This window comes from Nelumbo nucifera, chromosome 6 (assembly GCF_055504915.1).
Source record: "Nelumbo nucifera cultivar China Antique chromosome 6, China Antique-T2T, whole genome shotgun sequence".
NCBI classification, from domain to species: Eukaryota; Viridiplantae; Streptophyta; class Magnoliopsida; order Proteales; family Nelumbonaceae; genus Nelumbo; species Nelumbo nucifera.
This window is the reverse complement of record NC_142654.1, coordinates 10,590,556-10,661,442: the sequence shown is the minus strand read 5'-3', so window position 1 is coordinate 10,661,442 and position 70,887 is coordinate 10,590,556. Positions and strand designations below refer to the sequence as shown.

Genomic DNA, 70,887 nt, shown 5'->3' with positions numbered 1-70,887 from the left:
CGTTGCTAGTGATGGATGATGGATGTGAATTTGGTCTAGTGCAGTTTTTCCCTAGTGTTCTTTAGATGGGGACATGCTATCTATGTGACATTGCGACCTATGAGCTTGAGCTTTTATTATTTCCAACACCAAGTTGAAGATTGAAGAACTTCAGTTCATTTTCCCGTCTTTAACTCTTATCCTAATGATAAATTGTATCATTTTCCAATTCACATTCCATTTATTTTTTTATCTGAAGTTTGGATAGAGTTTCCTGTTACAAGATTGCTAATTTAGATTACTGATAATTGTTATCATCTAAGCCTTTTCCCAATTATATGGGGTCGGTTGTTGATTTAGATTACTGATATGGTGATGTAATTTTTGTGTCATTATTTCCACTCACTTTTATATGTGATTGTCTCTTGTTTTGCATCTTTGTAAATAATTTTGTTTTTCCCTATATTGGTCGTACATGCTGTTTTGATTTTTAAGATCCATGTAGAACATATGTTCCTTTTGTCAAACACATATTTTATGATTGAAGAATCCGAGGGACAGGGGACCCTCAAATTAGTTAAATAACTTCTTCTATAACTAAGTTTTTTTACTCATTATTCCCACTCACTTTTATCTGTGATTGTCTCTTGTTTTGCATTGGAAAAACTGTGGCTGATGAGGATCTGGTGATTCTGATACATATTACTTTTCCTTTAATAAGACATTTGAAAATATTCCTTTTCTTATGGTATGTTTTACATGGGAAATTTAGTTTATATTTTTTGAAGAAGATAAAGAAAATTTTGAATTAATCATAGAAAGAAGGGGAAGACGGCCAGCCTTCAAAACCTGTATATCAAGGACCTATTCATGGCACCCAAAAGCATATATAGAAAACATAAAATAGTCAGTTAATTACAAAAAGAAGGTATCAAGCTCAACCTAAGACCCTGAAATCCCAGTGTATGGATTACTCAAAAAAAAAAAAAAAAAGAAACCCCAGTGTATGGATAGCTAGGATGTAATTATTCCAATAGTGTTTCTCAATACTAACTCTGTTGATTGGCTTATGTCCTTGAAAATTCTGCTATTGCTCCATTTTCTGATAAAAAAAATTCTGCTAATGCTTTCTTGCCACATGGTCCATGTGACTGTCAAGGGGGTAGTCCTCTTGAAAATGGATACCCTTCTGCTTAGGCCTTTTAATTTCCAGCACTTGAAATGATCCATGATAGAGTATGAGAAACACAAGGAGACCCCAAAAAGTTTTGTAGTGGGACCATATTTGTGTAGAAAATCTTCAGTGGAGAAACACAACTCACAAAGGGTGCAGGTAGTGGAATCTAGGGGCATGCCTCTTCTAACCAGGTTGTTCCTAATAGGACATTTTCCTATATGGCACTTCAGATCAGTGATTTAAAAGGTGCGCCTCAGGCGCGCCTAGGCGCACAGGCGAGGCACATTTTGGGGTATGCGCCTCGCCCAGGCCCTAGGCGCTCCCCTTTCAAAAGGCATGCACCTGGTGCGCCTAGGCATGCGCCTTGCGCCATGCCCCCTATTTGCTAATGTTGTTCATTCATTCTTTGCAATAAAATATCTTCTTAAAAGGCAATGAAAGTTATAAAATCATTATTTTTTATATGAGAAATAAGAATTTCAGACCCTAACATAAACTTGTTCGGGCTTGCCTTAAGGGGCGTGGTACAAAGACGACTCATAGAATCAAGAATGCAATATGTTTTACATCACATTAACTACTTTAAGCAATGCAATTAAGGAAAAAAAGAGATTCTGGTTTTTACATGCTTGAAAATGCTTTATATGTTTGCTTTTATTTTTAAATTTTCATTTGAATACACTTTACATGTTATGTTTATGTATTTTAATTTTAGATAATAGGTTTTTTAAATCATTATTTTAAGATTTAAGTTTATATTTTTATTAACATTATGTTTAATATTTTTTGCATTTTTTAAAATTTTTTGGCATTTTTTTGAATTTTCTGACTTTTTTTTGATTTTTTAGTTTTTTTTTTTGTAATTTTGCACCTTTCTTAAAAAGGTGCGTGCCTTGCCTTGCGCCTCAGACGCAAATTGACCCTTGTGCTTTTTTTGCGCCTTGCGCTTTTAAAACACTGCTTCAGATGAAGAAAGCAATTTCGGATGCAGCTGCAGTTTTCCAGATGGATTTTGTGGGGAAACCATTTATGTTTTATCACTGGGCCTTGGATCAGGGGTATTTGGATCCACATTTGTGTTGTAAAGTAATCTCAAAAGAGTAGATAAACCATCCAGCTCTCAGTGAATTTTAATTTATATCAATGATTAGTGATTGAAGACCTTGATTGGATGAAGTTGATGATCAGTTATCTGGATGCATATTTGCTTCATGAGCTATAATTTTTCCACCTGCATACGAAAATGCTTATTTATTTATTTACTTATTTTCATATGTTTTATATGAAGGGCACACGTTAGGTACATGCCCTATTCACTTTTTGTATTGCTTATGCTCTTCTTATGATGTACTTGTTGAAGGTACGAAGGTACTGTTTGGGACGATCTGGCTCATGGCAAAGGTGTTTATGTTGCTGAACAGGGATTGGTTAGGTATGTCTGTCCTTAGTACTCTCAGCTATGTCATGTTTAGCAAGTGTTACTGTGTTGTTTAATTTTCATGGTTCTTGCAGGATCTCTCTATTACCACATGTATTTTAATGTTAAACTTGTTCTCATGGTTCGGAGGTATTTTGATGCATTAGAAAATTGCCCTATGGTTTTAATTGGGTTCTGCCTTATCAGTTACTTTTTTTTTCTTGCTTGACAAATGTTATTTGAAGGTGCATAGGCTACTAGTGTTAATTTGGCCTGTATTCATCCCAAATTGAACTTTATTTGGAGGGAGAATAACTATTTGTTGTTGTTGTTTATGGTGGTGGTGGTGGTGGTGGTGGTGTGTATGTGTGCTTTCCTGCTTAATTGAAGAAATCAAATGTCTCATCATTCTATTAAGAGGTTTCTGATTATATAGATATGAAGGGGAATGGCTTCAGAACAACATGGAAGGTCATGGGGTTGTTGAAGTTGAAATACCTGGTATAGAACCTGTGCCGGGTTCCAAGTACGTATATCATTTCAAGTCAATAATCCTAGAACTTTTACTTGACATTTAATTCAAGCAACTCCATTTGACATCTTGTCTTGCCAGGCTTGAAGCAAGAATGCGTGCAGAAGGAAAAATCATATCCAGGGATTACATGTCCCCAGAAGATAGGGAATGGCTGGAAATGGACATTGAAGATAGCATCCGTTTAGCACGTGGAAACTATGAAATACCATTCACTGAAAATAAAGAATGGATCAGACTTTTTGGACAGAAACCGTAAGTTCCTGCATTTTTTTTTCAGAAGAAAGTAAAATAGATGTACAAATGTAAACAAAATGTTTACTTTTAGAGTCCACCCCTCAAGATAAAAGATTAAGGCATAGAACTATCACTGCACAAGAAAGTCTTTCCTAAGTTCTTATCCTCTGTTTATTGGTAATTGAAGTAAGCTCCCTAGGTATGGGTGCAAGTCAGGTTGGGTTTGGTCAGGTTGAGATCAATCCTAACCCAATTGGGTTGGGTTCAGGTTGGCCCAGTTTCTTCACTTCATTTCGTTAAAATGTTCCTATTTCTTAGACTTAAGATTAGGAGATTAAGGTTCACTGATTTTAGCATTTTCATACACATAAGGACAAAATTATGGTGCTTTAGGATTACTGTACTTAAATTATTATCAACTTTAACTTGACCCAGCCAATTTGGGTTAGGTTCAAGCTAATCCAGCCCAGGTTGCATGCTTGCACGCCTATATCTCTATGAATAGGGTGATTATGAGTTGTGCTTCTAGTCTTACAAACTTCGTATATATTGTATTTAATATGTAATGTTTTTCATATTATAATACATATAATATAATATGTATATATACTACACAATATATATCTATCTTTTGGGCAGGGTGGGCCTAATCTGCAAATTTCTGGGCATGATGTCGACTGGGGCCTAGGCCAGGCTAGGGAATGAATGCACCTACCTAGGAATCCATTCAGGTGAACTGGCAACCAAGAATATCCCTGATCTCATTAAAGAAATGCAATCTTACCAAAATAAATAAATGAATAAGTGCACCAGCAAGAGACATGAGCTGCAATCCTTGCTCCATCATGTTACATTGGTTGAGTCTCTTTCAGTGTCAAGGGTTGAGGGCTACGATAGATTGATAGTGGACACCTATATATGCCTTTCAAATAGTGTTTTGATACTGGATACAACATTGGATACTGCATGGATGCTTCTAGATGTCCTTAGTAGTATTAACACTTTTAAAATATGTAAATAAATTGGTATGTTTTTATACTACTATAAAAAATCCAAATATGTTAGAAACTTAATTAAATTGGGCAAAACATAAGTCTTCAGAAATGACATTTTGGATGAAACACAAAGGAAACTATTCCTCCTAATTTAAAAAATATAACTTTTACTTGGTCCCCTCTTTTCCCATTTTCTGCAATGCCCCCTCTCTCCCTGCTTTAGTTTGCTTGTGTACATGATGTGTATTTAGGGAAGGGGTTGCATTTATTGGTTTTGCTGAACTATCAGTTTCTTGTAGTACTCACACACTATCTCTTTTTTCTCATTTGTTGGCTTCGATTTTACCCCTGCATGTGCAAAGTTCTCTATTGATACTCCCTGGGTCTGTACGATACCTTAAACCTGTACCTGTCTCCTACTCTCTTTACTACTGACTATAACATAAGCCTGTGAAACTGTGAGAGTGTAACCTCATCCTTTGCCAAAATATTATGTTGAACAATATCATACTCTGGATTTAAGTCCTTCAGGAATTCAAATACTCGATTCATCTCAACCATACTTCCCTATACTAGACATGTATGCATACAGATTGAGACCATTCAAGATAATTTGTACCATCTACTTGAATGGTAGTTAGTTACAGGGTTAAAGAAGTCGTCGACAGGCCCTGTTGGACCAAGTCCAGACTCTATAGATTGCTTCAATTCAGCCCCAGATTGCTCTATTAATCCAAAACTTCAATGTGAAAGTTTTCAAAAACAAGAAACAGGGATAGCAACACCAAAACAACTAACTTTTAGTCACCAGGAAGCAAGAGAAAAAGGGTCCCAGCAACCTTGCAACCTGGGAGGAATTGTGAACAAGCAGCCGCTCCTACCAAAACTTCCACAATCTTCCAAAGGGGTGTCAATCTGAAAGGACCTTCAAATAGAATCTATGAAGCCAGAATCTTTGAGGAAAGAGAAAGAAATAAGGAGGCAATATTGGAGACTATTACAGTAAGAGTAACACACTGGGTGAAGACTTAGAAGCTATTTTCTGAAGATGGGTTAGGAGGCCTGCTAATGGGTTGGCGGATGGATTAGCTAAGTGAGGAGTAAATAGAAATCATTTGTTTTTGGCTCAATGTTAAAAGGGTGGTGGGGATCTTCGTTGTAAATGGTGTCATTCCTAACAACTTCTTGTTGTATTCTTTTTTTTTTCTCAAGTTTTAATAAAATTCTTTGAGTTGTTAATAAAAAAAAAGATCTATGAAGCCCCAAGTGCCAGCCTGAAAAAACTCTCTTGATCCTCAACTCAACCAAGGTCTTCTCTCTCTAGTTGGCCTAGGTTTTGGACTAAAAACTTACAAGTTAATTTTCTGTGTTTCAAAACTCTAATCTATGGCCTCCAAAACCTCTCTCCAACTAGGCAACAATGCTGATCAAAGAGAGTTTGAAATCAAAATAGAAGAAAAAGAGGGGAGAGGACCTGCTCTGATACCAAGAAGTAAAATGGGTCCAAAGATGAAGAAAGAACAAGAAAGGAAGAAGAAAGGTTTGGGTGATCTAATGAAATGCACAATCTCCAGCCCCCTTAAATCTATTTTATTAACTTAATGTTAATGTATCATAAATTACAGAATTACCCCTAATGGGGCAACAGTATAAAAGAAGGAAAATAAAAGATGTTAGACCCAATACAACCAATAAATACTAAATAAAAGAATCATAAATAAGTCCACTAAGAGCCCAAACCGATAGCTCAACAGGTTTCTTTCAGTTCTGATACTCTTTTAAAAAACTGAGGTACTCCTGCTGAGTTGCATCATGTTTGTTTTCATACTTAATTTCTTGATATACTGATAGTAATGTCCTTTTCCAGGGAAAAAGGAAGATATCGATATGCTGGGCAGTGGAAACATGGCAGAATGCATGGATGTGGTGTATATGAAGTCAATGAACGCCCCATATATGTAGGTGCATGAGAAACAAAACAATATCAAGGCCTTTTTTTCTATACTCAACTCAACAAAGCCTTTACATGAATCCTGTTATGATATTCTGCATCATTTAGTGCCATATCCATTGTTAAATTATGAGCTCTCAAATCAATTCTCACTACTCCAATCCATATCCACTTTGGTCTGCCCTTAGCTCTTCTTGACCCTTCAACTTGCAGCAGGCTACTTCTTATTGGTGCTGTAGAAGGTCTACTCTAAACATGACCATATCATCTTAGTCTACTTTCCCTCATTTTGTGACCTATATTTCTACAAATATCTCATTTTAAGTCCATCTTTCTAGTTTTCCACTCATCCATCATTTGCATTTCTGCTATACTAATTTATTGGACATGTTATTTTTTGACTTCCCAACACTCTACTCCATTATAACAGAAAAAATCTTTTAGCCCAAGTTATGTTCTCTAATTCATAGGACTCCGGATACACCTTTCCGTTTTGCCTATCCCATTCCAATTGTATGGGTGACATTCTTTTCAATCTCTACTTTGTTATGAAATTTCAATCCAAGGTAAGAAAAGATATAAGGGTATATGCTATTATCATAAAAGAACTTCAAGAATCTGGACATTTTGAGTGGATGCTATGCTATATATATGTTTTCGGAATCAAAGCCAAGAGAGTTTGATTTATACAGTGATGTCAATGTTAGATCTTAATGTTTCTGGGCACCTTCACAGATATGGTCTACAGTTTGTCACTTTGGGCTGTTGATGGTAGGCAACAAATCTATGACACATTGCACCAGTAGCCTCTATGGAGCTGTGGCCACTGATTATCTGTTCATTCATATTTGCGTCTATGATATTAATTATTTAATAGTTAATCCAAAACATAAAATCTATAAAGAAGTTTTGCATGTGAACTTTCCAAGTTCTGAACTTATTAGTTTTCCTTGTTACATAGTTCATCTTCCTCTTTGCATGTGAAATGCGATTATGTTATGATGCTTACCATTTTTTTTCATCTGAAACTGGTCACTTAGTTAGTTAAAGAAAAGAGCAGTACATGGACATGAGTGTGCTATGAACCCCATAGAGGCTAGAAACCCCACTCACCCTGCCCTCTCTCTCACTTATGGTTGTTACTTCTCTTCGTGGTTGGGAAATCACCCCCAATATAGGACCTCTCTGTTTTCTCCTTATCCTACCAACCTATCTGGTGAACCATTTGCTGAAATGTGCGTCCATGTGAAAGCTATGTTCATCTCTTCCACCAACCTGTTTTATCTTCTATATTGTATTTCTATGTTTCATTTATGATGCCTTAGTACCATTTAGCGAGTCTACATATTCACTCATATATTCTGTCTATTCAGGGTAGATTCTACTTTGGAGAGCTATTGGAGGATTCTACTGGTTGTGATGCAAATGTTTCAGCGGTATAGTAAGATTTTCATTCTTTGGGGAGGCATTTTACTGTTGATATATTCTAAGATTTCTTGCCTTTTCTTTTCAGAAACTTGAAAACTGGTTTTGACCATGAGAATTTTTTACTCTGGTATTTCAGCTACATGCAGGTATAGCAGAAGTTGCTGCTGCAAAGGCTCGAATGTTTGTTAACAAGCCTGATGGAAGTATGCATGTTTAACATCATAGTTTCATAGGGGAAAAAGTTTATAATACTAGGTTTATGAGTTATATTTCATGTTAAAACTGAAAGATATGTATCAGTATGGTAATTGAGTAATGAAGTGTCATGGAGGGAGAACATCCACTTTGGAGTAATGGACAATTCAAGTTACTTGGATTAGTCCTGTCTGTTGACTAGAAATATTTATCTCATTAACTTTATTTCTCCCCACCACATTGAAAACCAATGCATATGGATGCATTATGTTACAATCCATTTGTCCCACGTTGGTAGTATGGGATGCTAATGTGTGGTATCCCACATCGGTAGTATGGAATGCTGTCGTGGGGTATATATGTGCTTGGGTTCCCTCCCTCTAACAGCTAGCTTTTAGGGGTGAGTTCTCCTAAGACATGTATCAAATGGTATCAGAGCCTACACTATGCCTCCCAGTTGCAATCATGTGGCGCAGGTGGTGACGGTGGTATTGCAGTGTTCAGCTGGGACTAGGTGGACTAGTGCAAAGCCAGCCTGTGTGGGTGCTAAGACTGTGGAGCGTGGTGGAATGTTACGATCCATTTGTCCCACGTTGGTAGTATGGGATGCTAATGTGAGGTATTCCACATCGGTAGTATGGAATGCTGTTGTGGGGTATATATGTGCTTGGGTTCCCTCCCTCTAACAAGCTTTTAGGGGTGAGTTCTCCCAAGGCATATAACACATTAAAGCTACATAATAAGATGGAGGCTCTGCTTCATTGCAGTTAGAAATTAATTTACTTGGTGTAGCTGGGGCAGGTTCTATGGGAGACTTAGAAAGAAACCTAGGGCAGGTTCTATGGGAGACTTAGAAAGAATCCTGGGTAGGTTCTAAGTTCTTCGTGCCTGGTAGTTGCTCGTACTGCTCCTTTGACTCAAAGATCCTTTTCTGAGTTCATTCTCCAGTTTGATGGCTACTGCCTGAGCAGGCTATGTCACAGGGGTCAGGCAGGGACAGGAGGCAGTATTCTAACCTCCTCTGAAAATCTAGTTTGGGCCTTCAGTTAGCCCATTTGAGAGGCTGATGCAATTGAGGAAGTGTTTGCAACAACAAAGGGAACAACTAGATGTCACAAGGTTCTTAGTGAGGTTGAAATCAAAGTATGAACTAGTTAGGGCCCAAATATTGGGGGGCTCTACCCTTCCTACACTTGAGGAAGTGTTTGCTCGGCTTCGTAGGATTTCTTTGGGACAGACAGGGAATCCTACACAGTCTGATAGATCAGCTTTTGTAACAGCCAGAGGAGGTGGACGTGGTACGAAAGGGGGAGGACATGCCTCCCGAGGAGGTCGTGGTGGTTCCATATTTGGCCGTGGTGGTGGTTGTGACTCAGGGGGAGGCCGTGGCAAAGAAAAAGGCAGCTCTACAAGGAAGTGTACCCACTGTGGCAGGGAAGGACATTTCGTAAATTTCTGTTATGATCTTCATGGCCGCCCTCCCTCTAAATGGGCCGATCATGCTGTTGCTGGTGGGGTTGTTGTCAGTGATAATCAACAGGCAGACCTAACTCCTTCCACATCTACATCTGTTTCCGGAAGGGAGATGGTGAGTGTACCGCGTGATGAGTATGAGCGGTTCCTTCAGTCCATTTCACAGCACACTACTGCTACTCTTGCCCACTCAGGTATAGCTTGTCTGTTATCTAAAACCTCTCCTTGGATTATTGACTCTAGAGCCTTTGATCACATGACTGGGACTCCAGGTGTGTTCTCTTCTCTCTCTGAAACTTCCACATCTCAAACTGTTACCCTTGCCAATGGTTCCTCCTCTCCCATCTGTGGTGTTGGCAATGTTGACATGGCTTCTCTTTCTTTATCATCTGTTCTATATGTCCCTAAGTTTCCATTCAATCTTATGTTTGTTAGTAAATTAACCAAGACTCTTAACTGTTCTGTTACTTTTTTCCCTTCCTCTTGTGTTTTTCAGGATCTCAGGACGGGGAAGAAGATTGGTGGGGGGCATGAAGCTGGTGGATTGTATTATCTTGACGGTGGTGGATCGTCAGTTGCACTTCAGACTTCACTCACTCCTCTACAGTGGCATTGTCGATTAGGACATCCTTCACTCAAGGTACTCAAGATACTAGTTCCGTCTTTGAGTCATTTGTCAGTGTTACAGTGTGAGTCGTGTCAGTTTGGGAAACATCGTCGTGTTTCCTTCAGTCCTAGAGTTGAAAGTCGTATGTTGAGTCCTTTTGCTTTGGTTCATTCAGATGTTTGGGGCCCGATCAAAATAGAGTCTTATAATGGTTACATGTATTTTGTCACTTTTATTGATGATTGTTCAAGAATGACATGGATTTATTTAATGAAAGAAAGGAGTGAATTATTTTCCATTTTTCAAAAATTCCATGCTGAAATACGTACACAATTTGGTGTTCCAATCAAAGTTCTTCGTTCAGATAATGGTTGTGAATATTTTCTAACTTCCTTTCAACAGTATTTAGAACAACATGGCATCATTCATCAAACTTCTTGTGCATCCACTCCTCAACAAAATGGGGTGGCTGAACGGAAGAACCATCATCTCCTTGAAACAACTCGGTCTATTCTTCATCATATGAGTGTTCCTAAACGGTTTTGGAGTGATGCTGTACTTACTGCGTGTTTCCTCATTAATCGGATGCCCTTTTTTATTCTTCATGGTCGGTCTCCCTTCTCTATCTTGTTCCCCACCTTGTTTTCCCTTTCCATTAACATCTCGTATCTTTGGTTGTGTGTGCTTTGTTCACAATCTGAGTCCTGGAATAGACAAGTTGGATGTACGCTCCATTAAGTGTGTCTTTCTTGGCTACTCTCAAACTCAAAAAGGGTACAAGTGTTACAATCCCATTACTCGGAAGTGCTATGTCTGTCCTGATGTCACCTTTTTTGAGTCTGTTCCCTTCTTCTCAGGAACTGAAGCATCTTCGTCTCCACCTTTACTTCGTCTTCCTCTTCCGGTTAGTGATCCCGTTCCGGGTGTTCCTGTTGGAGTTGACTCGTCACCTCATCCAGTGCAGATCCCTACTGAACAACCACCAATTCGGCAAGTGTATACACGTCGAACGACACCGGCCCCTCCTCCAGCTTCTACCTTGTCCGCGGATCCTGTCGTTGCTTCTGTTGCTGAACCCTCAGCACTTGACCTACTCATTGCCTTACGGAAAGGTAAACGTAGTTCTACTCTTCATCCCATTTCCAATTTTGTTTAAGTATCTCGCCTTTCCGCCTCACATCGCCAGTTTGTTTTACTATTGTCATCTATTTCCATACCTAACAATGTCCAAGAGGCTCTTAGTTCACCTGGGTGGAGGCAGGCAATGGAGGAGGAACTCTTTGCTCTTCAGCATACTCACACGTGGGAGCTCACTACTCTTCTTCCTGGTAGGCATGTTGTGGGTTGTAAATGGGTGTATACTGTTAAATACTTGCCAGATGGTAGTGTGGAGCGTCTGAAAGCCAGACTTGTTGCTAAAGGGTATTCACAGTTGTATGGAGTGGACTATATGGAAACCTTCTCTCCAGTGGCTAAGATTAGCTCTGTCCGTGTGTTAATTTTCCTGGCAGTTATGTATGATTGGCCCTTATTTCAACATGACATAAAAAATGCCTTCCTTCATGGTGACCTTATAGAGGAGGTATATATGGAGCAACCACCTGGGTTTGTTGCTCAGGGGGAGGCTGGTAAGGTGTGCAGACTGAAAAAGGCAATTTATGGGTTGAAACAATCGCCTCGTGCTTGGTTTGGGAAGTTTAGTGAAGTGGTGAAGAATTTTGGAATGAAACAATGCCAGGTTGATCACTCAGTGTTCAGCTATGACTCAGAAGCTGTAAAGATTTTATTAGTGGTCTATGTGGATGATATTGTCATAACTGGCAGTAACAAATTGGGGATCGACAAACTCAAGGTCTTTCTGCAAAATCATTTTCAAACAAAAGACCTTGGGACATTGAACTATTTCTTGGGTATAGAAGTTGCTAGATCAAGACAAGGTGTAAACCTGTGCCAAAGAAAATATGTTTTCGATCTATTGGACGAAACAGGACTGTTAGGTGCAAAACCGACTGAGACTCCTATGGAACCAAATGTTAAGTTGAGCAGTGATACAGAGGAAATATTTGATGATCCTGGAAGGTATAGATGACTAGTGGGGAAGCTGAACTATTTGACTATCACGAGACCAAACATCTCCTTTGCGGTCAGTGTGGTGAGCCAATTTATGCAGAACCCTCGTATATCTCACTGGGATGCAGTTCTTAGAATTGTAAGATATTTGAAGGGAGCTCTGGGCCGTGGGCTATTGTATAAACCAGGAGGAAAACTTAAAGTAGTTGGGTACACGGATGCAGATTGGGCGGGATCTATGTCTGATAGAAGATCTACTACAGGCTTCTACACATTTCTTGAAGGAAATCTTGTGACGTGGAAGAGTAAAAAGCAGACGGTTGTGGCTAGAAGCAGTGCTGAAGCCGAGTACAGAGCCATGACACACACTACATGTGAATTAGTGTGGTTGAGGAATCTCCTACAAGAAATCGGGTTCCACATGGATAAACCTATGAAGTTGTACTGTGACAATCAAGCTGCGCTCCATATCTCATCCAACCCTGTTTTTCATGAGAGAACAAAGCACATAGAGATTGATTGCCACTTTGTGAGGGAGAAGGTTCTTACTGGAGAGATAAGCACAGAACATGTAAGCTCAGGTGATCAGTGGGCAGATTTATTTACAAAAGCCTTAAGCTCAGGGAGAGTGAACTATATATGTAACAAGTTGGGATTATATGACATATATTCTCCAGCTTGAGGGGGAGTGTTAGAGTTAGCCGAATAAGGGTAGATTAGTCAACTCACCTTGATTAAGTTATGAGCTTATGTGGCAGTCTTATTAGAGGTTCTCTGTCCCATACTTAAGTAGGGGCAGTTTATTCCTTGTACATTTAATTAGAAGCCTAATCACTATTAAGAGGTCGATTGATAGGGTTTAGCTATCAGGTTCGACAGTTCTTTCATCTTCTTCTTTTTCTCTTCTTCTTCTTCTTCTTCTTCTCCTTCTCTTTCTTCTTCTCCTTACTGGTTCGGACTACTGTAGCAACAGTAGAAACAGAAGCCAAGGTGTAGTCTTTGCTGGTGGGAGTAAGGATTGTGCAATGTCCCTAAATATCACTTCTGTGGTGGTAGAAGGAGAGCCAAAAGTTGTTATAAGTTGGATGCTAAACCAGGAGGAGTTGGAGACTCTCCCATCAGTTCAATGAAATCAGGGAAATTCTGTCTCGGATGCTCTGTACATTCAGGTGGACCCCTAGAGAGTTGAATACTGTGGTAGATGCTCTAGGTAAATCTGCGGTGGGCAGGGATTTATTGTATAGTGACAATTTGATTCCTTTGTAAGTGATTGGGAGGATTCTTTTGATCTTTTTGAGTGCTTCTGGTGAGGTGTATCTCTTATACATCTTGTATATACTTCCCTCATTTTGTTAATGAAAGTTATCCTTTCTCAAAAAAAATATTTGGTGTAATGGTAAAATCTTGGGCTGTCCTGTGTGAGAATGTGGATTTGAGTCTGAAGGTTTTGTGGCTTGTGTGGGAAAAAATGCCTAAGGTTATGACTGTATCCAGTCTACTCCCAAGATTCCAGATAGCTGGGAGCAACATTGGGGTTACCTCTTTGCTATATGTGGTTCACATTTTCCTCAATGCCTGTTGTTGCATTTTTTTTTTTTAATTTTATGATAAATACTGTTGTAGCATTTTCTTGTTATGCAATTTTCTTTCATATGATCATGACATGGTGTTTGCTTCCTGCACAGTGGTAAGGGAAGAGAGGGGTCCATATAGTGATCCTCAGCATCCCTATCTGTACGAGGGAGAAGATGTTTGGATGGCACCAGGATTCATTAATCAGTTTTATGAAGTAAGCCAAGGTTCACTTTTAGCTTGTTAAAACACCTTGCCCAAGCACATCGAAACACGACTTTGTTTGTATGACAGGTTCCTAATTATTGGAAAAAATATGTGCATGAGGTGGATCAAGAGAGGGAAATGTGGTTGAACTCCTTCTATAAAGCACCATTTAGGATCCCTATGCCTGCTGAGCTTGAATATTGGTGGTCCAAAGGTACAAACCGACTTCTTTTAAGTGGTGTACTCTTGGTTGTTTTGGGTAGTTTGTGGTCAGATGTGGTGCCATTATAGGTCCACTTGGCATGTGGTACTGTTGTGGCACTGCCATTTGAAGGACCTCAGTTGGGATACCCTCCTTTGTCAAAGATTTATAAAAAAAAAAGGTGATACTAACGACCTAAATCTATTTCATGGGTAGAAAGGTATGGTGAATGGTTTCTAAACAAATATTATAGGTTAGACAATTTGATTGTTGAACTGTCTGATTTGCTTAGAAACTTTGTTTTTCAAAAAGGTTTTACTAGGATATCTTGCAGCCAATATCTTAATGAGTGATAAGCCAAACCTCCATTTGTGTGCATCAGGCATGCAAGTGCGCAAAGAAGAGATACTAGAAATAATGTATTTACTATCTAATTTTTTCTTCTTTCTGCTTTAATTTTTTTTCCAGTGAAAAGAGAATGCATGCAAGTATGCAATATATAATAGAGAATACAGGAATTGCCAAAAACCCTTGTGTCCTAAGAAATAATAACCTCCTATTATTGATGTTTGTTTTTATTTCATCACATGTTTGTAATTGATATACAGGTTTCTTAGTTTGACAGTTAAGTTTATCCATTGGATCAACCTCTTCTAATGGGGGTTGAATTTTGTATTTCAGTTATAAATTATCTTTAATGAAAGTTACCGTTTCTGATAAAAAAATTGTAATGAAGGGAAAAATCAATGTCATGAAAACAATTATATTGAAATAGAAAGGACAAGGGGAAAATTGGCACTTGGACAGTTAAATTTGTTGATGATATTCTCTACACCAGCTTTTAGTTTTATTATTCATACTTTCTAAAATGATTCCCTTGTCTTTTTTTGATTTCTTATTGTTGGGTTTCAACTGGTTTGTATGTATTACTTTATGGTCAGCCTAGAAGTCTTTGGTTGATCTAGTAAAAGTTTGTTTGCCTTTTCAGATGAGAGTCCAGAATTTGTTCTCATTAACAAGGAACCAGAACCTGACCCTACAGACCCATCGAAGCTCATATATACAGAAGATCCTCTCATTCTACACACTCGAACTGGACGATTGATCAATTATGTTGAGGACAAAAAATATGGGATCCGATTGTTTTGGCAGCCACCTCTCAAAGATGGGGAGGAAGTGGATCCAGAGAAGGCCCAGTTCCTACCACTTGGCTTTGATGAGTTCTACGGGCGGGCCACTCGTGGTCCAAAAAAGGAAGGTATATGGAAGCGCTTTATAGTGTCAGTTGAAAATGCATGCAAACCAGTCTTTGATAAACTGGAGAACTGGACTGAAGAGAAGAAGAAAGCTAGTGAGATGAAGCTTAAGCTGATAGAACAAGAGCTTGAATTCATAGAGGCTGAATTGTGTCTGGAAGAGACTATTGAAGACATGGAAACAGAACTTAAGAAGAAGCAGAAAGAGGAAGAGAAGAAAGTAGAAATGGGTCAATTGGATGCAGAGGATATGTCAGTTTCTGCACCTACTGATCAAGATCGTACAGTATCAGCTGAGGATGAGGAGGAAGAAGAGGAAGAAGAGGAAGAAGAGGAAGAAGAGGAAGAAGAGGATGAAGCTACACCAACAAGTTTTGGGTCTGTTCTTCTATCAGAAGATCAAGATCTGACAAAGAATGATAAAAAGGGTAGCAGGCCTGGAAAATCTCCCTTTGCTACATCATCAATGTTGTTTGCTTCTTGTGGGCTGGCTTTGACAGTAAGTCTTTTATTTGCATGTCAGACCAATTTCTTTTATTTTTTATTTAAAGATTTCTATTTGATATTTTGATTGTAGTATAGACCGGGCATTCAAATAGCAAAACTTGACGGTGATTTGTTGATGTTGGAATTCAATTTGATTGATTAAGATTTTATAATTTAATAAGATTATACTAAAAATCATTAGATTCTTCCTTGTATAGAAAAATCCATTTCCCAATGCTGGTCCCAGCTAAGGTGGGGTCTTGTGAAGTTTCCACTCTCATAGTCAAACGTGCATATCAACTTGAGATTTTGCTATTATTATCAGGCAAAACAACCCCCTGTTTTGAGTTCCTTGTATCTCGTTATAAATTTGATAGTTGTATTGTCATTCTTAGTTATTTTTTGTTAGTTGTTTTGCCTCTTATCCTAGATAGATTTATGGATCGAGTTACTAAAGGCCTTTAACTCTCCAATTTCTTATCTACTTAGGGTGCTGATTTGGGCACATCCAATTTTCAATAAACTGGGCATAGCCTTAGTGAAAAGATAAAGAAAATTTGTATTCATCATGAGAAAATTCAATGTATTTTTTAGTCTTATGACACAGAGATACATAATAAGGTGTCCAAATCACTCCCCTTATTCAATCCACTAGGCTTGGTATTTTCAGAGATTGTCTCATAATTAATTTAATGATGGATTTATTTTTCTCCTTGTTTTGTCTTGCAGGTTCCATCTAAGCTGCAGCAGTCATTCTTGTCATGGAAGAAGGGAAAATCACAGACAAGTAAAGCACTCCGTCTAGATTCCTGTACTGAGAGCTCCACTACAAATTTGGAACCATTTAGTGTAATCAGCTTTCCCTGCACACTCCAGTATACAACGGGTTTGAAACTAGCTAGACAGAAGAGTCGGAGGCTTCACCGTAGACATGATGGGCTCTCTCAGTTACATTCTCTATCTCGGATTCTATCAGGCCCTAGGGCTTCTAGTATGCTAAAAGGCCTGGGAGATGAATTGTCATGGGGTCAGTGGTTGCATGTGCCACCTGATGGAGATATGGATACCATATTGTCCATGCACTTCCCACTATGTACGGGTTCGTGCACAGAAGTTCTTACTCATGAGGTGCTCTCTCTCTCTCTCTCTCTTACACACACACACATACACTCGTGTATCTTTGTTGTTAATTGTATGGAATTTCATCTTGTGAAACAGGACCTGGTTGTTACTGGTGGTACTAGCTGTTAGATTCAAATTGGGTATTAGTGGGAACCTTGGAAGAAATGTGCGGACGGACCCTTTTTGTTTCAGCCAAAGTTTTGACCTTGTCTGTATAAGGTAAAGAAGAAAACCTCTTGAGTTGAAATGTCTTTCTGCGGCAAAAAGTTCATAAAGGCATATTCAAAAAATAAGTGTAAAGCCCATTAAGTCCCATATGTATGTCGAATTAGTCTTGACCAAATTCAATGGTATTTCTTCCTGCATGTTTACTAGGTTTTTTTGATCTTCATTCCATGTCCACTCGTCTGTTACAATTCCCAGGTTCATTAATGATTTCATTAGTCTACTCAATTTTGCTACTTGTTTTAATATTTAAGTGCATTGATTGGCCATATTCATGATCTTCGTTTGTTCAATTTCATTGAAAGTTGAGAAGCTATTATCTTACACTTAGTTGGAATACATATCAAGGGTCTATGACTAGGCTAAAATTCAGGTCAGTTCAACAAATTCTACAGCTCATTTGGCTATAAATAAGGTTTAAACAACTAAACACAACCAATAAAAGAATACACCGGATTAAAAAAAAAAACAGATTTGAACAGCTTATGTGAAGTAATAAGGACAATGAACCAATTATAGTTCATATTTGTATACAAAATGCTCATGAATCTGCTATTTTTAATTATAATATGCATAATGTATCCAAATTTAAATAATATGCCATACACATGAATGGTAAATCTATTACAAACTTATACATATAAATATTAAATAATACATTGTAAATTTTTAATTTATAATGAGAATCAGAAAGTCAGAAACCCACTAAAAAGTCAACTTAATATGTAAGATATTTATCGTTGAGACATTTTTATAAGTGTTAACACATGTTTTGCGTATTATATATTAATTAAAACTAAGAAACATAAATTAGTATAAAATTATGTTTGCATATCATATCAATCGTTATAGTGGCTGTTTTTTCAGAAAAAAAAGTTGCAAAAAAAGGTCTATTAGTGGGTATGTCGTGCCCCTTAGCCCAATATATATACATGCTACTCCTTTATACGGTGTCAAATACTTTTGATATTCCAACTGGGAGAGCAGGGCATCAAATGCTTAGCTTCCAGTCAAAGGATCAAAATATTTAATATTGGTATGCCCGGTACCAAGTTTCTAACAATTGTGTATTGGTGCGTATACTAGCATGAGAGAGACGCCTTCTATCAATCCAAACTCTCAAAACCCCACAAACTTCATATTGGTGTATCCATGCGTAGGGGTGTCAATTAGTCCAATCTAATCTGGTCTAATGAGTCCAGATGGATAGGTCCAATCAAATCCGGTGTGTACTTTGAAGTTTGAACTATTTTGGATCAGTTCAATTCAATATTTGGAGTTTGGATTGTTATTTTGGACCAGTAAGTCTGGACTGGTCCAATTCAATGTCTTATTGGTCCATCCAATCTGTCTAAATTGATATTGATTTGAATGGGGTCCAATTCAAACCCGATTCATTGATATCTCTATAATACGTTTCTATGATTATTGATATGGGACATATTATATTAATATATTATTTTTTATTTGTAATATTCTCTCTCTGGACGTGAAGATGAGGGATCAAACCCATGCAACTGCAGGCTCTCTTCTTGTAATAAGGTCAGTGGACCTCCTATGAATTTGCATGGTGCCCCACATCACATCACTGCTGTGCATTGGGAACATTTAACATGGCTGGGGGCACGTGCGGGGCGCGTTGTGCAGCGTGATGACCATCTGAACTCACAAAAAAACACATTTAACCGGTTTAACCGGGACTTGGAAAAGTCATTGGATGAAGATGAACAGTCACCGGTTCAACTGTAACAACACTGATATTGAGAGTGCTGAAACTAAACAGTATGATTCTGACCATTTACTAAAGGTTGGTCTTGTTTTCATACAATTTCATCCTTCAAGGTTGGTAGGTAGGTGTGTGAATGACTGTCTGTCTCATGCTGTGCGTTGCATTCACGGTGGCATGATCCGTCTCACCTTATTCATGGTAGGTGAGATGTGGAAAACGGGATTTTGTCCAGGATGTGGATGAGTTTTGTCTGCTGATGCTGCAGAGTGCGCACTGCAAGACTTCCCTTTCTATCATTCTCTATTCACTCAAGCTGTGTTTTAAAATTCAGAAAAAGAAAAAGAAAAATGGTCAAAGCCCAAGAACCAATATAATATACTTAGTGAATCATGCTTGAGCTGAGCATATCAAATTCCTGCCTCTGCCTGCATTCTTCTTTCATGCAGCAGCATCACAATAAATTTTCTCTCAACTGAACAACTTATTATGTCTTTATCTTACCGAGTAAAGTAATAAAGTAATAAAATAAGAAAATATTTCTTAACCGTCTCCTTAAATGACTTAGAGGGTGTTTGGCAGGCGTTTCATTTTACAAAGTGTTTTAGATTCATAAGTATTTCATGTCAACCTTTTTTTTTTTTTTTTTTTTTTTTAAACAAGCACAAAAAAAAAGTAGTGTTTATCATAGATGCAGACTGATTGCATGATTTTTGACTTATTATTATAATATATTTACAATAACAAGCGTATGACATGTCAGCTTTTTCAAATTTTAATATGTCAGATCACCTAGATCACCAAGGAGATTCAAGAATACTCAATTTTGATGATTCAAGAATCGCCCCCTTTTACTAATCCTGAAACTAATCGTGCAGCAACATTTTCATTAAAAAATAAAAAAAATGCCAAACATGACTATTCTGATGTGGCAAGCTCGTGAAACACTACAGTGAAGAATCCTGTTATTTATTTCAAGATCTAATCAGCCCCCCACAAAGTCCCACAGTACATCTCTGCCGTGTATTGGGAACATCTCCCGATGATATACCAGAAATGATGATGTCATCATTGGGAAGATGTTTCCAATACATAGCGGGGATGCGCTGTGGAACGTTGTGGGGGGCTGATTTGAACTCATTTTTTTCTTTAAGGCTGTGTTTGGTTGCAGTGTAATTTTATTTGCATTAGTACAAATGCATAGGAGTGCAAATGAAAAAAAATGTAAATTCTGATTTAATTTTGTTTTGGGTTGTATTTTATTCTGCTTCGATTCTTATTTTACTTCATTGTGTGGCAATCAAACAAAATAAAGTAAAATTTGAAATAAAAATAAATCATAACTTACACCAAAATTATTTGCACTACCATGGTTTTGCATCAGTGCAAATAAATTTGCTTTGCAACCAAAAACAGCCTAAGGCTCAATTTGGAAGGAGTACAAATCAATGTTTTTCAACCCGATGTTGACTCGGCCGTTCGAACCATCACCTGGCCAGGTTTTCGGGTTTGATTCAGTCAAGACCCACCAAATGGTAAAAAACCGTTCGACATTGACTTGTCGACTTGGTGATTAGGTTCCAAGTTGCACACTCAATGCATACAAACTTTTAGAGGCCATAACTTGCATTTCAATGTTCGCTTGAGGTGATTTTTTTTTTGTTTTTTTTTTATTTTTATTTTAAGCAACTTTTCGAGATCTATGCATCCTAAGGGGCCTAAGGTGCCTTGTCCCGCTATTTTTGTGAAAAAAAACTTTTTTGGTCTCAAATTACAAATTTTAATATTTTTTATACATACATACATACATACATACATACATACATACATACATACATACATACATACATACATACATACATACATACATACATACATACATACATACATACATACATACATACATACATACATACATATATGCACTGATGTAGCACGATCTGAACCGTTCGAACCGGCCGATCAAACCTATGACCCAGAGATAAAAATGGTTCTGCCTCCAAGTCGATTTTTAAAACATTGGTACAGATACAAATATGCACATTTATAAATACATACAAAATGCATGATTTTTCACTCTATTTGTTTGTATTTATACTCCTTCCAAGCCTAAAATGTGATTTGGTTCAGCTGTTTCAGCCATTAAGATACGAGTATGAGTATATTCCTTGTTCAGTGGTGATATTCTCTCGTACTAGGGCCCGAAGGACACAGCTGAGCTGGAGATGGACGTAACGCCTCACTCAGCTCTATTCTACACCGTTGGGTGGGGCGGCCGTTTCGGAAAAGTCGAAAAGAGACAAGCGGCGTAAAAAAGGGTCGTAGGCTCATCGTTTTACTACGCACAGCTTAATCCACGTCAGCCCTTACGTTGCAGTCTACATTCTACAAACTTAGCAATCGTCACCATCTCCACCAACGTACGACCTACCACGAGTCCACGACTGCTATTAAGCTAATTATGACACCACATTATTGGATTTTTGCTCAACTTATTCTCCTTCTTCTTCTTCATATCACGGAAAGACGATAGTACCCTTCAAACCAACTATATTTTCTCATTTTCTGGGGTATGTGTCGTGCCGACGAGCACATAAAGTATCAATTGATTGCCTGATTCCAATTTCCAATTTGATAGGAACAGGCGAAGATCTGTCAAAGGGTTGTCGGGTCTGGTTCGGGACAGGGTGGATTATAAAACTGACCCAGCCTAAACCGGACCCTATTGGTTCTATAAAACTGATCCCCAATTGAATCAATTATTAATCATGCAAATTATACTTGATCCATTAAGATTTTGATGCCTAAAATTTTCTATCATCAAGGATTAAAATAGGGTATCAACTATCAATATACATATTTGATACCTTTAATTACTTATGAAACTTATATGATATTAAATACATAATTACTGGGAATGCAAAATTGGAAATAAGAACCAATTCGATTATAATCGGGGAACAAAACTCAGAACCAGAACCGGTAAAATCGGTTCGGTTATATCGGATAGACCCGGACCCATCGATAGCTTCTATTGGTTGGAACGGAATTCAAAGAACACATGGCAGGTGAAAAGCTTTTGCAGGCCGCACACGTGAAAATCACCTTGGGATTTAGCTACATTATTATTAATTAACAAAAATGGTTTACAAATAATAAACTAATTATCATGATAGATAAGGCCAGTTTCGTCATTTTAAATACAAAATACATCTTGCTTCTTGACCAGCTATTTTTCATTAAAATAACAATAGGAAAAAAAAAAAAAGCAGAATCGCTCTTCTCTTCTCCCTGCTGATTATGCCCTACCTAATAAAAGCTAAAACAAGAAATCCGGCTCTTTAAAATGCTTGGGTGTAGCCCTCCCCAATCTGATTTCCGAAGAACAAAGTTAATGGCAGCAAGTGCTTAGACTCTGGTGATGCTCGGGGTGTTGTGTCTGCGTCCCAAGCCTTGGACTCTTTCGGCGTTATCTTATGCCCAGGTGGCTATACATCATCGGTTCACCGAAAGGTCAATCTCTCCAATCAGTTGCAGCGGCGTTGATCACTGGCGGCGCCACCACTCTAGCGAATGTCGCCTCAGTGGCATTGGCAACGGAACTGCTTCGATATGGCACGCTATTCTTCCATCCGGTGGCCGTGCTCGGAGTGATAGCACTTTGAGACCAGCTTTTCAGTATGTACACAAAGGAGAAGGGTCCTGGAATGTGGCTTTGGACGTCCGTCCGGCCAGATGGTTGCACGGCTCCGATTCGGCATGGCTTCTTTTTGGGGTCTGTAACTGCCTTGCACCATTGGATTGCTGTAGGGAAAGTCTGAGTGCGCCTGTTGATGATGGTGCTTGCAGTGAACTGGAAAATGCTGAAATAAGATTGAATGGAGAGGATACCTCTTTAATTGATTACAGGGTGACTGGTTAGTCGTCCTCCTTACTCTGTCTTTGTTATTGTTAGAATGAACTTATTGAATGCATACAATCTATTTAACTTAATATCTGATAATATTCATGATTGAAATATTCCTTAATCAATAATTGATTGCATCTAATTCAAGAAATTCTTGAACTAATTAATTGATTTTTCTTTTTTTAATTTTTTCAAATAAAAATGGATGGATTGTTTATTTTTTTCCCCAATTTGATGAGCCAGAGTCTGAATTTTATGGGTATTTCCTCTCTTTTTTTACTGAATGCTACAAAACCTCAAGCATGAGGTTTTCTTTGATTTATTTTGATACATATATGTAAAGTTTTGAGTTTTTTTATTGGCATGAGACTAATATCTAGGTCATTACAGGGGTATTAGCTGATGGTCGATGTCTGTTTAGAGCAGTGGCTCATGGGGCTTGTTTGAAAAGTGGAGAAGAAGCTCCTGATGAAACCCGTCAGAGAGAACTCGCTGATGACTTGAGAGCTCGAGTGAGTGCTTTGATTGTTAATGTTCTTGCATAATTCAAAGTCCAAAATTGAGTGCTCTTGAGGGAACAGGAAATAACATAGTATTTGGGTTACTGAATTATTTTGCAGGTAGCGGATGAACTGTTAAAAAGGAGAAAAGAAATTGAATGGTGAGATTTTAGTCTATTTGACTGAAGATGTTACTTCAATTGGGTTACAGTATTAATGTGATTTAGTCCCTTTTCCATGTTCAGGTTTGTTGAAGGAGATTTTGATGCCTATGTTAAAAGTATTCAGCAACCCAATTCATGGGGAGGAGAACCTGAGTTGCTGATGGCTTCTCATGTCCTCAGGTTAGTTTAAACCTACAGAGTTTTAGAAGTAACTTGGACTTCAGGGGCTGTTGAATACTCTGAAGGAAATTTAGTAGTTTTCTACCATGATTCTAAAGTAAAATTCCTATATATATATGTATATATTCTTAGCTCCCTCCCCAACTTTTCTTACTTAAGACTCTCAGAATAAATTCTGATTTCTTAACTGAAATATTGGGAAATCAATTTTGTTCTGTGGATGCAGGACGCCAATATCCGTCTTCATGAGAGATAGAAGTTCAGGTAGCTTGATAAACATTGCAATTTATGGTCAGGAGTATGCACAGGATAATGAGAATCCTATTAAGGTGCTGTTTCATGGCTATGGACATTATGATGCTTTGGAGACTTTCTTGGATGGAAATAACCAGAAAGTAGAAATGTAAAGGTTGATTATGGAAGGATAGAGAAAAGTTCAGTTAGATGAGATGAGTCAGTTTCAATTGGATGAGAGACTTGCTCCAGCAGTTAAGATTTTCAATAAGCCCAATTTTATGTACTGACTTAAAAAGAGGCTAGCTCCCTTGTTGTAGATGGCCAGATTTTTGGCCTACTCTGTCAAATTTAATCCATGCAATAAAAAAAATAGAGCTGGTTAGTTCAGGGCTCAAAAATGTCATCTGCAATGCCACATGACTATAGAAAGGTGTATTGCCTTCTTCCTTGAAACTGACAAGGATTCTGGCTGTTATAAAGGCTCCTTTTTACTTTATTACTGCTGTATGCAAAAGTGGATTAGTGTTTTGCTAAGATAAACTTGAGTTGAGACTTGTGGGAGTGCCAAGGCAAAATATGAGAAAGTAGAAGCCAGCACATCCCAAGCTACTATTTATGAGTTGTAGAAGTAGAATAACACTGAACGAAAAAAAAAATCACAATATACTGCATAAATCAAAATAAATTTATTGCATCCCTTATCATTTTGAAGTTAAACCCAAATCTTTTATTTTATTTTTTTCAGAATTTAAGGCTTTGTGTTTGATAGAAATAAGAGAAACATAAAGTTAGGGAAAGTTCTTAAAGAGTTTCACAAAATTATTAAACTTCTCCTAACTTTCTCTTTCTCTCTTATTTTCTATCAAACCAAACACAGTGTAATAGCATATGGATGCAGATTTAAGCATCGACATGTCCTCAGAACAGCATAAACTGATTTAGTCATGAATTAGGTAAGAATTTCAGGTTGGAACGCAAGCTGGGTGGTTGCAAGCCATTACTGTATTATATGCTGATATTATACTCTGTTTAACCTAACTGCTTCAATGATCCAACTTAGGGGTGAATATGAGCCAAGTTCAGCTGAAAAGTGTAAGGTTCGAGTTCGATTTAAGCTAGAAAATATGAGCTCAACTTGGTTTGAGTTCAACACGGGGATTTAGATCGAGCTTTCCATGAGTTGAGTTGGAATAGCTTGCTTTAGATCCACCCCTAACCCCACTATTATTTTACCACTATATGTGTTAGATCTGAATTTTTTTTCTGTTTTTAATCTAGAGCACCAACATGTGGCATTTGGCTTCAAAGGCTTGAGGAAGCAAATGAGTATTCAACAGTTTACAACTTGCCAAAGGCGTCTTCCATCCAACCATCTGGTACATGGTCGCAATCAGTCCTGTCCGTTGTGTAAGGTGACCCCAAAAAAGCACTGGCCTACAAATGATGCTTTCATTGCTTGTATTGGTTGGTCCTTTGTCCGGTTTCTCAGCTTGTTGAGATATGAACTCCTACTGTTTTGAGATTGTCTAGCTCTTACTAGATGTCCGCTCTGCCTACTTTTCCAACTCTCCAACTTTCTGTGCTAATTTCGTTTCCTATTTCTTTAAAAGTATCAACATGGTATATCTATGCAGACCTTTAACATGTTTTGATGAACTTCTGATTTGTAAAATCATGTGACAAAATATCCTGCTGCTCTCCTCAAGACTGGTATGTTCACATGTCCGTTGAACTCAAAAGCTTATAATTATATAGATACAAAGTGTCTGTGCCTTAACACTCATGTAATTGGCAAAGAACCGAAGGCTGAGTTTGGAAGGAGTACAAATGAAAATATATAAAGTGCAAATACATACAAAATATAAGGTTTTGCACTTATGAAATCCTACATTAATGTTTTTTCTCTTTTGATAAGAAAATCCCACATTAATTAAGGGTCAGTTTGGGAAGAGTGTATATTGTATTTCTAAATCTTTTATTTGCACTATACATAAGTGTATATGTAATCTTACTAAATATCAAAACTTCCACCCAACGAGGTGAAATTTATTTGTTTCCCTCCCAATTCTAAATGGGAGTAGTCCAAGTAGTCTCTGGAATCCAAACTGTTCGGCCCAATTGCCAAGTCTTCCATAGTTTTTAAGAACATTCACAGTCCATCAGCATATTGTTTCATGCGTTCATGAACAAATGTATCAACAAACAAGTTGGTCTTGACACTCAATCCAGCCTACTTTGTATTTTATTGGGGTTCCCGGGCCATCGAGTTCTGTAAATTGTAATAAAGATGTACCAGATGAGGATATTCGGATATTCCATGGGGTAAACACAGCGAAAGTGCAAATAGGGCTCAGAATCGGGCCAGGGTGGGTCATCCTAGACATATTCGGGGCCTTCCCAGATAAAACCTATAGGGCTTTAATGACCTGGGTTCACGGCCTTCGCCATCTCTCTCTCCCTCTCTCTCTGAACTTGCGGGCTATTTGGTTTGTGGGAATTGGGATCTAGAATCAGAATTAAATTGGTACCATCGTTTGGTTGGACGGAATCATCATTGCATTCCCATTTCTGGTGGAGTGGCATTCTTCCATTTGAGGAAGTGGTCATTCTCTCTCCTCCCTTGGGAATAAGAATCCCATTCCAACTTACTCAAATTCCAATTCTGATTCCTTGGGGTTTCAATTCCTATTCCTACTAAAAACAAAATGGACCCTTAATTTTAGAATTTCTGGTACATAAAGGTTAAAAGCTTAGAATGACCATAGGTAGAAAATACTCATTACTACTTTATTTTAATTAGTTTGAAGATAACATGATTATATTTCTATTTCATCATTACTATCATCTAAAGTTTGTCCCTACTATATGGGGTTGTCTACCTGAATCCTATTTTGCTATTTCATTTATTCAGAGTTTAGCACCATATTTATTGTTAAACTATGTTTATTTAAATCATTTCTTGTTACTTTCACAAAGTCTTTTTTAATCTGCCCTTGGCTTTTCTAACTCCTTCAACTTGTAATAGGTATATATATATATATATATATATATATATATATATATATATATATATATATATATTTTTTTTTTTTTCTGTCAGGTGTTGTAAATGGTTTTTTATGTAATCACCAAACTATCTCAATACACTGCTATAGAGCGTATTGTATCGATATCCAAAGGCCTGGGCATGTAGTATTAATGAAAATGATCCTTTTGTCGTTTAAAAGCTTATACCACCAGCATAAGTCAAAGAATTGCTATTAAGTTTTCATCCAAAATTTTTGATGGTTTTATAGGCTATCCGCAAATTGGGTCGCCAACATATATTCAATCACACCAGCAGTCCAAACTTGTTAGATATATGGATTTTTCTCAAAAGAAATTGGAAAAATCCAAAAACAATAAAATATATTTTTTATATGTTTGAAATGATGTCCAAGGCAGGATAGACTATATGGTGGTTCTATCAATGATCCATTAAAATCATTGATCTAACAATTATTTATGTCAAAAATGGATTTTTCTTAGACTTTTGGGAAAAACCAAAATTTAGAAGAAAAAAATTATTTTAGATTTTTTAAATGATTTTCATTATTATAAAGAACTATAAGATGGATCTACAAATGATCTATCAAAATTATTGATCTAAAAACAATTTAATGTGTCTTGTAATGAATTTTTAGTAGATTGGAAGTTCAAGCATTGTTTAATGTATCATATGATATCTAAATGTTCTAAAATTCCCGTATTGTTGATTACAATTTATCTCTTCATACAACCTATTAAAGTATGCATTTCTCGTGTTTTTTTATTGCTTATTCATAGTTATTTCAGCCTTTTATGTCTGTTCACTCTTAATTGGCCCTGTAGCTCAATTGTTCTTGGGTTGAGCTTTCACCCATTCATGTAACCTGCCCAACTCACTAACCTTGTAATGTATGAAGCCATATGTTTTGGACCATTGTGGGATCATGCCACCCATGTGGTAAGGTGATACAATGTTTTAAAAATGACCCAGAAACCACTTTCCACTCTGAGTGACAGGTCAGTAGTTCAGCTGTTTGGATCAATTCATGATGTAATAGGAGGATAATAAAAATATAAATTATAGATAAAACTAATAACTTCATAAATAAATAAAATATTTCATAAATTATAAGAAGTCCTTATATAGTAAGAAATGATTTAAGGGCTCATAATTTAACAATGTATATGCCACTAAACAAAACTGAATGGCGAAACAATATCATATAACCAACCCCATATAGTTGGGACAAAACTTAGATGATGATGATGATGATTTTTTAGTGTTGGCTGGGGTTAAAAAAAGATCATGTATTTTCTAGATACTCAATGTAGTTAGGGAGGTCATTAAATAGGGCTGGAAAGAGATTGTAATAACTCATTGAGGCAGACGAGTGAGTCATAGTGAGTGGGCTAGCTAGCATTCCTTAGACTGAATAGGATTGCGCAACTTTAACCAATGAGTCAAACCAGATCTCCTGCAAGTATAAATTATGTACATATGACATCCAGCTGCACATTAGAAATATTTTTCATACATATATGTAAAATTTATAGGGACACCCAATATATAACCAGCTATTGAGATAAGATGTGTCCCATCATTGTCCCACATGCACATCTCAGCATGAATTGGAAACATCTCCCATACTTATCATGGGGAGATGTTCCCAATACACAGGTGGGAGGTACTGTGTGACACTTGTGAGGTGCCAATCTGATCCCCCAGCTTTTCGAAGTGTGTTCCTTTGAGGCACTTTTGATATTTCCTTTTCCTTTGTTAAACGCTCTGCAAATCAGGTGGCTCATGCTCTTGCCGAGAGGGGATTGAGGGATCAGGGTAGCTTTGGTAGAATACATTGGATAAAAGGTACACCCAAATTTGATTCCTTTATTCGGATTTGAATTGAATCTTATTATATGAATTTATATTGGGGTTCAAATGCAATCCGAATAGCACTAATGAATTAAACTGAAAATGATAAAAATAATACATTATTAATGAACTAAATCAACAATGATTTTGATATTGTCATGAATAAAATATATCAAAAATAAATTTTATGAATCTTGAACCAATGACCAGTAAAAAAACATTCAAATCAACTTTATTGATTGAATCAGATTATAATGGATTCTTTAGGCTGTGTTTGGAAATAATGCAAATGGAGTGTAAATCCCGGTTCAGGATAAATTTGCACTCTGGTTCACTTTTGCTTGTATTTGGCAACATTACATTTATGTATTGACAAATGACGAACCAATGCATATTTACATTGATAATAAGTTGTAAAAGTACATCAATGAAAAAGAAGTAAATTTGCATTCAAGTGGGCTTTTGATTGAAAAAAAAAAAAACATATGTTTTATTAAAATTCATGTTTGCATCCATTACAGCTAAAAGTCTGTTTGGTAAAAAGGTAAATTTGTTATTGCAAAACTAACCCAACTTTGTAATATATATGAACCGTTTTATACTTTACATATTTGCATTCACACTTATTTGCATCATTTCCAAATACAGCCATATGAATTAATCTATATTTGATCCAATTATAGACTAATTTGAATTCTGATCACTCCTTAAGGGGGATGAATTTGAATTCAGATAAACAGACACCATTTGTAGCTATATTTGTTGGAAATTGAGGAGTACCAGCTCCATTCTTAGACACGTGCGAACCCTCGGTGGATGTTTGCCAGCGTGTATGGCTTTATTTTTCAATAAAAAATAAACTACTATATCAGCAAAAATATATTAATTTTGCTGATGTGGCAGTGTTTTAACAAAACCAATCATGATATTAATCACCTTCCTAAATTAACAAAATCTAAACAAATGGTGTGAATGAATCTAGATTCAATCCTCACAATGCTTGCGGCCCTGGATTGGGAATATCTCCCGATATATAAATCAAAAGATATAAATACAGAGATATTCTAAATGCACAGCTGTAAGTGTTGCGAGTACTGAATCCCGTCTCCGTTTGAATAAACATCAAATGTATTTAAAATGAGCTGTTATTTGGCAAACCATCAAGTAAGCACATAATGTTTTTTAACTGAAACCTATTGTGTTTAAGGGACATGTGACAAAATACTGATTTGTGCTTGACTGGTGCATTGCTTGTTCCAAGCATATATGATTGGACAAAAGCATCCGACGACCTATTAATTTTCATATTTAAACCCTAAATTCTAAATTCTAAATCCTAAACCCCTAAACCCTAAATTCTAAACACCCTACACTTTAAACCTTAATAACATACAAAATGTATATGATCAGACCATGTCCTCCAACAGATAGGAGCCAAATATTTCCTCACCTTTCATCTTAAACCCTAAATTCTAAACACCTTACACCTTAAATCCTAAATTCTAGGCTCATTTGACTAGGCATAAATTCGGTTCAGCTGCTTTGAAGAAATTAGTTTGAAGAGGCTGTTTGGAGAAGCATGTAAATGGTCATAGGGATGATCGAAATTCGGCATGTTCTAAATTTTCTTACCAACCTTGCTTATAATTCCTCCGTTTTAATTTACTATTTATGATTAGACAAATGAAAGCATGTGAAAAACATTATAGACTTTATGCTATGAGAATGAATTGTGAGCATGGAAGATGGAACCCTCTTGTACCACTTTATGACCCCTGGCCCCTCTTAATGACCTTAGCGCTCTTGATAAACTGAGGTTTTCCTATGCCCTATGATTCTTACATGCTAGCATAATTCCATCATAACCAGCCAAGTTAATGGCACATCCATCGATAGGAGAGATTTTTGTAGATGTCATCATCATCTAAGCTTTGTCACATCTCACAACCATATAGGGCCGCTACATCTACATGAATCCTAGTTTGTCATTCCATTATATTCAGTGCTATATCCATCCTTAAATTATTATCTAGGCAAATGCACTATTTAATGGTGATGGATATAAAGATTAAAATTTCAAAGCTGAAACCTAGCTTCCTAAATGGATCGGATGATAACGTTGCTTCCCTCCCGGGACCATCCACCCAATTACAATCATCCAGGGGTGGCGGAGGGGAGCCATCCCCCTTATGCCTTCATTCGCATAAAATCCATTTAAATTCCATTTATATTTTGACCTCTTATCCATGTTTTTTAGCTTTTCCCCACTCCTATCCATATTCATGTTTTCTAAATTTTGGCCCCCCTCAACCCTGTAGGGGAGACACTGGACCATATATAAATAAAAGAATGAATGTCACAGGACAACCTATGTGGTTGAGACTGAGAGCGAAGGGTTGGTATTTATTTCATCAATTGAAATGGCCACCACCATTCAACATGCTGGCCGAACTTTGTTATTACCCAGTACCGAGAGGGCCCTGTTCTTCTATGATATTGCCGCATGATATTCATATTGTTGGTGAATGTCGGTTGAGAATTTGGACCCGTCAAATTTAAGTTTGGGAGAGTACAAATACAAATATATAGAATGTAAAACCTTGGTTTTTGTACGGCTTTACATTATACATATTTGTATTTATACTCTTTTCAAATTGAGATGAAGTTTAGTCAAACTTGTATGAGCTCTTACCTGATGGATTATCTGGATTTTATTTGTAGTCTAGTCTCAAATTTGTATTTTATTTGCGTTGTACATATTTGCATTTGCAGTTTTTGATGAATTTATAGATTTGAGAGGGTTAAGTGGGTAACTAAATATGGCATATTTCAATAATAACAAGATCCTCATCTTCTTCATCATCATCATCATCCAAGCTTTGTTTCATTGATAGGATCCGCTATATGAAATTATGAAACATGAATCCTGTTTAATGAGCACTTCAATCATTTTTTAGGGAGAATGACAGTTCAGCTCAGGGTCAGAATTTTTAGGCCCAAAGTAGAATTGGAGTATGTGCCAAATCAGAATTGATGCTAATTCACGGGCAGGCATTGATGCATAAAGTAGGGGTATTTGACATTTTGAATATTTATAAGTCTGCAGTGAAATTCAGAAATCTGCATTAGGTCCATCTATATTTTTCCGTTTTTTTTTTATTGCCCATACTATACCTTATTTTTTTGGTAGGGATAGGTTTTGGTGGCACTCTCAACTGGATTAATAATGAAATTCATCCAACCTTTTCTATTGAGAGCATCAGTTACCTTGAAAATCGATATAGGATACGCTACTATACCTATTGGTACTACTTTAATTAAGCCTTGCTTCCACACATGTCATAATTCAACACATGCACAAATTTATTTTAGGATCATATATACTCAATAAATTTAATTTTCTTTTTTTCATTTTTTGTGAAAAAAAAAGTAATTTTAAGAATGTATTTTTTTAAGTTTAATTTTCATTTTTTTCAGCAATGGTCCCTAGAGCACAGCTACAGAAAATGGTGGGATGTTAAACATTTTATAGTGTTGAATGAGAATGTCCATCTAAACTTTTTAAATGCTCAAGTCTGCTCTTCACTTCTCTTGCCAATCTTTCTCTTTCTATTCTAGGTTTTGATAATGTATAACTCTGGTTAATTCCTAGAGAAGTCAAATTTGATATGTTATATATGGAAGATCAAGACCAGAATTTTCTGGTGATGGTGCTCTGAATTTAGAGCCTCCACAAAGTTGATAGGGGAAATTAGAGCCTAGGGCAGATCAAAAGGACTTGGATCAAAGTAAAATAATAAATGATTCAAGTGCCTGTAATTTAATTAATATCACACTAAGGTTATGTTTGGTTTGAAGGAAAAGGTAGGGAAATGAAGGGAAACATATATAGAGAAACCTAAGCAAGGTTTGTAAAGGTTTCCCTATATTTTTCTTCCTTTCCCTACTTTTTCCTTCAAACAAAATATAGGCTAAGAGAATGGAATGGTGATGATGATGATTTATTCTAAAAAAAAATTCAGTTATATTTTAGACATTTCATAGAGAAACTTTGTTTTGTGAGCATTTTTACACCAAAGTGGCACTGATAGATTCATGTAGTCAATCCCATATAGTTGGGACAAAGCTTAGATGATGATGATGGTGATTTACTCTAAAAATTTTCAGTTATGTTTTACGCATTTCATAGAGAAAACTTTATTTTGTGATCCTTTTTACATCAAAATAATAAATAAATATGAGGCTTAGGATTTTCCTAGTGTTGAAGTGTCAGCCCACATGTGACATGACGCACTTTACAGCTCTAGAATAATCTCTTTTGATCATTGAAGATGATGTTGCAAACATCGCTTTTGTTGGTAAAATCTCTTGAGCCAACGTGGTGCCTTTGCATCATTATTGTTGACAGTAGAAGCTTATTATCCCGCCTTCCCCTCGATTTATTGGCATAGGCAAAAAAAATTTCTAGTGGAATCATATAATAGCTTAAATATCATAAAGTTTTCTTTTTACATTTTTAATCACCCAAATCATATTTCACTAAGGCCTTTATGCCTATTTGGAAGGGCTTTCATATAGTAACTTCTAGCGTTGTATTGTATGAGCCAAGAAACCCGAAAAGCTGTAAAGCCCAATTCGGAAAGCCGAAAAGAGACTTACATGGGCCCAAAATTTGACTTTCCATCAATGTTATCGTAGCTCTTATCAACACAACTCCCAAATGGGCTCTATTTTTGTATACATAATCTAAATTCTATTAATCTAAAGTCGAAATAAAATACCTAAATTGATCCCACATTTAATTTTATTGAAATCAATATAAAAAAAGTAGGGTGAAAAGCATGAAATAATACATAATTTCATGCCCCCTTTTATTAAACTTCAGTCAAATACAAGTAGCTCCACGCCTCCACCCTTGCACGAGTGGTTAGAACTGCACTTTCATGCTCTACAATATGTACGTGGTCAATGACTCGCCTTTTTTACTTTCAACTATTTTACTTCTGATGTAACTGAACCGAACCGAGTTGATTGACTGAAGTTGTGTACTAAAAAAACGATGTTAAAACCAAAATATGCGACCCAATCTTAACCAAATTTCTATTCAACATCAAAGTGGAAGGCCAAGAATCCTCTCACCTAAATGCTCACATGGGCCTCTCTATCTTGTTTTATTTCTCACACATATGATTATTTATTTTTGAAATTAAATCATTAAAAATAAGAAGTCACACCTTTTAAATCTTAATTTTCTTTAATAAAATCCTTTACTCTCTTTAATAAAATCATTATTAAGATTCCCCTCCCTTTCCCCAAAATAGATTGAAAATTGACTCAGAACCAGAACCAGTTTGGTCACTGATTTGACCGTCTGTTTGAATGAATGGCCTATTAAACGGTGGATGCCAGCTCTAAAACCAAAATACCCGCACCTCTTATAATGGGTTCATTCAACATGCTGTCGTGGCATGGTCTAATCCATTTGATCGGGTGATCCTTAACTTGGAGACCCTTATTAATGGCAACCCAAGTCCTTCTCTCCCTCTCGGGTTCGTAGAGAGGGCTGTCTACTTTCTCCATATCTCTTTATTCTCGATACTGAAGTTCTCTCCAAGATGTTGGAAGCCAAATGTGTGCAGAATCTCTCTCATGGCTTCAGATTCAGTAACTCTGGTGTTAAGCTAACTTATTTGTTTTTTGATGACTTGATAATTTTTGGAAGGTGTTGTTCCTCTAATGCAAACCATATCTTAGAGGTGCTTAATTCTTTCTGTAAATGGTCGTGCCAAGAAGTTAATTTTCAAAATCTGCTATTCACTTCAGTGCTAATACTCATTGGAGGAGGAGATCTCTTGTTCTTTCAAAATTTGGAGTGACTACAATGAAGACAAATGATAAATATCTCGGTGGCCCTTTGCTTCTGGGTAGATCCAAAATTCAGGAGTGGAGATACTTGGTTAACAGACTCAAATCCAAATTGGCGGGTTGAAAGAAGCGGACTCTGTTCCATGCCGGCAGATCGGTTCTCATCAAATCTACTCTCCAAGCAATTCCTCAATACATCATGGCACACTTACCTACTTCCTAAGAAAACGTGCATTGAGCTCAATAATATTTGCTGTAACTTCTAGTGGTTTGATTCCGATAAGAAAGTGGTCCTTGTTTTGTCAACCTAAAGCTTGTGGTGGGCTGGGTTCTCGTGACTTGGAGGTGACAAATAAAGCTCATATCATGAAACTAGGTTGGAGGTTACTGAAAGAGCCGTCATCCCTGTGGGCGAAGGTTCTGTGTGTCAAATATTTCAGAAATTCCAATTTTTGGAACTCAAAACCAAAACCGTGTGAGAGGTATCCTCGCTTGTAAATTTTACCTTCGTCATGGTTGTCAATGGATTGTTGGTAATGGGTGGAGTATTGATGCTGCTTCTAACCCTTGGTTGTCTCATGAGGTGAATATCTCTAATATGTCTCATAGTTTCAGATCCTTGAAAATGGAGGAGCTCATTAATCATCATTCTATGACTTGGAACCATCGATTGGTGAATCAATTTTTCTCACCTCATGCAGCTCAAGAAATTTTATCCTTAAATCTCCCTTTTCCCTTTATACAGTAATATTATAGAGGACCAGTTGGTTTGTACCCTTATCCCTCACGGGCAATTCACCACCTCCTCTGCCTATCAGCTCCTTCTTTCGGATCTCCCTAGCTCCTCAAAGGCGAACTTCTTATATGGGGACTGTGATTGGTCCAAATTCTAGAATCTCAAGTGGACCTGTCTCAAAATCATGATATTTCTTTGGAGGGCTCTAAATGATTCTCCCCCACAAAGTAGAAACTCAAAATTTGGAAGTACAACCTTGATGCTTGCTGCGCTTTCTGTATGTCTGGTGAAGAACCCAACTGATCATCTATTCCTCAAGTGCACCATGGGGAACCCTTCTAAGTCTTTCCCTTATCCTCCCTACCTTTTAGCATTCTCCATTTTGTGGCATCTTTGGCTGGCACGTAATGCATTATTATTTCGGAAGGATGTTTGGTTTCCTGATCTGATCATTTGTATCTTTGGTTGGGGTCCTTCCTAACGCTGATGATCCATCTACTGTTTCATCTCCTTCTACCCCTATCAGGTGGTGTAAACCCTCTGCTGGTATGGTCAAGATAGTTTCAATGGGGCCACTTCTTCAGTTCGTGCAGCTGTTGGTTGTATCATCAGGGACCATCATGGAAATTTGATTTTTGCTCGAGCTGTTCGTCTCTGCCTTGGAAGGTGAGTCTCGTGCCCTATTTGAAAGCCTGCAGTATGCAATTTCTTGTGGCATTTCCAAGGCAAATTTTGAAGGTGACTGTGTTTCTCTGATAAATTTTTTGTTGGAGGATTCTGGTAAGCCTCCGTGGAGTGTGTTTATACTCTTTTATAACTACAAGAATATTTTGAATCACCATCCGGATTTCTTAGTAGTATATTCTCCAAGATCGACAAATAAGGCGGCTCACGCCTTAGCTCGGTTTGGTTTGACTTATTCTTTTCCATGTACTTGGTCATCTGTTCCTGTATTATTGAAAAAAAAAATTGTAGAAAAAGAATCTATTGTGTTATCTAATAAATTCTAGGCTATTTGGCCTTTTCATCAAAATATATATATATATATATATATATTATATTATTAGGTCCGACTATGATATAATATCTGAAAAATTTTTTACCCATCAACTAGAATCATAAAAGTGATAATCAATTAGTTGTTATTTATTAAAATTTATGAGTGTGTTTTCATTCGTCAAAATTATTTCGATGCTACATCTTTCCCGCATATATATTTTTTCATTTTATTATTGACGTGAAAAATTATCATTAATTGCACAGCCGTGTTCAACTAATCCTTCCTCAATTGCAACCGTGCACCATGAACATCAGGTTCAGGGTGGTGGTTACATTACATGTGGGAAATTCCACAACCGTTGAGTCTTGTGACGTTTTGGACGTCGTGCAGTCGTACAGATGTATTCATTGTGTTGCGTTTGAACTGGAGCAAGACGGCGAAGAACATCAATCTCATCGAAACACGTCGATGTGGATGTATTTTTATGTGGGCCCACCACCATTAATTGAGATGTTCATTAATATCCAAAATTCATCACAACTTTTTAAAATATTTAAAATTCACTGTATCAATAAGTTTTTATTTTCTAAAATTCACCTTCTGTTGGTATACGATTAGTGTTCATATCAAAATAAATAACAATTTTTATGATCAAATTATCCTTGAATGGTGAATGGTGAGTTAGAGGAAATATGGACTTTTCAGTTTTTAATTTTCTTGTTTTCATTTTTACATTTTGAGTGTTTTGTTATAATTTCTCATGTTTTTTCTCATTTTTTTTATTTTTTATAATCTATAAATGTTCTTATATTTTTATTATTTATTTACAATTTCTGTGTTTTTTTATAATTTATTATGTTTTTTCTACTTTTTATGGTGAGACTAATCTTCTGATGAAATATGCTTGTTCGATCAAGTTGATAGAAGGTTGGAGGTATTTTGTTGACAAAAGATCTCAATTCCGTTTAGGAATTTTTATTTAATCTAGATGGTCATTAAAAAAGCCCCTATTTGTTCAAAAAGTGTTTTTTAAGAATGCTCTCTTTGCGTGGTGTTTGGCCGTGCAAGCACTTTGTTTGTAAATGTGATTGGCGCTAGTAATGACACCCCTAACAAAAGGTAGAAGATAAAGGAACTCACCCATCAGCATACTTTCAGCCATTGCCCCTCCAGATCAGGAAGAAATTCGAAGGGTTTTTAACTGATAAGGGCAATTTTTTGTCCTCAATATCAATAAAAAATAATATTTTTATAAAATAATTAAAATAGGAAGTTTTTTTGGAAAATATAAAAAAGGGCAGTGGCATTTTTCATCGTCTTCCTCCCCTGCCTTTGTATTTATGCGAATACACTGATTCGAAGACGATGACGAGACTTAGAGGAAGACAAGGGTGGATAAGAAAAGAAAGAGGAAGATGAGGGTTTTGCGCACTGACATGGGCGAATAAGAAAAGGAAGAGGAATGAAAGGAACAATAGATTCGCCCATGTCAATGGACACTGTTCCTCTTCCTTCTCTTATCCTCTCATGTCAGTGCGCAAAACGGTGGAAGATCGTCTTATTCGCCCATGTCAGTGCGCAAAATGAAGGAAGACAAGGAACAGTGTCAGTGCGCAAAACCCTCGTCTTCCTCTTTCTTTTCTTATCCGCTGACAAGTCTAAAATCGTATGCTGATCAATTTATAACCTACAGCACAAAACCCTTGTCAAATTGTGCGCTGCAATAAGAGGCATACCTCAAATAGTTTTTCGTTGATTGAGAAGCTTTTGAAACTGAGATTTGCTGGGATTCTCTTTCTCCATGCCGAAGAAATCGAGCTCCATAGTGGCTCTGGACATCTTTGCTCCCTTCGATTTCTCGCTTTGGGTTTTGCCAAGGAATGAGTTAACTGTTAATAAATCACAATTAAATGGGTGGTAAGTGGTGAGGGGGCAGAAGATTATAAATTGATGGAGGCCACGAGAAAGGCGAGGGATGGGATGGGAAGGGAGGGGCTACAGCCTACAGCGTACAGATAAAAAACAGAGGGAGAGGAGGAAGACGAAGAACAGTGTCACTGCCCTTTCTTTATATTTTTCTAAAAAAATTATCCTACTTTGTTTATTTTATAAAAATATTATTTTGTTATTGTTATTCAGGGCAAAAAATTGCCCTTATTTGCTAGAATTTGAAAGTAGAGAAAATGGGTAGAGGTGTAGCCCGGCACGGCCCACGGCCCAGGATTGTGTGGACCCGTGCCGTGCTGTGGGTTGGGCTTGCCCGTGGGCCAAGCCTTAGCCCAAGTCGGGCCATGAACCGGGTCAAAGTTATTTTTGCTTATTTATTTAAAAAAATTGAAAACAATTATTTATTTTATTAATATATTATTATATAATTATAATTTATACAAAATATATAAATATTATGTATATATAAATATATAATATATATATATGAATAATATATATGGATTGTGTTGGGTCGTGTTGCGGACCGTGTCGGGCCGCCCCCATTTATACCTCTAAAAATGGGAATAACCATTAATAAAAGTGTAGGAAATTGGGGTCACTGTAATTTTGGAGGAGAAGTTCTGAGGCGCGTCTGTGAGACATAGACTGGACTGAAAGAGAGAGAGAAAGTGAATCTCGAAAATGTGTGTTTTGAAGTCTAATTCATGCTCTTTAAATAGTTTACGAAGAAATGACTATTAACTTTGAATTGTGCCTCTTGATCACACCCGATCGAATCGTAACCATTAATATCATCAACGGTTAGCATCGCACCAAAACCAAATCCACTCTTCGTGAGCCATGTGGGTGCATGCGGAGTGCGAGCAAAGTACGCCTTTAAAGCGCCTCATTGCGTCGCACACATGCGTACACGCATATTGCATGATATCAAACTCTCATACTCTCCTTTACTATTTTTAAGAGGTGTAAATCAATTCCTATTAAAATACTGAAAACAAAGTTTATAATTTTTGAATGTGAGAAAATATAATTTTTTAATCAAGTGTGCAATTACAACTTCTCATATTAATTTATTTTTATTAAAAATCAATGTATGAGCGTGAATAAATGAACTGTCCAGAACGTACCCAGCCTAAACTCAACATGGGCCTTAACAGCCAAAGTTAACCCGCCCCGCCCTCCCCTTCTACGACCCTGTGGGGTTCCTCGTAACCTACAATATCCGGTCACCTCCTACAAACTAATGTCCCATTCCAATCTTTCTCGTTCTCGAATCTCGACCTACGTCCGCGCCTTTTATCTTCCATCACACTTCGCCTTTCCCTCCCTTCATGAATCCACCACCGCTGCCTCCGCCCCTCTCCGTCGCATCTCTTCCTCCGAATTCACGGTTCTAGCGTTCTGGTTATGTTAGTTGCTGCCAAAGCCTTGGAACATGAGAGCCTAAGCTCTTCCCCTGTTCTCGGCTTCCCTCGCCTCAGGTTCTTCCGTTACCGGAGATTGAGATGATAACCGCAACTGGATTTCCTCCGTGATGTCGCCGGAACTGACTGTGGGTGATCTCATAGCAGCAGCGGTGCGGTTGTACGTGAAGGAGGGTAGGAGACCCTTCCTTCCTACCACCGACCCCTCCGCCTTCGATCTTCATTATTCGCAGTTCAGCCTGGAAAGTAAGCAGTTAAAAACCTCCTCCATTGTTTTGCGTGTAAACACGGAACAACTTAGCTATCTGTAATTCTATTCTACGCATGTCCCATTTGAACCGTCTGATTAACATCTACCTACTTCATTAAATATAATAACCGTTAGATAAAAACTCCAGTGAGGCCTTCTCTCTCTCTTTCTTGATGGAAGTCTAATCAGAGAGCCTAATCTAGTGAGAGGCGTAGCTTTTCTAATTTCTAGTCTATTCTGTCTCTCTTTGGTAGTAGAAATGATACGATGAAATTGGACATTTTGCTAATTATTGTGATTGGTGGGGGCCAGGTCTGGATCGAGAGGAGAAGCTGATAACATTGGGATCGAGGAACTTTTTCCCGTACCCAAAGAAATCAACTGGAAATGATTTGGTGGCATCACCACCATCATCATCATGTTCTAACCAAGCTGAGAAGGCTTCGAAGATTGGGAACTCTTGGCTACGGTTCATGGATTTCTTGTTGTAACAACAAAGTTGAAGCTGCTTCTGCCTCCACTCTAATCAGTAAGGGAAGAGAGATCAGATATTGCGCTTGTCCAATGTTGGTCTCAGATTGTTGTATATATAAATTAGGAAGGATATATAAGGGTATATTTAGAAGGAGTATAAATACAAATATGTAAAGTGCAAGTATTTTATATGATTTTTTATATATTTATATTTGTATTCTTTCTAAATTGAGCCTAAGATTAGGATTAGATGTTGGGAGGAGTAGATTTAGTATAAAGTTTTAAACGTATGGATACATTTTGTACCAAATTGTATAATACGGTTTGGTTTTTGTAATAGGTGATATGTGAAATATCCAAGATTCAAAGTATTGAGCCAGTTGGGGAAAACTATAAAGAATGGAAATTGATCATTTGGTAATGTCTAAAAAGTAATGTAATCAAAATTAACTTTGATGCATCATGCATTGATGGTAACAAATGTGCAGTTGCTGCCATTGTTAGAAATTGTGGTGGGGAAGTTCTGGATATAAAGGCTAATTTTATGTGGGAGGCCACTATCAATATGGCTGAAGCCTAAAGATTTTTTCATATCTATTGAAGGGGATTCCAAGCTTGCCATCTCATGTCTACGTGGAGAACTTCAGCCGCTATGAAGTATGAAAAACATCATTGAAGACTGCACTGCCCTGAAGACCCAATTCGAGTTTGGTTTGAAGTACATCATGTCTACCAAGAGGTGAACTGAGCAGCTGACTGCATAGCCCACCAAGCCCAATCCTTTCCTCCAGGTTTATTAAATTTTAATTTGCAAGATCTTCCTTTTTCCTTTGGGTTTTCTTTGTAATTGCGATTTGTGGTGATGTGCTATCCCCGTAAAAATGGCATCACCCTTCAAAAGTGGCAAAATGTCCTAACTCTCAAGATTTAGGGAGTACCAAGTACCAACACTTGTGATACATGAAAGTTATGAATTAGCGAGTACCAACACTTTCAACCTTGTTTGTTATCATCCTGACCTTTACATTGTATAGCACAAAGTGGTCGATTGGCCACGCTTGAAAAAGCTGTGTTTTTACACTTGCCAGACTGAGATTTTACCATTTACACTAAGTAATGGTTCCTGCACTATATACATGCAGAGCTCTGATCTGCACCCACAACGTTCCGATGATGTCATCATCGGGAGATGTTCTCAATACACAGGCGGAATGCACTGTGAGACATTGTGGGGCAACCCCTTGTGGGGCGCAGATGTGAATTCACACATGCAAAGTTAAATTTTCTTTTCTATATTCTTCTTCGTGGGTAGAAGTAGAACTCAATAATTGTTCAGTCTCTCTGCCTTAAAAGCTAATGTAATGGTAGGAAGCAAGCATACATGAAACCTGAAAGACAGAAAACATTAAAAGAGAAATGTGAAAGGAAGTGCTGTGAAATCATTTTTCCTTCTATCCATTGGGTAGGTATTCCTTTGAAGAGAGTCCCTTTAAATCTAATCCATTAGTTGGGTCTGTCTCCACTACCTTGTGTTCTTTCCTTTTAGAAAGGCCTTAGCATAATAAGTATTATTTCATGCATGAACAAGGAGATACAATATTAAGTAAAGAAAATGGCATATACATACATACATTATACATACATATATATGTATGTATGTGTGTGTATCAAGGGTTGTTGGGCCTAAAGTATTAGCTCAGGCCCAGCTATGAAACTGAACAAAAAGACCCAAGCCCAGATTTTCTGGGCCTGTTCAAAATGATCACCCCTACTTTCTATGCTTGAATATGTGTAGTTCGAATAGTTTCACTGACTAATGGCCTCTGGTAATAATAAAGAAATTGGTGGCATTCCCCAATCCTCTTACATGAACATTTCTGTTTTTTTTTTTTCTGAAAAAATGCCACATCAGAAAAAATAACCCTATTTATGAAATTTCTTTTAAAGTCTACAAGTATTGCAAAATTTGTGAGCTTTTGGAGTATCTTATTAGTAAGTTTGGATACACTTTGAAATTGCATGGATATGGTGGATAAATATAGATAGGGTTGAATACACTACAGAAATTGTCATAAATCTTGTAAATACATTAATAATACTAAATTTAAGGTTGAAATAACCACAAATAAGGTAGAAATACATAATAAATGCATGTTTTATTGATTACATATAAGGAAGTTGTATATTACAATTAATATAGTGGGATACATGTATATCATACAATTCTATTGATAATACATTAATTCTCAAATATTCTATAGATAATATTTTTGTTTATTGTAAATTATGAATATGTTGTTAGTTATTACAAGTTAAAGTATAATTAACTTATAATTAATGACAATTGTATGCTCACATGTATAAAACATTTTGCTGTATTCAAATGTCATCAATTACTTTTACTTTGAAAAACATGTTTTTAAAAGATTCCCATCTAAATGGTTTTTGAAGTAAAAGTACGAAATAAAAAATATACCATGTATTTTGTTGGTGATGTTGAAAATATAAAACACGAAGTACCGCCAAACAGGGCCTAAATTTACCTTTATATTATAGTGAAGAAACAAACACCATTTGCTACCCCACTTGCTTTTCTTGTTTAGAAGGCAAAGTTTGCAATAAGCATGTAAAAGAGTCTTTTAGGGGCATTGTGATCAACAGATACTCCAATATTTTCATCTATGGGCAACTTAGGAATTTTAAAATGCTTAAAAGCGTTCCATCATTTTTTATGGGTCTATTTGCATAATTTCTTCTAACATTTTAAGGAAAAGAAAATGAGGATGTCAATGAAGAGGTTTAAGGCTGCATTTGGCATTCGTTTTTTTAAGGATTTATCTCCTTTTTTTAAATTAAAAAGTCAGTGTTTATAGGGACATTTTAACAGCAAAAAGTAGACAAACCCTTAAAATAAGCAATGCAACTAAGTAATTCCCATTGTCTAAGCTAAGAGTGGTATGGGACTACAACCTCTGTTATTTATTATCCAAGGAAAGTTTAGCCTAATCACCCCTAAAAGCATGAGCGCCAGTTGCCAACGAGGATGCTGAGGGCTAGATATCCGATACAAGAAAGCCCAGCCCAAATAACTACGGTCCAAACCAATATAAGCCCGACACTGGCCTTGTACTGGTCAATTGAAGAGAACCGCGAAAATGGTCACCCACCATATCATTGTCGTATCCTACCGCCATACTCTTAACGGCCACATCCTCGAACTCGATGGCTTCTTGCTTCATATGAAGAAAGCCAAACAGAAACTCGGAAGGAGATGGGTTCAAGCTCAACGCTGTTGCTGCCATTAACGCCTCCCTCCGCCACTCCAGCCTTCTCTAAATCACGCCCCCGCTCATCCCCTCCTCCTATACTCAACACCTCTTCTCCAAAGCCTTCTTCACACCTTCAATTGCACAAGACTTACATTCCTCCTCATGTCTTCACTCACCCCGCGGCTCTCCTACTGGAAATGTGCTCAGATATGAAAGAAGTCAATCAAATCCTCCCCCTCATTATAAAGAACGGGTTATACAATGAACACTTGTTCCAAACTAAGCTCATTAGTTTGTTCTCCAAATTCGGTCGCTTCCGCGAGGCCGCCCTCGTTTTCGAGCCCATCAAAGATAAAATCGATCCTCTATATCACACGCTCCTCAAGGGGCATGCTAAGAATTCATCCCTGGAAGACGCCGTATCGTTCTTTTGTAGAATGAAGTACGATGACGTCCGACCCGTTGTCTATAACTTCACGTACTTATTGAAAGGTTGTGGTGATAATTCGGACCTGAGGAGGGGGAAGGAGATTCATGCTCAATTGATCTCTAATGGGTTCAGCTCGAATGTCTTTGCAATGACAGCCGTCGTTAATATGTATGCAAAGTGTCGTCAGATTGGTGAAGCGTGTAAGATGTTTGATCGGATGCCTCAAAGGGACTTGGTTGCTTGGAATGCAATTATTGCTGGGTATGCTCAAAACAATTGTGCCAGGAGAGCGTTGGAGTTGGTTGTGCAAATGCAACAGGAAGGCCAGCGGCCGGATTCCATCACAATTGTGTCCATTTTGCCGGCCTGTGCAGATATTGGGTCATTGAGGATTGGTAAGGCGGTTCATGGATATGTTATTAGGGCAGGATTCCAATCATTGGTGAACATTTCAACTGCTCTTGTTGATATGTACTCCAAGTGTGGGTCAGTAAAGACTGCTCGGTTAATTTATGATGGGATGCATATAAGGAATGTGGTATCATGGAATTCAATGATTGATGGCTATGCCCAGAATGGAGATTCTGAGGAAGCAATGGAAATTTTCCAGAAGATGATGGATGAAGGTGTGGAACCCACGGATGTCACTATCATGGCAGCTCTACATGCATGTGCTGACTTGGGTGATCTTCAACGGGGAAGTTACATTCATGAATTATTGAATCAAAATGGACTTGGTTCTGATGTTTCTGTCGTGAACTCCTTAATTTCTATGTATTCCAAGTGTAAACAAGTTGATGTTGCTGCAAAGATCTTCCATAACCTGCAGGGAAAAAATCTTGTTTCATGGAATGCCATGATATCTGGTTATGCACAGAATGGCCGGGTAAATGAGGCTCTGAGTTACTTTTGTAAGATGCAGCAGGAGAATGTGAAACCAGACTCTTTCACCATGGTGAGTGTTATTCCCGCCATTGCAGATTTGTCCATTTTGCGCCAGGCAAGGTGGATTCATGGACTCACTATTAGATCTTGTTTGGACACAAACGTGTTTGTGATGACTGCTCTGGTGGACATGTATGCAAAATGTGGTGGTGTTCACACTGCAAGGAAACTCTTTGACATGATGGATGAGCGACATGTAACAACATGGAATGCAATGATAGATGGATATGGGACACACGGGTTAGGAAAACATGCAGTTCAACTATTCGAGGAGATGAGAACAGGGGTTGTGAGGCCAAATGGAGTAACTTTTCTATGCATTCTCTCAGCTTGTAGTCACTCTGGCTTGGTGGAAGATGGGCGTCGTTACTTTACTGTGATGAAACATGATTATGAAATAGAGCCTGGGACTGATCACTATGCAACCATGGTGGACCTTCTTGGCCGTGCTGGCCATCTTGATGAGGCTTGGGACTTCATCCAAAAGATGCCTATAGAACCAGAGATTAGTGTATTTGGTGCCATGTTGGGAGCCTGTAAGATTCACAAAAATGTTGAGTTGGGGGAGAAAGCAGCAAAGAGGCTGTTTGAGCTAGAGCCTAAAGAAGGTGGATACCATGTTCTGTTGTCTAATATATATGCCACAGCTTCCATGTGGGATGATGTAGCCAAGGTGAGAACTATGATGGAGAGGAGAGGGCTTCAGAAGACCCCAGGATGCAGTATGGTTGAGTTGGGAAATGAAGTCCACACATTCTACTCTGGAAGCTCAAACCACCCACAATCCAAGAGGATATATGCAGCACTTGAAGTTTTAGGAGATGAGATCAAAGCTGCTGGTTATGTACCTGATACTAATTCAATACATGATGTTGAGGATGATGTCCAGGAACAGCTGCTAAACAGTCATAGTGAAAAGCTGGCCATTGCCTTTGCGCTTATAAATACTAGCCCAGGCACCACCATTCACATCAGGAAAAACCTTCGTGTATGTGGTGACTGTCATAATGCAACAAAGTACATCTCACATGTAACCGGGCGGGAGATTATTGTGAGGGACATGCACCGCTTCCACCTTTTCAAGAATGGAACCTGTTCTTGTGCAGATTATTGGTAACATATTCTTTACTAGAACTTGGGTGAGAGAAATTATCTGCTTCTGTTGACTTCCTGGAGTGGTTTCCTTTGGCTGTATAAACTATAAACATGACACATCTATTCGAGATGCAAGGAGCTTTGGAACCTTTACAACAACACATGATAGGATTGCCATATCCAAATACATTGATGCCAAAGTCTGGGTTAACAGAGTTGATTGGTGGTTTTGAAGTCCATCAAGCAATATCAATCCATTGTAGCATTAACCAACTTACTAAATGTTATTCATCATTTTTTTTTGGGGTTTGTTGTATTAAAATTATTCAATAAGTATTTCAATTTATTATTCCAATTTGTTAAATTGTCCGGATTCTACATTTTTTGCATTATTTTATTTTTATGAGTTTTCCTCTAAAATGTGCATGCACACTTTCTTCAATGACAAAATGACAATCCAGTTTATAGTTTTGTTCATATTTCTGTTTATTGAAATGGAGTATCTTTCTAGCTTTATTTGTTTGTAAAGGGATGTAAGTATAGCACCTATCTACTTGATTGCAAAATTCAACTAGCATAGAATATTATATTCATTTACATATGAGTGAAATTATATTAAATTTGGTTACATGTTGTGGTTTCGATATTTGGTTCATAGTTTGTCGTCCATCTCCATTGGACATGTTAAGTTATTAACTGTTATTCCTATTTAGTAATTAATAAAACAGTAAAGGCTATAGTTTCTTCACTATTGTTGGCCTTCTCTATTGTTGGTTTAAGGTAAATCAGAGGTTATCTATCAAATAAAAATAAAAAAGATGAAACCAGATATTGGAAACTCCAGGTTTATCATGATTTTCGTTAACCAAACCAAACAAAAGCAGCCTAGCATTTCTGAAATGTAGATAATTTAAAACCCTAATTTATTTCTACGCCAAATAAGATTATTAGCTATTGAAATTTCATCCTAAAGACCAAAACCTGGATTCTTATCCAAATAGTAAGAAAAAGATTAAATTTGGGATCAGAATTTTGAAAGACCTTTCACACTTTAGATCTTACAACAGTATCAATATAGAGTTGAAATCCTCTGCAATCAGACAAGAGAGAACACCCCTACTTAGGTTGGAAGTATTGATACACATACTCATGAGCTTGTGTGTAAGGTGTTTCAAACTTTCAATACCACAACTTTTCTTTTTTAAATTTTCCCAAATTGGTAAGAGGGTTAGTCTTAGGCCTGTCTACCCCCTAAAAGTGGTCATTGGTCAAAACCCCCAAAAGCCTTTATTTAGTGTATCGAAGGTTTATTGATGCAATACCATATGCCCCATATAGCCTGTCTGCCCTGGAAAGTGGTCAAAACTCCAAAAGGCCTTTATGTTGTTGTGTATCCTAGACTTGCTGATACAATACAATATGCCATCGTATCAAAATTTTGAACCTTACCCATACCGATAGGGGTATTTTGATAAAATTAATGTAAGATGAAGAAGGTACTTTCATAAGGAGTAGGTATGGAATATGCATGAAAAAAGGGCAGGTTTGAAAAAATAGAATGGAATGAACAATTTCATTGGCATGTACAAAACACTGGTACATTTACCTGTTCATGGGCCAGCCCGGTCCATTTTAAATCAGGCTTGGTCATAATTTTAGGCCTGTGGGTTCGGGCTTGGGCCTAAAACACCGGTTCCTACCTTTTTATGGGCCGAGCTCGAGATTTTTCAAAAAAGCTCGACTTGAGCCCAACTTGATAATATATTAAATACTAAAGACATTTTATTTAATATAAATCTATACAATATTTTGTCTTTGTTCCTCTTCTCTTTTTTCAAGTAATAGTGAGATCTTTTATTATTTTTTAGTTTTGAGGGTTTTTAATATAAATAAAACACTTTTTTATTGAATAAAAAAAGAAAAAATCTGTTTTTAAATTTTTGACCGGGCTTAGGCCTGAGTGTGAGCTCTGAAAAGCTCATGGGTGGCTTAAAGAAATGGAGTCGCCATCCATTTTTCAGAGAAAATGGGCCATCATTTTCTAATTCAAAAAATCGATTTACCTCTTTGATAGTGACTTTGTTCTCAGAAAATGCACACAACCGAGAGACTTCAGGTTCCAAGGATTGGGAAAGGGAAGGTGTTAGACACTCCTCTCTCCAAGCTGTTGTAGCAACCAAATACAAGAATTGTTCAAGCTCAATTTCCTATGGAAAACAAGTAGAAACAGTTGTTAGAATTTCTGAAATCTAGAGAAACATGCTCTTAACTTCCCCTGAGATCGATCTCGAGGTGATGTTATCGGGCCTTAGGTATTGAGTTCCCTAAGACCCTCACCTCTCTACCTTTATTTTTAGTTTAGAATAAGTCGAGAATGCATGTTCTTTGAGGTTTTAGAACTCCAAGCAACCAAGAAAACAAATTTGGTCTACAAATGGAGTGAGAGACTTCTTCTCACATGTGACCTTGTCAAAAGTTTTCTAGCAACTAAGGATGAGTTAGAATGAAGTTTGAATGGGTTCCTAAGCTAGGGAGTGCTTCTAGTTGCAAAAACTTTTGCTTGAAAACAAGGGAGGCGAGTTTGGAATTTGAGGTTCAAAATACTTCCGGATTTCAGGTGAAGGCAATATAAAGGCTGGGAAAATGCTCTCTTATTTCTTCCCCCCCCCCCCCCCCCCCCCCCCCCCCCCAAGCTCGAGCCATCCCTCTATTTATAGGGAAAAGGGAGGGAGTTAGGTCTGAAACCCATTTCATCAAAGAGGCTTCAAAAGGGTTTTTACAAGAAAATGGGCAAAGATTTTTTAAAGAAAAAAGGTGATCAATCAACCTTCCTTCTTTGGTAAAAGATTGTCTTCAACTCGGGGGTGGTTTTCACGGGTTTTATGTGTCTAATGGAAGCTAGGAACGTACTTGACATGGCAGTCTCATATTTGGGGCTATTAGTGGCAAAAAATGTAGATTTAATCCATGTATAAAAGCTATTTTGTCTTTTCCTAGTTTTAAGTTGAGTTATTTTTAGTATTTTGAGCTTTTTAAGCCTATTAGACTCAATTTCATTGGTCCATGTGTTTGAATATGTCAAAAATGGGTCTGACATCAGCCATCACCCTTTTGAGGTTTCAAGTTGGAATAGATAAGGTGGTGATTTGGCACGTCAAAATAACATCTTAAGATTTGGGTTTATGGCCAACTCACCCAATCTTAAGATTTGGGTCTAAGGCCCAAATTCGGACTAAGCCGGGGTCAAGCCCGATCTTATCACATGTGGTGTGTGTGTGTGTGTGTGTGTGAACATGTATAATCAGGTTGGGCATGGGCTCAGGCCAGGTTCAGGTTACCTAGGGGATCGGCCCAGCCCTACCCGAAAAATAAAAAAGCCAAAAGTGTTAAGCTCAAGCCCAACTTGAGGACCAAAAATCCAAGCCTAATCCATGTAAAATTTTGGGTTGGGTGGGGCTCAAGCCAAGTTCAGGTATCTAAGGGATAGGCCTAAGCTTAACCGGGGAAAAAAAAAGCTACAAGTCTTGGGCCTAAGCCCAACTTGATGAGCAAAAATTCAAACCCAACTCGTATAAAATTTTGAAATGAATTGATCTAAGACTCATGTTTGACCCACCCTAATTGCACTCCAAATGATTAGACATTGTGAATAAAGTGAAGGGTGATTAGAAGGAAACCAAAAGCTTGTATATATATAAGGTTGATATATAATAGGTTTTTCATGGTTTCTTTAATTTCAACATGTGTCTTTTGTATCTTCCATGGGGTGCAAAAATGCATTTGAATTCATGGTGAAGTTTTGTTATGGGATTGTTGTTGATCGTACGTCTTGAGATGATAGGATTTGGGGGGCGTTATTTTTCTGGATTTTGAGAGGAGGGAAAGTTGGTCAATGGGATTTTGATTCCCATCGACCAAAAATCCCATGTTCTTTTTTCAGATTTATGTGGGAAGAGGGAAAATTTATTTTCCTGGGTATCTCTCTTAGGTGGGTAAATAACTTTCCCACCTTAAGGGAAAATTGTCAACACTTGAATGTGACAAAAAATACCCCTTGTAATAATGGATTTTCATGGCTGAAATGGTCATTGCCTTATTTTTATGGGAAATAAAAGAGCATGAGTAAATACACTTACCCAGATAAGTGTTTCACAGGAAGGACTTACATTTACCCGAATAAGTAACTTACCAAAAAGCAAACAAGGCCTTAGAAGGAAGTTTACTTGACTTGGGTTTTCTGTCCTTGTTGGCTTCAACATAATTTGAATAATATCAATGGCCATGGGATTAGTTGTCTTAATGGGTTGGATTTGCTCTGGTTCAGGATAGAATTGGTCCTTGCCTGATAAGTAAATGTGAATAACCAACTTCAAACAACATCCTATAGGTTTTGTAATTAGACCACTGGGTTGGATCCAAGGAGACCCCATTATAATTTTTTTTTTTGGCTACCAAAACCGATTATAAGTGACAGCCATACTTTTGAGCTGTTATTTGTCCATAAAACTAATGTTAAATTTAGACATTTGAACAATTCAATATACATTTATCCTATATAAAATTTGTATAGAGGAAAGAGGGAGGTCAAAAGACCTGTCACCTAGATTCCCACATATATCTCATCTTCTAATTCATCACACATGTCAGCTATTTATTTTAAATTGAATCATTGAAGTTACAATAGAAAAGCCCTTAGTTCTAATTTTCTCTAATAAAATCATTCTTAAATCCCCTCCTTTTTTCTCTCCAATGGTTATAACATTTCCCTTTTCCCTTAAATATCTCATTTCCCATTAAATCTCTTTGAACCCTTTTTGATTCTTTAGTAAACCATGGTGCCAATTAGATGGATTGGGTGAGATTAATGACAAAACTAAGACCAACCTTAAAGATGGGCCCTTGGCCTGAACCCAACAAGATGATCTCATAATCCAAATTTATCAGCCTAAAACCAAGGTTTTTAAAATCGAATCGAACAATGAACCGGTCAGGGGTCCGGTTTCTTGGTCAAATGGTCTTACCGTTCGAACCAAATGGATGACTTGTTCTAATAAACATAAAAATAAAAAAATAAAAAAAATTATAAACGGCCAAAATCGTTGGATGTTTTGTGACCACATATTGCTCATATTTTATTATTAAAAGCATTTTATGGTAAAATGATTATTTTTTGTGACCACATATTGCTCATCCAAAATTGTATTCATTTATATATTTCTTAGAGGGACCATAAGTTGAAATGGATTAAGAAAAGTATAATGAAAAAAATGTTGAGATGGTAAAGTTGCATTTGATATTTATAAACGATAGTACTTTTATCAATTAAAAAACATATTTTAGAGAAAAACAAATATTTTATTATTTAAGGCATTTTCTAGTAAAAATGACTAATTTTGTGTTCCAATGGGGCATGGATTATTAGGTAAGCAGAAGTAATTTATCTTAGAAAAATGACAAATTTCAAATTGCCTCAAAGGCTGCATTTGGAACAAATGTTGTTTCTACTTAAGGCTGTGGGAAAGGAAGGGAAATGTAGGAAAACATTTACAAACCTTGTATAGGTTTCCCGTTTCCCTATGTTTCCCTTACTTTCAAACTCTTTTCCTTCAAATCAAAGATAACCTTAGGGTTGATCAATACACATCGTATCATGGTATACAACTTTTATTTGAGAATGGTTATAATGGAAGCATGCATAGCTTAAAAAATGCATGTATGTACAACTTTTATTTGAGAATGGTTATAATGGAAGCATGCATAGCTTAAAAAATGCATGTATGGGACTGATCATTTGTTCCATACTGTGTTTGGTTGCAATGAAAATAAATTTGCACTGATGCAAAACCATGGCAGTGCAAATGATTTGAGTGTAAGTTCTGGCCTATTTTTGCTTCAAATTTTATTTGACTGCAGTACAAATGAAGTAAATTAAGACATGAAGCAGAATAAAGTAAAATCTAAAACAAAAGTAAACAAGAATTTGCATTTTTTTTATATTTACACTCCCATGCATTTGTAGTAGTACAATAAATTTGCATTGCAACCAAATACAGTGATAGGGATGAGTCCAAATCATTCCAACTGAAATGACTTCCATATGTGATGTGAAAATGCATATCCCTCACTAATTTGTATTGATCAACCCAAAAAAATTTGGTTTCAAAAAAAATCCAAAATAATTCACGGAGAAACGACAACGGTATCAAATACAACCAAAATCTATGATTTGTTCAAGTACTGTACTCAAAAGTATTGTATTTGAGTGAAAACTAGCAGAGATTGCACGGGTTTTGTTAAAAAAGTTTCAAGCAATAGAGCTAGGGGTGCAAGTTGGGTGCACCCAATTCAATCAAAAGCTTTTGCACTGATTGGGTTTGAGCCAAAAAACTCGGGCCTAAACTAAACTCAGATTGGGCTTATGTATGTATGTATGTATGCATGCATGTATATATATACCCAAGCTCGAGTAGGGATAGCAACAGAGTGGGTTAGGGGAGGGTTTTGTAAATTCTAGACTTTATCCACCTAACAGGTTGGATTTTGAGAATCTAAACCCTCCCCGTATTCAAATGTAGGGATGGATTGGGTTTAACACCCACATTTAATTTCCTTTTTTTTTGTTATATAAAAGCAATAAATAAGTAAAATAATATAAATAAACAATAAAATTTCCAATTATTTGATTAAGATGTAAAATAACACATAAACCATCAATCATCCTTTACATCTAATTCAAAATATTATTAAATTCCACACCAAGTACAAAAAGTTTATATGCTTTCCAACAATATGCAGGTTGAGGGGCTCGGGTTTAGCCTAATACCGTATCCTACCCGTAACGTATGGGTTGTAGAATCTCAAAACTCGACTTGCCCCAAAACCCATCCTTCAAACCTAAAAACCCACCCCGTCAAGGTGGGTAGGGGTGGATACACATCAGGTAGAGTAGAAATTGTCATCCCTAAGCCCGAGATGCTTAGTTAATGTTGAGTTGAGCTTAGGTTGGTAAACTCAAGCTAACCTTGAATTGGACAAAGCTTGAGGTTGGGACATGAGACTTAGGATTGGATTAACTCTCAACCGGACCTAACCCACTCAAGTTGCACCAAGTAGGGACCTATACGATGCATATGCTTTGTTTAGTGAAAGCTAAACACTAAATGCACATAAGAGTAGGGGTGAGAATTCGGCTTTTTTGGTTCAAAATTATAGTATTTTTTAAATTTAATTTTTTATTATTTGAATAATTCATAAAATTATAATTTATATTATTAGTACATGATTTCGTTATGAATTTGATAAAAGTAAAATTATTAAGGACAAATTTCTTAAACTATCCTTTTGGTTAATTCAATAACTCTACCCTTCCTGTTTACGTATTGTCTTAAAGTACGCCTTCTAACGATAATGAGACTCTAAAGCCAGGCGGAGATATGGTCGGAAGAGCTATCTCTTGATCAGAGAAACGCAGCCCATTATTATGAGGAATCAAATGATGAACTTCAGTATTATTGTTTCTTTCTTAAAGTCTGAAAAAATGAAATGTCCAACTTGCCCTTAACTATTCTTCAAATTTTCAAAATAAAATCCACCGATTGAAAATTTTCAATAAGAATAAGATAGTCCGGGTCCAAAGAGAAACTAATGAAGTGGGTTACAAATAAAACAGGAGCTTCATTCATCGTCTGCAATAACCCAGATCAGCAAATGGATTATTAGAATAATAAAACTAGAAGCATTGAACCCAGGTAGATAGATCTAAGTTTCATTTGTCGTGTAGTCTTTTATGATCGTTCAGCCAAACCCCTCTGCAAACTCAATACCGTCATTTTTCAAGTAAGAAAACCCATAAATTTTCCTGCATTGAAATCACACTGATCATGCCTTTGGTGAGAAAGGGTGAGGCTTCTGCGTCTGAGAGGTTGCATGGCCAGCCAACTCTTGGGAATTTCTGTCCTGGGAAGGCCAAGATGTCCTTACCCTAGGGTGGTTTTTGCTCTAATCTACATGTCAAGTGTGATACTACCTCAGGGATGGAATGACTGGGGCGACCCAACCATACAGAGGTATATCTCATCTGATGCCACAAGTCGATCAACCCAGCTGGTTTTAATTGGATGATTGAGAAGATTAACAGTCCTAACAAATTTTCTTGTTTGGTGTGTCGATAGTGCCGTGTATTATGGACAATACAAGTGCTATGGGCGGTTCCCCTGTTTTTTCTCGTTCAATGTTGATTGATGGGTAGCTTGTTCTTATCAACTAAACAAGTCCAACAAAAATCCTCTGCACTGGGTGTGGGTGGTGAACTCAGATCTGGGTATGTCCGTCCGTGCGTGCGTGTGTAGCGACAATACTACAAGAAATTCGTCGTCTGTAGCAAGTCCGTCATATGTCCGTGCGTGCACATTCTCCATGAAAAGAAGAGAATCAAGAGATTTTCTTTGATTTTTGATCTTGAGAGTAGAAAATCCGTCGTATTCTCCATGGAACCTCCAATAGACCAAGTAGATGACGAACTTCCGATCGAAATTCAACGCTACTGGAGTCTGGAAGCTGCAAGTAACCCAATTCGGTTCCTACTGAAGCCCACCATTCCCTTGGACCCTCCGTACAAGTCTGCTGACCAGACCAATGATGAAGAAAGAGAGAAGAGTGGTTTTGGATTCCGATGAAGCGAAGAAGCTTGAGGCAGTCGGTAAGGCCTAGCGACAACCTGAGGAGAACAGCGGAAGGCAATTCAGACGGTGTCCTTGGTTTAACTGTAGTGGAAGATGGGGAGTGGTTTGGCGGGGCGAGTGTCTGATTGCCCATTGCCCAAATCTGAAGGAGTAGTGGTTCTTACGATCTGTTCTTCGTCTCAAGGTCAAGGAAGGTTATGTTAGGAATTTAAAAATTATCAATCATGTGATGTTACATGTGAATATAAAATGACAGTATTAGGTTTTAGACAATTGTTAGTAATAATGGGTATTTTAAGATAATATGTAAACAATAAAGGTAGAGTTAGTCAATTAATTAAATTATAAAGGTAGTTTAATAAATTTGTCCAATTATTAAATCTATGATATATATTTTTTTTGTGTTTTTAATAAATATGTTAAATTTATTACATAAATTTATTATAATATTTAAATAATTCTTAAAATTTTTAATTCAAGCATTTTTAAAGGATATAAATGAAATGTGGAAGATTGGATAAATAGGAATTAGAGATAATTTAAGAGATAAATTCTCTATTAAAGTAAAGATAATTAGGATTTATATATAATTTAGGAGATAAATAAGAATTATAGATAATTTAGGAGAAAGTGAGGGATAGTGATGCCACTAGACTAAATTAGATTAAATTTTGGTAGAGAGATTTTATGAAGGAATATCTAAAAGGATAAACATAGAGGAAAGTGGGACGAGATGTCAAAATGGAGGAGGAAGAAAGGAGTGATGAAGTGGCTTGATGAGAAAACAAAGAAGACTAAAATGAAAAGGGGCTGAAAGTTTTCGATTTAAATAAAGAAGAAATCCCGTTTTAGTATCTTTGACTCATCAAGTAAAGACCTGGGATCAAATCCCGCTGCCACCATGGGTCAGAGGGGTTAAGGGAAAGGGGATGGGCTACTCCAGTTGTGTAGCCCCATGAAGCGAAAATAATATATAGATAATGATAGTTATTAATTTATTAGATAATTTACCGTACCATACTTGATTTTTATGTGCATCCGAAGTGAAGTATTGGGCTTAGGCGTGGCCCAACAGTTCTGGACCTCAAAACAAAATCTGGCCCAAGCCTATAAATTTGCAACGAAGCTGGGTGTGGGTGGGCTAGGGCCTACGGGGGTTTTGGAATAATCAGCTTACAGTCATAGCCTGATTCCCGCTACAGCGACGTATTTTCAGTGGCGGATCGAGAATATTTCTCGGTGAATTTGAAAAACTTGCGCAGGAGATATTCTCGATTTGCGGATGGATGTATGATGTCAGAGGGTTATACGATTTTTTTCTTTAGGAGATCCGGTATCCTTAACACGAAGCGCCATCTCAAGCAGATCCTATCGGCTGTGATATTACAGAAGTGGTATAAACAAAATAATATTATAGTGTGCACATCACTAAATCATAACTTCTCCGGTTCCCCTCGCCTGAATTCTTTTAAATTGCCTTCGAACCCTAAAGCTTGCTTCCTCTCGGAAAAACCTCATTTAGCCCTCTATCTGGAACCCTCCCAAAACCCTATTCTCCTTGTTCGTAATATTCTCTTTCATCTTGATAATGGAGTTTTGGGGTAAGGCTCTCTTGCTCTGCACTATTGTTGATTCATACTAAGATTCTTATGTTTTGCGTTATCATCCGGTTGCTGTATTTTTGTATTTTTCTCATTTATTGGTTCTTATACTATGCACGTAGTGAAGTGTTCTCATAATATGCACGGATTTCCTGGTTAGATTCTGCTGTGTTTGATTTCAGGGTTTCTGTCCTTGTGGGTTTTACAGAAACTTGTAGGTTCTGTCTTTTGACATTTTATCTGCCGGTGTTTCGGTTCTTCGCTGTGTTTTGTGGTTTTCATTCGATCATTTCTTATTCGTGTTATTTGGCCTTCGAAACGAAGTCATTTCAAAAGAATCGTTTTTGTTTTTCATAAAATTGATTTACATCCTATCATTTCTTTGATTTTTGTGTCATAATGTGTTGTACGGTGCAATTGTATACAAGGGTTTGGATGACTATTGCTTTTTCATAAACTTTGTGTTTACTTTAGATCCTTTTTTCGGAATTCATGGTGGATTCTTATTTTGGCGCTTAACCATTAATACTTCCATTATTTGTTTATTTGTTGTTTTTCAGTCATATATCTCTACTGTTTCTTTGCCCACTGTGTTCTTTTTTAGGTGGTAGAGTCTTCTTAATGTCTGACCATGCCTAAGAATTTGTTAATTTTTAATATATTCCTGCACTCCTCGGTAAGCCAATTTATACTCTGGTCTCTGTTTTCCATGGTATGGGAAAGGAGGCTTATCATTGATCCTGCCACTTGTAAAAGAGAATAATTATGATCGTTTACGGAGTAGTAATGTTTAGTATTCATGTCTCCTGCTTGTACTGAATTTTGATGAGGTGGCATTTTGAATTAAGCATGGCCTATTTTATTTTTCTAATGAGTTGAATGCTTTGCTATATATCTTGTTCTGGTTAAAATACGGGACTCCAATTGTAGTTTCCAGCTTCTTTTCCCTTTTCATGTAAGAAAAGCCTTTCTTGACTCAGTTTTTGGTCTAGATTTTTGTTTACATTATTTTCTAGTTAAAGTCAGTTGATGGTTGACCAAAACTCATTATCCATGAAATGTGACAACTATTGATAAATAGTTCATAATTTCATTTCAAGATATTTTATTCTCCTTCTGTAAAGTTTTGGTTTCATGTTTTTTCATTAATGCAAATGATGGTGGTTGTTGTAATGTTCCCACTGTTTACTTTGTCGGAGAGAAGTAAAGTGGCTTTTTGCTACCTCATTTGGAAGTTCTAAACTTATAGTATAATACCAAAAGAATAAATTTCAAGCAGTCTTAAGTTCAATGCAGCAGTGGTTATCAATACCGTTGCATTGAGGCAGGTGGAGGGTGTCCCTTATGCAGCTATTTGATTGCTTAGATAGCTTCCTTAGATTAGCTTTTGTGTATGGGTTATATTTCTAAGCAAATAGAAGGCACAATGAGTCAATTTGTCTGTTTTCATGGTTAATCCAATATTGGTCATTATGTAACCTATCATGCTCTGGGTGTTCTTTTACCAGTCATTTTTTAAGCTCTCACCATGGTCAATTTACTTTATGAAAATGAAAGCTATGCCTGGTGATGTTTTGCCCAATAGACAAGGAAAGATTATTGATGTCATTAGGTGTTCAGTGAAATCAGAAATGAATGTATTTTGAAGAAGGCAGTTACTCATGATGGTCAAGAACTGTGCTAAGATGGTGGAACCACAATACTTGGAAAGTGGAGTTCTAATATGATGATAATCTAATTGTCTGTTCTGCATGTTACAGAATCATACACAATAGCTGTTCAATTTGTGTTCCACATTTCAATTCTCCATCTATTATTGTGTTTGGCTGTCATCATTAGCACTTCACTCCTCACTAGTACAATATGATCAGTCAATTCCATTATTTTGCAAATTCTTCATGACATTCTTATTTTGTTGCACAGTAATTAAGCACTGTATTTGTATTGGGTCTTTGTATATTCTCCGTCCAGTCATGTTTCATCTTTTTGATCCTGTTTAGAATAGAGGTTTAGCTTATTTTGTGGTGGCTTTATTTATGAAGATTAATTAATTTCCAAATAAATCATTAAATATATTTTGTGTTTCATTCACCACATACATGTTTTGTAGGTGTTTTGTTTTAATTGGTTTTTGGTTGTTTCCTTTTTTTTATCAGCAAAAGAGAATTTTATTTGAAGTAAGGGCTAAAATAAGGTTTTACAGCTTTGTGTACGGGATTAATGCTCCCACACTATTACATATTTCTGTCCCACTTTACATTGCAGCCCAAAACAATTGTTGCCTCAAAGCCCTTTGTTTAGCAAGATAATCAGCTAGCCCATTTGCACTCCTAACTGGTTGTTGCCTGCATTATTTGCAATTTTATCTGTCTTGTGTTTTTTTGATTTCATAATGTTTTAATCAGTTAATTTATTATGTCAGGTGTTGAAGTTAAAGCTGGAGAGCCTCTTAAGGTCCAACTTGATGAAAAACTGTTGCACCTTTCACAGGTGTCTATGAATTGATTTATTGCCATCTTGTTGTGTTGTAAGTTCTGGTCATGTAATTTAAAAATTATGCTGTTTGTTTGTAGGCATCTCTTGGTGAGGTAAAGAATAAAGGAAATGATTATGTTCCTCTCTTCGTGAAGATTGGGGGCCAGAAGCTTGTTATAGGAACACTTTCTCCAGATAAATGCATGCAACTGTCATTTGACTTGGTATTTGACAAAGAGTTTGAGCTTTCTCACAATTGGAAAAATGGGAGTGTCTACTTCTGTGGATACAAATCTGTGATTCCTGATGAATATCCTAAATATAATTTTCTTATAATGCTTAATTGTTTTTGTCTTATAATTTATTCATTTCATTTTGATAATACACAACTGGCATTGTTTCTTTGACAATTTTGTTGCCTTTTTTACGGAAGAGGATTTTTCTGGTGAGTCCTAAATTTAGCTTCTCTGCCCTTTTTGTTCTGTTTCTTATGTTTCCATTGTCACTTACTGGTTTATATTTTTATCTTCCAGATACCGATGATTCTGACTTTGAGGATCTTCCACTCAGTGCAACTGAGAATGGTGGGAATGATGTTTATTGCACAAGATGTTAAAATTAATATTTAGGTGATATCTATTTCTCACATGTCTCTTTTGTTTAATCTTCAGGAAAGCCTGAGCAGAAGGATGGACAACCAAAGGCATCTGCAGACAAGTCTAAAGCTTCTAAGCCTGATGTTTCTGCAGTCAAACAAAAAGTGAAGATTGTGGAACCAAAAAAAGGTGAAAAATCCAAGTTGGATGAATCTGATGACAGTGATGAATCTGATGATTCTGAAGAAGATGAATCTGATGATGAGGTAACATTCCCCATTAGTATGATACCCTTATGTAGCTTTTATATATTAATTTTATTACATATAATATGTTGCTTGGATTTTCCCATCGAGGAATGCAATTTATCAAGTTACAGTACATGGTAGGATTTTATGCCCTTGGGAATTAATATTGTTTTTTACATGTTTTATTTTTAATTTTTAAATCCCTTGGGTGGACGCATTCTATGTAATGCAAACATCAAGGATAGGATGTATATGAAGTTTAAATCTCTAATCATGTCCCTTCATTGATAGTTTAAAATTGGTGCATATCTGGTAATTTTGTTTGATTCTGATTCTGTCTTCTAGGTGAATCAAACAGAAACAATCAGAATCTGATTCTGATTCTTGTCTGAACCAACTGGTGGGAATAGGTGATTCAGTTTTTGATCCTGTTCCTGAGCTCAAACCAAGCAAACCCTTATTCTTTTCATTTCTTTCCAAATTTACCTATCTGTCAAATTTCATAGAAGTGAGGAACTTTTGTTGTGAAAAATTTCCCCTTGCGCAGGTAGTTTCTATATTCTTATCAGACATTTTCATTGCACTGCATGACATTTCATCATGAATTAGTGGTCCACATGTAACTTGAAGAAATGATTTTATGCCATTCTCTTGTACTTTGTCATACTTAATTTATTTGTCTTGATAGTAGTGTCTCTTTTTGGCATTTTGGATGATGAAAATTGTTGGCTTATTTATTGGTCAGGACATGCTTGGTGCTGGGGATGAGAGTGACGAAGATGATGAAGATGAGGAAAGCTCTGAAGGGGAAGATGAGGAGACTCCAAAGAAGGTGCTTATAATGATGCCGTCTATTATTGTTCTCTTGATAAGGTTTGCAGTAAATAGTGATATGTGCACATGTTTCTATTTCTTTGCAGAAGACTGAACAGGGCAAGAAGAGAGCTGCAGAATCAGCTACAAAAACACCGGTTCCAGAGAAAAAGGCAAAGTTGGGTACACCACAGAAGACAGGTGTTGCTTTTGTTTTTTATTCTGGTTCCTTTAAAAACGTTGCTTTCATTTTTAGTTGACTGTTCTAGTGTGGAAATTCCCCCTTGGGAATGTTCCAGCAATAATTTCAGTGTCAATTTTAATTTGCATGGGATGGTTTGTTAGTTTGGATGTTTATGGGTGGAAATTTTGCTTTGATAAGAGGGGAGCTGTCAGTTGCCTAGGCCTTGATAACCATCTGCTTGTATTTTCCTTACGAGTGAAATATGATTTTGGGGCCAGATGGCAAGAAGGGTGGTGGCCATACAGCAACACCTCACCCGAACAAACAGTCTTCTAAGACTCCTGCCAACAGTGAGAAAAAACAGAAGCAGACTCCAAAATCTGCCGATAAAGTTTCCTGCCAATCTTGCAATAGGTCTGCTTGTTTTGTTTCGAATAGTTTTGTTCGGATTGCTGTTTTTTCTTTACGAAGTTGAAATTTTTAATGGTTTTGATTTCTTCACAGGACATTTTATACCGAAGAAGGTCTAAAAGCCCACAAAATGGCCAAGCACAGTGACAATTGAAGAGAAGGATCGCCCTATATGCACCATATTTAATTTTTGGTAGTTTTTGTTGATTTTGAGATGAAAAAAATACAGGGGCGGTGTCCATGCTTGGGGTTTCAACTAGACTTTGATAGAGGTTTTTGTTACAAAAAAGTGTAGTAATTGGAACATCATCTGTTGGGAGAGACTATACTTCTTTGTTTCTGTTAAATAGTTCGATAATTAAATTTAATTTATATCCATGAATTTATTATATTTATTATTCTTTTTCTTTGCATGGTTTACAATTTTATTCTGCAGAATGTACCATGCAATACGCAGCCCTGTCTAATGTTTACCAAGATGGCCAATTGCATTGCCATTTTGGGCCTTTATTGGCCTTTATTGGCATTTGGCTCCCATCCAGAAAACGATCGGGAAATTTCTCGGCGGCTATTGTTTGTTCTCATTTACTGCCAGGTTTAAATCTCGGTAGCTATTCTTACCACGGCTTTTTGACATTCGATTAGACATAAGTGGTCTCTATCTATGTTTTATCCAACTCTTAGCAAGCTATGATTCAACTCGTTTGAGATTTTTTTTATGAACTCGTTTGCAAGTGAATTGATGTTTATTGAATTACTTTGGTTACATTAAATCATCAAATTAAATTGGCACCAAAGAGATAAAGAGAAAGGTTCCGAGTTTTTTCTTCTCTAGGTTGAAGGCCCCAAGCAGGAAGCATCTATTTTGCAAGAGAGCGAATCGTCCTCGGCCCTCAATAGTGGAGGCGGGAGACCACCATGGCAACTGGTAACTAGGTTTTGTTGTCTTCTGTCCATCAACCCACGTGATAGGTCCCAAATGTCCCTTAACTTTTCTGTAAATGTTTAACAGAGATTAATGCAACTACGACACTGCATATACGAATCAATATAGTAGTTTACTCGTGCATATTTCCACAGCACAAACTTTTGCTGCTGTGCCAAGGGAATCGTTGTTTAGCTTTAGTATTTAAACAAATAAAGCCTTGTTAGATGTTACCATTTTCAGATCTCGTAGAGCTTCCTCCAATGTCTGTCAAAGTCATGAAATGAGAATTCGGCGAATGGGCGTAATTGATATGGAATTTGTTTTATGGCATTACCGAAGTAACTACAACGACCCTGATGGTGTCAGACTGTCGGTTCATTTACCCTGTTACCCATTATCAACTGTTTCGCAAGCGATGAAAAATGGCAACTTCCTCTAGTCGCCAAAGGCTCGGTGAATATTCTTTTTAGGTGGCGTTTGGCAAGTTTTTGTAGGCAAGTCTTTCTAGGTACATGATTACCTTTTTGACAGCCCGATAGATGCGAATATGCAGTGAGCTTTTGGGGTCTTGTCCTAAAGACCAAGACGGTTAGGTAAGCGTCTTGGTAATACTGGGTTGTTAAAAACAGAGATGAAAACGCTATTTTCAATGTGGAAAGACCAAAATCTTCACTTCAGGTCATTCGGTCATCATACGATACATGAAAATACCATTTTTTGGTCTTTTGAGCTTTCTGCATACCAAATTACATGCCAAAACACAGACTTGGTTAAATTTAATAAAATAATAAGATTTAGACTAGGCAAGCAATAACCAATAATCAATCCACGACATAGTAAAAAAAAAAAAAAAAAAAACTAAAAAGGGGCATGGTAAAGCAACAAAAGTACTTTAAATTTCAAAATGTCTGAAATGGATTTAACAACAAATCGTCAAGTGCAAAATTCAACCCCAAAAGTCTAGTTTGAATGTGGATGAGGATTCACGTAGTTTTCCTCCGGAGAGAACCTGCAAACTACTATAAAATGATGTACACGTACAACAAAGGCCTTACCTTCCACTTCCAGGCATATATTTTGTTGGAGGTTCACTGAGCTTTTTTGAAGATGTACCATGCATGCAATCTGTAAATCCTGTCTACTCTCACTCCGCTGGCAATGCAACCCAACCTGTAAACAAATTTCATGGTAAGCTGCCATAAAAATGAGGCTGGATCCTGAGCAAGGATACCTGAACCTGCAAAACTCAAAGTACGTAAGTTCACGACCTTTTTGGGAAAGAACATATGAAGATAAACTCCATATTAGAGTAAGACCCATGGGAAACCTGATAATTTGCTATCCTGGTTGTGCAGTAGTCACAGAGAATGGTTACGTAATCATGGTAGACATGAACACAGAGATACAAGCAGGCAACCATAAAAGCATTCTTCACCCCCAAATAGTTCACCGCAAGGTTCAATTTGGTTGTCAGGAGAACATAAGAAATTGAAAGAAACTAAAAGAACATGAAAGAATAGAAATCTTTGAAAAAATATCTTAAAGGTGTTGATTGGCAAGAAAAAACAGGTGTCCTTTCTAAAATAGCAATACAGGCCTATCCACCCATTTTACCTTTTGAACTTATTCTCTTGCACTATAGATAATTTACAAGGAAAAAATATAGCTGTCATTTAAATGAAAACTTTTGGGTTGAAGATCTTTTTTTGTAGGTCTCATCCACCTTATGACACCTTGGGATTTTCTTAAGAAAACTCTGAAGCTTTCTTCATTAAAACTTACTTTCTGCAGAGACGTTGTAGCTTAATTGAATGAGAAAACCAAAGAAACACAGTTAAATACTTCCGATAGAAGAGTAGCTGGTATTTAACATGCTCTTAATTGATACTCCGAAACCATCACTTTAATAAATTTGAGGTAAATGTCAGGACCTCCCTATATAGAAGACCTGTCTCTGTAAGCACCTTGTTATTTAATGAAACTAACTAAAAATGAGTGGAGGTAGAATGGTAAGTGAATTTTTTTATATGAATTATTAAGTGAAAGATATAATAAAATATATACTTGTATGATTTGAAGAATCTGAGATATGTATCTATGCTATTATATTAAGCAGGGCCACACAAAGCTGAATACATAGTTCTGAAATAGCCATAACTGTAGAACAGGTACCAATAGGCAATTCTCCTACTTTCCTCCTCTCTCACTCTCTCTCTCTTCCCAAATTTACTCCCAACTGCCAATTACTTCCATGATAAAAAATGGAATACTAGTTTAATAAACTAAGGTTAATGAGGTTTATGTTCCTAACTTCCTATAATTTACCACAAATCTTATACAATGCATGCACCTCATATTTGACTCACACCTTGATGTCTGACCAGTCTACAGGGGTAACCCTTAACTTGGAACCCACTTCCCACAAAGGAAGCCTCACGGGAAGGTCCCATGATATCTATAAATATACAATCCAGCTACACGTAAAAAAAAAGGAAAAAGAAAAAGGTGAAGGGAACTTATTGGGAGAAAGGGAAAATAGCCTTGCTGGGGTTTCTAGTGTGGTTAAAAGTAGAACTCAGGAGTATACACAAAACAAAACATGCATTCAAACACACAAGTTGGGCAATACTATGGTGGTTCGTGGAAAGAAGAAACAATGGGTTTTACTTTCCATATCACAGAACTGTGAACCTGCACACCACCTGCACAGTGGAAAATGGGCTGTAAGCTATATTTAATAAATCGGTGGGTTTTGTAAAAGAAAAATGCAACCTTCTTTTCCTAAAACAGCTAGAAAGTTACAACTAGAGTGAGGGACAAACCAGAATAACAACTATAGATCAGTAGTGATATGTTCCTTGCTGCGGTGGCTGTTGCTGCTGCTCATTGTAGTACTCCCCTCCATTTTCATCATATCCATTACTTTCATTGTTGTTGGGAGCACTTTCAATGTTATCCTTGTTACCAGCTTCAGCTTGTTCTCTTTCCCTGTTCCACTGCTCAATTTTAGCCCTTCTCTCAGCACTACCTTCCCTAACTGGGCTCCTATTTCTCCTACCCCCAGGGCTCCTGCTTCTTCCCCTCTTCCATCCGGGGCTTCGGCTCCTAGGCCTCCTACCTCTATTATCAGGGTAATGGTGATCCCGGTTGTCATGCCGCCTGCCAAAACCACGACCACCATGTGAACGCTCCTCATAATTCCGATGTTTGTTGGGACTTCGGCTTCTACTGCGACTGTGCCTTCGCCTATACCTCCCAAACAACTTCCGCCTCAGTTCCCTGGCAATGAGGAAACAAAATTGCATCAGATGCCAAATATTAAGAACCACACAAACTATTATTGCATAAGACTGAAAATTACTGAGGAAAAATCACCTGCTAATCATTTTCAAATGCATGAAGTTGCAATAGCCACCTCGATTGCAAGTATTTTCCTCGTATTGCCTACATGTGGCTTCACGGAAATCTGTGACTGGGGAAAAATCAACAATAATTGGACGCCCTGCAACAATTCATTGTCTTAATAATCAAATGAAGTGGGGTAAACATATTGGATATGAAGATTATTTCAGGAGAGAGAGAGAGAGGAAACAGCAGGCATGTATTAATAATGAAGGCTGAGTTTGAAAAAAGTACAAATACAAATATGTATAGTGCAAATATATAACAAATAATACAAAATACAAGGGTGGTGTTTGAAACTCTGGGAATTTATTCAATAAACACTGCCACAGGCACCACTTCATCATTACGCCCACTATGCTGATCCGTATTTAGACTTGCAAAAGCAGGCCTCGATTTATGTGCATGTATACAATTGGGGAAGCTTCATTTTAGCACTTCCCCCAATGGGTAGCCATTTATTCACTGTTTTGCTGATGTGATGCCTAATCGCACCTAATTGTCGATAAACATTTTGAATATTGCTTTTCTCGGTTTTGCAAACAAATCAAATACAAACGTTTAGTGAATAAGTGGAAGCTGTACCAAACACAAGATGACATACTCTGCATATTTGTATTTGTACTCTTTCCAAACTGAGCGGAAGGGCCGAAGTTAGGGTATTAAGAAGAGTTACATTTGTCTCTTCATCAAATAAGAGCTACTTTTAATTAAAAGGAAAACACTAACCTGCATAGAACCTCCCGGTAAGGTTGCGAAGTGCATTGGCGGCATGCTCTTCCTCTCTAAATTGAACGTAGACATTACCCACCTGACAACATATAAAACAAATGAATTTGACCTATTAAAGCAAAGAACTGAAGACGACTGAAAATTCAAAGAAAATTACCATGTGATCAGCCAAATTGTCACAGATATTCAGGCTTTCAATCTCACCGTACTTGCTCAGCTCCTCAAATAGATCCTCATAGAAATCCTGCAATTGCAAAATTCATTAAGAAAAACATGCAGCACAGGAGACAAACAGAATATGACTCCAGCAGCTGAGACGATAATTTCTCTTCATTGCACAGAACATCCAAAACATTAAGAAGAAGCATCCAAATAAGTGAATAAAACATTCTACATAGACTTAAGATATTAACCATCCTCTTATATAAAAAGGCGACCGAAATTGTCACGAACACCATTAAAATTGAAAGATACGGGGAAAAAGGAACAATGGACCACGGAAAAGAGAAACAAATTTCGGGAAAAAAAGCAGAAAAGTAATGAAGGCAATCAAGCGTCGATTAATAAAGATAACCACTAATTGTGTAATAAATAAAGAAAATAGAACTCTACGGAATGATTAGATTAATAAGATTAAAAAAAAACGAACTAGGAACCTCGAAATGCTCCTGGATCCTGCGAGGATCAATGGCCTGGCCCTGGGGATCCACTCCGGGAGTAATCATATCAGGCCTCTGGTACATGTTCGAAAGCAGCAAAGTAGGGCTTATACTCGGCTTCGTGTGAAGTCTCGAACACCGATCGCCATGTCTGCAAGCGCCGATTTTGAAGTAAAAGGGGCAATTCACCCTATCTTTCTCCGTTCCGAAGATCGACGCCAAGTGTTCCGCCATGATTTCTCTCTTATTTTGTTTTCGATCCCTCGAACGAAATAAGAGATAATAAAGAAGTCACAGTCGAGAAACTTAGAAGATGACCTGACGAAAAACGAAGCGACTCCTTGGTCCTTACTGATCGATCGATGGATGCAGATCGAAAAGAGGGGGCGTAGTAAAGCGTTAGGGTAAGTATTTGCACAGCATTAACACGAAAAACAATCGCAAATAATATTAAGATTTTTATCATTTGTAACAATGAGTGCTGGTTTGCCCGAGAGGTCAAGGGGGAAGACTTAAGATCTTCTGCACATAAGTGCGCATGGGTTCGAACCCCATAGCCAGCACTTATTTGAATTACTTTTTTGAACCGTAGGTATAAAAATCAGATTGATGTAAAAAGTGATATCTCAAATGCAATTAGATAACTAAACAAATATATATTAGTTAATTACTTTACGCATATAGAGCTACCAACTCTGTAAAATTTCATAATTTATATCATATATTAAGTTATTTAATTTCACTTTATGTATTTTTTAAAGGGATTTTTAACCTTTGAATCCACCTCAGAATTGAGAAACTTCCGCCCCCTGAATTTGGCATCTTTCCACATGATATTGTATTGTGATTGTATTACGAATATTAAATAACATTATATAGTCTAAAATATAAGTTTTAATATGTATAAATTATTATCCAGTTGAGCTTGAGTTCGGAGCAGACTTATTTGAATAAACCCAAACCCGACATAAAACATAGTTGGGCCCAACACTAGACCTGTTCATGGGCCGGGTAGCCCGACGGCCCGGCCCGCACCTTGGTCGGGCTCGGTCATATAATTAGGCCCACTGGCCTGACCTCGGGCTTAACACAGTAAGCCCGACTGTGTTTCGGGCCGGGCTCGGGATTTGTCAAAAAAGCCCAGCCCGTCCCAACTCAGTATTATATATTTTATAAAATATATAATATGTATTTTATATATTATATAAAATATATAAAAAATATAATATTTATTAAAATATATATTTATAATTTAATATATATATATATTATTCTTTTCTTTATAATTTCAATCTATCTCTCTCTTTATTCAGTTGCTTCAACATTAATAATAATAATAATAATATAGGCTAAATTTCGGGGCCGAGCCCAGGCTCGGGCTTCGGGCTTTTTATGAGGGCCGGGCTCAGGCTCGGGCCTTAAAAAAATTTGTTAATACACAGTAAAAGCCCGGCCCGAGTCCAAGACTGCAAGTTTAAATGTTTATCTGAACCCAATAAAAAAACGGATCAGTTCAAGGCAGCCCACTACCCGACTCATGAACATATCTAAGGGTCAATATACTGATAACGCCATATAATATTAAAAGGCTCTCAATTCATCTAGAAACCTATAACGTGCAATCTATATATAAATTGAACCCTAATAATTATAATTAATAAAATTACTAATATTAATAAAAATATTAAAATTTAGCAATTATTGAAAGTTATGAAATTAATAAAAAATAATTAGTAGTTCATAAATTATAAAAATTGAAATATAATTTCATAGGATAGTTAAAATAAATATAAAAAGTAAAATATTATAAAAAATAAAAATTAAATCATTTACATAGTGTTATAAGATTCCTTCTACTTAGTGATGATCATTTATAACTTTGTTCAACCTTGGGCTCAATCAAATATTTTCTTCTTAGCTAGATCTAATTTAGATCTACACCAAACCCAAGTATAAATTATTGATAGGACAATTAAATTTTCATAGGCTTTATAAAGGGTGAGCACCATTCGGTTAAAACCAATAACCAAACAACAAAATTTGGCTTTTGTTTGTTTTTTCAATTTTTGGTTAAATCAAATTTCGGTTTTAGTTTTTAGAATTGAAATTCAATTAACCAAAATTTCTATTATTATATGTAATATATGATATATAAGATACGATGAAGGAAGATTTGGCCCGACTTCGCAATCACGCCACGTGGCAAAAAACAAGTAGCTCGGCACTTGAAGCAGCGTACCCAGGGTGCAAACACCAAAGGGAAGAGACCAGTACTCCGAACTCCCTACGAGGAGCCCGAACTCCCTACGAGGAGCCCGAACTCCCTAAGAGGCCCGAACTCCCTACAAGGAGCCCAAACTCCCTAAAAGGAGCCCGACCTCCCTACTAAGAGCTCGACTCCCTACGAGGAGCCCGAACTCTCCCTTTGGCCCCGAGCCACACAAAGCAGTGACCCGAACTGGCCCGTCTCATGGCAGTTCGGGACACTCCCCTATCCGAACTCAAGACTTCGCCTTGCACACCGCTCCAAGCACTTCGCCTCCAGAGCATTGAACTGGACAAACCACACCATACCTGACATCGAAGGAGTCCGTATCCAGGGGCGGCGCACCTGACTGACTTGGGATCTGACACTTGACGGCCGCACTTCAACGGCCACCTGCCACCGTCACCTGCCACCGCCATCTCCAGTTACAGAGACGGCTCCGACAAAAAGAGCAGTGACGGTTCTGCCCCAGCAGAGGCGATGACACCCGAACTGGCAGAAACACGGAAGTAATCATACCCGACCTGACAGAAGTCTAGGAGTGAGTGCGCGTGGTGGTTATAAAAGGCTCTCCACCCCCCCAAAGAAGAGGTATGCAAATTTTGCGCTATCTGGTTTATCTTGCCTTTGAAGGATTCTAACTTGAGCTTCGGAGCCTTTACACCGGGTTCCCCCCGGAGCTTCCTCATCTCCTCCGTTTCAGGTTCCCTGCTACCCAGTTCAGTGGCAAGGTCGTTGACAGCTAAGACCGGCCAGATTGCGCATCATCAATTGGCACCGTTTGTGGGAACGCTTCAAAAAGCCTCCCTCCAAACACTCATAACCTCTTTTCTTCAAAAAACCCAACACTCATGGCTTCTTTCAGCAACGTCGGACGTGGCACGAAGACAAACACCATCGGGGAACAACTTCAAGTCCCCGTGGTGTGCGTTGGACAGTTCACCATCCCCCTTTCGATGGATGGGATCCCTAGCTTGAATGTGCCACAAGCAATGGCGCTTAAACCTTCCTGCCACGAACATCCCCTTTCCTCCCTCTATTGAGACAACCTTTACTGAACCAACTGCAATCCCCCTGGCAGCCAGCCAAAATCGGTTGGACGACTTGATGCAGTGCATGCGGGCAATACAAGCCCAAATGCAACAGTTCCAGCAACACCAGCTTCATCATCACTAAGTACTGCACAGCAGCAGTTCCCCCAACTGCCGCTGAACCAACCACTACTTCCACCTCGGCACCCTGCTCCGAGGCCGGTTAAGGCCTCCCCACAGGATGGACGCCCCCACCAAGGAAAGGCCTCCCGGCCCCAGAACCCCCCTAACAGCCATGACTCGTCCCCAGGCCGAAGAGAGAGAAAAATCATCCCCGCCTCGCAGCTCGCAGGCGGGTCGGGAACCTCGCCCGCAAGATCGGCACCTCGGCGCTCCAAGCCCAAGTTCCTGCTCACGGAAAACCGATTCGGCGCCCTGGCAGCAGACTACCAGCATTCCGGGCCCATCGAGCTCGACAACACGGAGGCCAGCAGCGCTAGTACCAAGCCCACTCAACAACGAAGTCGCCGAACTGCCACCCGTGTCTTGTCAAAGACGAGCTCGGACGAGGTAGGAGCTGCACCGATTCTCTCAGTTCCTTCCCCCCTCGCATCAGAACTCCTGGCGGTCCCCTTGCCCAGAGATTTCAAGCTCCCACCTTTGGACAAGTACGACGG

The 70,887-nt window shown here is 37.4% G+C and overlaps 6 protein-coding genes and 1 non-coding gene across 10 annotated transcripts in view; 6 read left to right on the top strand and 1 right to left on the bottom strand.

Annotated features, from left to right (window-relative positions):
* Positions 1-17,359, top strand: part of EMB1211 (MORN (Membrane Occupation and Recognition Nexus) repeat-containing protein) — an 18,168-nt gene extending 809 nt beyond the window's left edge. Inside the window, exons 2-12 of the mRNA XM_010245344.3 lie at positions 2,517-2,588; positions 3,010-3,099; positions 3,187-3,360; positions 6,205-6,295; positions 7,662-7,724; positions 7,853-7,919; positions 13,747-13,850; positions 13,928-14,054; positions 15,031-15,797; positions 16,514-16,912; positions 17,003-17,359. Coding sequence (XP_010243646.2) covers positions 2,517-2,588; positions 3,010-3,099; positions 3,187-3,360; positions 6,205-6,295; positions 7,662-7,724; positions 7,853-7,919; positions 13,747-13,850; positions 13,928-14,054; positions 15,031-15,797; positions 16,514-16,912; positions 17,003-17,035 — 1,987 coding nt within the window. The 3' untranslated portion in view covers positions 17,036-17,359. The remainder of the gene's footprint in view (positions 1-2,516; positions 2,589-3,009; positions 3,100-3,186; positions 3,361-6,204; positions 6,296-7,661; positions 7,725-7,852; positions 7,920-13,746; positions 13,851-13,927; positions 14,055-15,030; positions 15,798-16,513; positions 16,913-17,002) is intronic.
* A 4,749-nt stretch (positions 17,360-22,108) lies between these two features.
* On the top strand, positions 22,109-24,341 carry LOC104587637 (uncharacterized). Its single transcript, XM_010245332.3, has 5 exons — positions 22,109-22,774; positions 23,155-23,276; positions 23,385-23,425; positions 23,510-23,608; positions 23,835-24,341. The coding sequence occupies exons 1-5, from the start codon at positions 22,279-22,281 to the stop codon at positions 24,013-24,015; spliced, it is 939 nt and encodes a 312-aa protein (XP_010243634.1). The 5' UTR covers positions 22,109-22,278; the 3' UTR covers positions 24,016-24,341.
* Positions 24,342-39,475: 15,134 nt separating this feature from the next.
* On the top strand, positions 39,476-41,432 carry LOC148790600 (uncharacterized protein At4g22758-like). The gene is made up of 2 exons (XM_088890787.1): positions 39,476-39,966; positions 40,283-41,432. Exons 1-2 carry the CDS (start codon positions 39,831-39,833, stop codon positions 40,459-40,461), a joined length of 315 nt encoding a protein of 104 aa, XP_088746913.1. The 5' UTR covers positions 39,476-39,830; the 3' UTR covers positions 40,462-41,432.
* Positions 41,433-43,399: 1,967 nt separating this feature from the next.
* Positions 43,400-46,811, top strand: CRR22 (Pentatricopeptide repeat (PPR) superfamily protein). The gene has a single exon (XM_010245309.3). The coding sequence runs from the start codon at positions 43,716-43,718 to the stop codon at positions 46,203-46,205; it is 2,490 nt and encodes an 829-aa protein (XP_010243611.1). The 5' UTR covers positions 43,400-43,715; the 3' UTR covers positions 46,206-46,811.
* A 9,498-nt stretch (positions 46,812-56,309) lies between these two features.
* LOC104587610 (histone deacetylase HDT1-like) lies at positions 56,310-61,583 on the top strand. Of its 3 annotated transcripts, XM_010245295.3 has the most exons (10): positions 56,311-56,465; positions 58,888-58,955; positions 59,039-59,250; positions 59,369-59,385; positions 59,474-59,524; positions 59,612-59,802; positions 60,530-60,616; positions 60,705-60,798; positions 61,060-61,195; positions 61,286-61,583. In XM_010245295.3, exons 1-10 carry the CDS (start codon positions 56,453-56,455, stop codon positions 61,344-61,346), a joined length of 930 nt encoding a protein of 309 aa, XP_010243597.2. In that variant the 5' UTR covers positions 56,311-56,452; the 3' UTR covers positions 61,347-61,583. The 3 variants fall into 3 exon arrangements, with proteins under 3 accessions (XP_019051604.2, XP_088746303.1, XP_010243597.2); XM_019196059.2 differs by lacking the exon at positions 61,060-61,195 and having other exon boundaries at positions 56,310-56,465; XM_088890177.1 differs by lacking the exon at positions 61,286-61,583 and having other exon boundaries at positions 56,310-56,465; positions 60,980-61,123.
* Positions 61,584-62,994: 1,411 nt separating this feature from the next.
* LOC104587598 (splicing factor U2af small subunit B-like) lies at positions 62,995-67,453 on the bottom strand. 2 transcript variants are annotated; one of them, XM_010245272.3, is made up of 6 exons: positions 66,911-67,453; positions 66,412-66,498; positions 66,252-66,333; positions 65,496-65,622; positions 64,943-65,399; positions 62,995-63,290 (listed from the first exon to the last, which is right to left on the bottom strand). In XM_010245272.3, the coding sequence occupies exons 1-5, from the start codon at positions 67,145-67,147 to the stop codon at positions 64,961-64,963; spliced, it is 972 nt and encodes a 323-aa protein (XP_010243574.1). In that variant the 5' UTR covers positions 67,148-67,453; the 3' UTR covers positions 62,995-63,290; positions 64,943-64,960. The 2 variants fall into 2 exon arrangements, with proteins under 2 accessions (XP_010243574.1, XP_010243584.1); XM_010245282.3 differs by having other exon boundaries at positions 62,995-64,822; positions 66,911-67,347.
* TRNAL-UAA (transfer RNA leucine (anticodon UAA)) lies at positions 67,394-67,476 on the top strand. The gene has a single exon. It is a non-coding gene; the product is annotated as a tRNA-Leu (tRNA).
* Positions 67,477-70,887: the final 3,411 nt, after the last annotated feature.

Excerpts from the sequence above, each read along its gene's own strand:
- LOC104587637 (XM_010245332.3), top strand. The coding sequence starts at position 22,279 with ATGCTCGGGGTGTTGTGTCTGCGTCCCAAGCCTTGGACTCTTTCGGCG. Across the intron at positions 23,426-23,509 it reads AGGAGAAAAGAAATTGAATG|GTTTGTTGAAGGAGATTTTG; the intron begins GTGAGATTTTAG and ends TTCCATGTTCAG. Across the intron at positions 23,609-23,834 it reads ATGGCTTCTCATGTCCTCAG|GACGCCAATATCCGTCTTCA; the intron begins GTTAGTTTAAAC and ends CTGTGGATGCAG.
- LOC148790600 (XM_088890787.1), top strand. The coding sequence starts at position 39,831 with ATGTCGCCGGAACTGACTGTGGGTGATCTCATAGCAGCAGCGGTGCGG. Across the intron at positions 39,967-40,282 it reads TTCGCAGTTCAGCCTGGAAA|GTCTGGATCGAGAGGAGAAG; the intron begins GTAAGCAGTTAA and ends GGTGGGGGCCAG.
- CRR22 (XM_010245309.3), top strand. The coding sequence starts at position 43,716 with ATGGGTTCAAGCTCAACGCTGTTGCTGCCATTAACGCCTCCCTCCGCC.
- LOC104587610 (XM_010245295.3), top strand. Across the intron at positions 58,956-59,038 it reads AACTGTTGCACCTTTCACAG|GCATCTCTTGGTGAGGTAAA; the intron begins GTGTCTATGAAT and ends GTTTGTTTGTAG. Across the intron at positions 61,196-61,285 it reads TCCTGCCAATCTTGCAATAG|GACATTTTATACCGAAGAAG; the intron begins GTCTGCTTGTTT and ends ATTTCTTCACAG.
- LOC104587598 (XM_010245272.3), bottom strand. The coding sequence starts at position 67,147 with ATGGCGGAACACTTGGCGTCGATCTTCGGAACGGAGAAAGATAGGGTG. Across the intron at positions 66,334-66,411 it reads ACAATTTGGCTGATCACATG|GTGGGTAATGTCTACGTTCA; the intron begins GTAATTTTCTTT and ends ATATGTTGTCAG. Across the intron at positions 65,623-66,251 it reads TACCGGGAGGTTCTATGCAG|GGCGTCCAATTATTGTTGAT; the intron begins GTTAGTGTTTTC and ends GAATTGTTGCAG.